This window comes from Scleropages formosus, chromosome 4 (assembly GCF_900964775.1).
Source record: "Scleropages formosus chromosome 4, fSclFor1.1, whole genome shotgun sequence".
NCBI lineage: Eukaryota > Metazoa > Chordata > Actinopteri > Osteoglossiformes > Osteoglossidae > Scleropages > Scleropages formosus.
The window spans coordinates 6,629,664-6,688,928 of record NC_041809.1 but is presented as its reverse complement, the minus strand read 5'-3'; the positions used below and the strand labels follow the sequence as shown (position 1 = coordinate 6,688,928).

General features: G+C 44.5%; 4 protein-coding genes across 10 annotated transcripts; all 4 read left to right on the top strand.

Moving 5' to 3' along the window:
* The first annotated feature begins 15,776 nt into the window (after positions 1 to 15,776).
* srgn (serglycin) lies at positions 15,777 to 19,412 on the top strand. Its single transcript, XM_018749258.2, has 3 exons — positions 15,777 to 15,925; positions 16,330 to 16,456; positions 18,838 to 19,412. Exons 1-3 carry the CDS (start codon positions 15,859 to 15,861, stop codon positions 19,103 to 19,105), a joined length of 462 nt encoding a protein of 153 aa, XP_018604774.1. The 5' UTR covers positions 15,777 to 15,858; the 3' UTR covers positions 19,106 to 19,412.
* A 3,690-nt stretch (positions 19,413 to 23,102) lies between these two features.
* On the top strand, positions 23,103 to 31,008 carry vps26a (VPS26, retromer complex component A). The gene is made up of 9 exons (XM_018749559.2): positions 23,103 to 23,198; positions 24,670 to 24,819; positions 26,919 to 26,994; positions 27,828 to 27,984; positions 28,476 to 28,640; positions 28,939 to 29,045; positions 30,136 to 30,204; positions 30,352 to 30,494; positions 30,643 to 31,008. Exons 1-9 carry the CDS (start codon positions 23,196 to 23,198, stop codon positions 30,754 to 30,756), a joined length of 984 nt encoding a protein of 327 aa, XP_018605075.2. The 5' UTR covers positions 23,103 to 23,195; the 3' UTR covers positions 30,757 to 31,008.
* Positions 31,009 to 33,240: 2,232 nt separating this feature from the next.
* On the top strand, positions 33,241 to 40,434 carry supv3l1 (SUV3-like helicase). Its single transcript, XM_018749558.2, has 15 exons — positions 33,241 to 33,661; positions 34,037 to 34,114; positions 34,253 to 34,360; positions 34,675 to 34,789; positions 35,019 to 35,187; positions 35,634 to 35,745; positions 36,016 to 36,093; positions 36,533 to 36,624; positions 36,724 to 36,904; positions 36,995 to 37,088; positions 37,231 to 37,450; positions 37,769 to 37,849; positions 37,941 to 38,117; positions 38,502 to 38,650; positions 38,849 to 40,434. Exons 1-15 carry the CDS (start codon positions 33,367 to 33,369, stop codon positions 39,246 to 39,248), a joined length of 2,349 nt encoding a protein of 782 aa, XP_018605074.1. The 5' UTR covers positions 33,241 to 33,366; the 3' UTR covers positions 39,249 to 40,434.
* Positions 40,435 to 41,688: 1,254 nt separating this feature from the next.
* On the top strand, positions 41,689 to 56,895 carry hkdc1 (hexokinase domain containing 1). 7 transcript variants are annotated; one of them, XM_018749436.2, is made up of 19 exons: positions 41,701 to 41,857; positions 43,027 to 43,428; positions 45,043 to 45,205; positions 47,741 to 47,889; positions 48,422 to 48,541; positions 48,979 to 49,074; positions 49,662 to 49,761; positions 49,868 to 50,051; positions 50,990 to 51,145; positions 51,257 to 51,490; positions 51,983 to 52,287; positions 52,467 to 52,615; positions 53,283 to 53,402; positions 53,560 to 53,655; positions 53,794 to 53,893; positions 54,002 to 54,185; positions 54,531 to 54,686; positions 55,670 to 55,903; positions 56,342 to 56,895. In XM_018749436.2, exons 2-19 carry the CDS (start codon positions 43,366 to 43,368, stop codon positions 56,487 to 56,489), a joined length of 2,757 nt encoding a protein of 918 aa, XP_018604952.1. In that variant the 5' UTR covers positions 41,701 to 41,857; positions 43,027 to 43,365; the 3' UTR covers positions 56,490 to 56,895. The 7 variants fall into 7 exon arrangements, with proteins under 7 accessions (XP_029106908.1, XP_029106907.1, XP_018604952.1 ...); XM_018749437.2 differs by lacking the exons at positions 41,701 to 41,857; positions 45,043 to 45,205 and having other exon boundaries at positions 43,368 to 43,428; XM_029251074.1 differs by lacking the exons at positions 54,002 to 54,185; positions 54,531 to 54,686; positions 55,670 to 55,903; positions 56,342 to 56,895 and having other exon boundaries at positions 41,693 to 41,857; positions 53,560 to 53,657; positions 53,794 to 53,888.
* Positions 56,896 to 59,265: the final 2,370 nt, after the last annotated feature.

Genomic DNA, 59,265 nt, shown 5'->3' with positions numbered 1-59,265 from the left:
TCTTTCAGATCTTTTCATCTCAGTGTGACCTTTGCATCTTTTGGATGCGTTTCTATATCTGAGGCAGCAGGTGGCATGGCGATCAAAGCCGTGTCCTGGCAATCGATGGATCCGCGTTTGAATCCCCCCTCCCACCAGAATATTTTTGATCAAGATACTTGATTGAGGTACAATGAACTGCTCCTGTAGAAATTACGCAGCTCGCTCACTGACCGCTTCATTAGGTCTACGACGTGAGCTGATGTTTGGAGGAGCAGACTGTTTGCATACATTAATAATAAGTGTTTGGTAGCTTCATGTACAAACCTAACAGTGCAAGTTACCTTGGACGAAGGCATGAGATGAATAGTAGTAACGTTCTTCTTTTGTCCAAAGTTGAAAAATGTGCAGCCATTTAACATCAGCCTTTACACATGTGCGTTCCGTCATAGATAATGGTCGTGGTTATGAGGCATTTCCAGCGTTGTTGCACTGAGGATGCTTTTGGACTTCCTCAAGAAATTCTTCAAACAAACTGATGACAGCTTCATCCATATGTGCAGAAGAGTGCTTTCACATGGAATTCTCAAATGACACTTATGTGTAAACTGCCAACACCAAAACACGTCATTTTTAGTAACTGGTAATGAAAGAAGCCACAGATCGCTTGTTGGTGTAACAAATGTCGTGTTCCCAGGCGTTGGCTATTGATTTCTGCTCATAAACCTTATTTGGGTTTTGGTTGGCATTTTCCTCTACTGGCTTCTTTCTTTTGGTAACTGGTGGTGGAATCATTTATCATCTTATAAGAAACATCTGCCTTTGGTCCAAAAAGGTTTTAGTGTGGTAACACTTCTGTACTTATGTCAAAGGGATTCCACAGTTTTTTTTTTTTTTTTTTTTGTGCTTTATTTAGAGTCATTTCAGTCTTTGAATGTGGAGTCCTTTGCATCCTCAACTCATGGTGGAAACGGGTGCGTGTGGTGAAAGGGGTGAGCTTTAGTTAGCGATCGCTCTGTGAATATGCCGTTTCCTCAGACCGATGTTTGGTAAGGCAGACGAAAGTGAAGTACTCCTCGAGACTGCAAGGTGGCATCATACTCCTGTCAAAGTCAGAGAAGTCGAAAGCTGCTGGTTTTCGGTGCATAGTGCTGCGATTTTGCAGGTTTTCCAACGTTAAATTTGATCAGGTCTCTTTGTCAGTTCCAGCAGCATATGAATGGATCCTCAAAGAGAAAAAGTGGGAATATTACTGTTTTTGTGTCATTTCCTTGGTGTGGAAGATAATGGAAGGCAGAATTATTGGGGTGAAAAAGTAATACGACAACAGGTTGTGCCACCTTTAGCTGCAATGACTGCAACTAAACGCTTCCTGTAGCCAATGACCAGGGACTTGCGTCGCCATGGAGGAACTTTGGCCCGCTGCTCCACCCCAAACTACGTCAGCTCAGCATCATTTGCAGGTTTTCAAGCATGAAAAGCTCTCTTCAGGTCTTTCTGCAACATCTCGATCGGATCCAAATCGGGATTTTGACCAGCTCCATTCCATAACTTAATTTTTTTTTCCACCTTTTCTAATGGATTAACTTGCTCGTTTGTCTGAGATCGTTGTTTTATTGCACGACCCATCTGCGCTTCTGCTCACGGACCGATGTCCTGACATTTACCTTTCCAAAATTCTTCTCCTTCAGTCATAGCAATGCACCTGAGTAAACGCAGCACTTTGAGCAAAACTGAGCAGATCTGCAGGCATTTGCTTGTTAAAGACATTTCATGTGAGAACGACCAACGCAGGTTGTACTTGTCCTGGTGTATTTTTGGCGTATGAGTTAAAGCCCCTAGATGTTAAGAGGGGATTTAGATTGACCACCAGATTGTGGTCCCTGATAGCCATCGACAGAAGTACCTCAAACCTCAAGACCAATAGCAGATACAAGAGAGTGTGATACAGTCCAGATACGGTGATGGTTTTTGTTTTTCCTACATTTGCATGTTCAGTAGGGTGTTGAAATGAATAAGACATGAAACAGAAATAAGTTGATCTTCTATTAGAGGAGGGAAGAACCAGCTTGGCCTTACACTGCTTCAACTGTTCTTAAGTGGTAGAAGGGGGTTTTGCTGGGCAGTACAGCATCTTCCCGTGTCTGTGGATTTCCTCCGGGTGCTCTGGTTTCCTCCCACACTCCAAAGACATGCTGCTCAATTCCCCATAGTGTGTGTGTTCCACTGATGTATGGATGAGTGACCCATTGTAAGTAGTGTATCTAGCAGTGTAACTGCGGTGAATAAGGTGTGTGGGCTGATGGCACTACACAGAGTTCATTGGAAGTTCCTTTGGAGAAAAGTGTCTGATAAATAAACGTACTGTTCTGGGCTCATTGGTTTTGTGTCATTTCATAATGAGCATGATAATCAACGAAAAGCCTGTATTGTACAAGGATTGTGTATATAAACAGAAAATGTCATTTTCTATGACCTGTTGCTGGAAGTAGGCCGTGTGCAGTTTTTAAATTGTTCAGTTTTTATCATTGTATGATAAGTTTTTCATTCTAAATATTTGGTACATTTGTTTGTGATGCTAAAGAGAGAAGCTGTAATAACAATGTTCCACTAACAATTTAAGCCATACTTTGCCTTTTTCCCCCAGTTACAACACAAACCCTTATCAACAAATGTTTGCACAACACTGTGTCAGAGAAAAAAATAAAAATGTTAAGTGTTTGACATGCAGAGCTAACATCTCAGACTTCATCTGATTTCCTCTTTTTTGGAATTCAGATGGTGGGTGAATTTAACTCATTTTTAATGATAAATAGTTCAATACAAACTGATGAGTGGAGCTGGCAGTGGAATTGTATACTTAAATGGGCAGTAGGGGGTGCAATGGTTAGGAATACTCTATTGCCTTGGAAGCTGAATGTCTCTGTTTCTAATCTCCACTTATGCTGTACTACCATTGAACGTGGTACTAACCCTGAAAAACCAGTAAAAATACACAGCAGAATAAACATATAAGTAATAGTGTGTAGCTTGTTCTTGTACAAACCTTATATTGTGGATGACAGAGGTGTCAGCTCAATGATGGATTACAATAAAATGAATATAGTAAAAGTAGGGTAAGTAACAGGGTAAACAAAAACAATCTGCGGAATTAACTATTTAAAAACCTTGCAGAAGTGTATTCTCTGTTTAAACTACAGCAGCGCTGCTGTCTCACAGTGCTTGGGTGGTGCGAGTGGATGTGGGTTCAATCCCTGCTCAGTCTGTGTGCATTTTGCATGTTCCCCCCGTGTCTGTGTGGGTTTTCTCCGGGTGCTCTGGTTTCCTCCCACAGTCCAAAGACATGCTGTTCAGGTTCACCCATAGTGTGTGAGTGACAGAGAGAGAGTGTGTGTGTGTTCCACTGATGTATGGATGAGTGACCCAGTGCAAGTAGTGTATCTAGCAGTGTAAGTCACTGCGGTGAATAAGGTGTGTGGGCTGATAACACTACGTAGAGTTCGTTGGAAGTCGCTTAAGAGATAAAAGCATCTGCTAAATAAATGGAGAAATAAAAGGTCAATTTTACTTAACATCTATGTGTCGACAATGCAAAATATAACTACAGTATTTGACATGTCTGGAAAAAAAGAATTCCAAAAAAATGCGCTTATATTTAAAACTCTGTTTTGTTAAAAATGGCACAAGTCGCAAGATTCAAATCAAAAGTACCGTTGGCAGCTGTTCTGAAGAATGTGTGCTTCAAGGTAGAGGCGAAATGATGAGTCTGTTGACCCTCTTAAGAGCTTTGCCCTACATTACTTTTTTCTGCATCAGTAGCAGGTTTTAGATGTACGCTGGGCCGGCAGCAAACAATATCTGGTCCACCCGAAAAGAAATGTGCTTCGTTGCTAGAGCAGTCCGATTTGAAGATGGGGCGCACACGCACACACACACACACACTGAATCCACTTGTACCAAGCGGGGTTGCGGTGAGCTGGAGCCTAACCCGGCAACACAGGGCGCAGGGCTGGCGGGGGAGGGGACACACCCAGGACGTGACGCCAGTCCATCACAAGGCATCCCAAGCAGGACTCAAACCCCAGACCCACCGGAGAGCAAGACCCAGCCAAGCCTGCTGTGCCATTGCACATCATTATTATCTATTCTTTCGTTGACACTTCTCTCCAAAGAAATATACAGTGTTAAGCTACTTGAATGATTTATCCATTTGTAAAACTTGTCAATTATTTCCTGTATCAGTTCAGGCTAAGGTACGTAGGCCAATGGTACTACAGCAGGAGTGACGTTTCAAACCCAAGGCCAAGGCACTAACCACCACACCACCTGCTGCTCTTATATGGACTGTGGTGTTTTACATGTAACCAGAGTTTTTATACTACGATTCATGGCCTACATACGATGCAACACATTAGAACAGGCATCATTTTCCCATCCTTGGTTGGGTGGTAACCTTGGCGTCCTTAATTCAGCTATTAAGCTGCAGCTCAAGGGAGAGTTGGTTGCATAACATGAACTTAGAGGGAAATCTGCAGCCAGCAGCGAAATTATAGCCTTCCGTTGTCTCACATTTTTGTAGCCGAAGCAGCGTCGGACACGAAAGTACTCTTCCATTATGTCAAACCACCCCTATAATACTGAGGGTCCAGTGCGGACTTGGAGCAACTCTTCGTAAGGCCTTTGGAATAAGACAGCTGTGTTATGTCATGGTGCATAGTTTATTTATTTATTTTCCCTCCATTTTTATCCACAAGTCCATTGAACTTGCTCAGGATTTTACCGCTTTTTTTCCTGTAAAAGAAGTGAGGTCGGTGACATGGAGGGACAATACGGTAAACAGACAGCATTTGGCTTCATATCCACATCGTTGACATTGGGTTTTAATGTACTTTTGAAAAGTATAATAGACTAGAAAGACAGACAGCTGTATGGTATTTGGTCTGGCGGAAATACACGATCGGTCATTTTTCTGCGCTGAACAATTGAGACAAATACGTTCAAGCTTTGTCATCCATTTCCTGGGAGCCTCAAGACTGCATGTCCATACATATGGGGAGCTCCTGTGATTCATCCAGCATGAAACTCACTTCGCGAAATCCGTCGCTCCTCGTTTTTTTTCCTGGTACAGTTCATATTCACTCCATTTATATGAAGAAGAAATGTGCCGTGTACGTTGGCCCCTTGCGCTACAGATGCTCGAGTTACAAATTTTCAAATATGCAAATGTTTTCCAGATTATTATTTTTAATTATTTCCATTTTTTATAGTCACTATCTGTTGTGGAGCAAATGTGACCGGCGTTTCTGGAACAAAGCTGTTACTTGGCAGTAAAATACGCCCAAGAGGAGTGTGGAACCCTCCTTCGTTCAAGTCACTTCCACACTTTTTACAATTGTGCCTCGTGTCTGATTTTCCGTGATCAACTTCGCGCACGTTCATGGGATCGATCAGTTAGCAATGGAGGTTTAGCAGGAGTTTGTGGCAATGACATGTTCTTGTTTTCCGTCATTTAAAACAACTTTTTGTTTGAATTCGCCCTCACTTGTTTTTCTGAACCCATCCTGGAATCGCTGGGCGTAAAGCAAGGAGGGGTAGCCCCGGGCGGGACACCAGTCTATTGCTGGGAAGTCAAACATGCACAGAATACAGGCAAATTAGTGTCGTGAATTAAGTGGGAGGAAACCCACAAAAACAGGGAGAACCATGTAAACCCTCTTTGAATGTACTGTAGTTTGAAAGTAACTAAAGTTTTGAGCAAAATTTGTGCATATACCAACAACGTCATCGGGTCACAAATTTATATCCAAATTACATCCGAATTATTTTCGTTACATCCAAAACTTTCATGGAATCGAACCTATAAATAAAGGGACTTCTGCATTATTAACCTTTGATTGCGCAATATTTTAAGAAAGATGAAAATGACCACAAGCTGACAAATATTAAACTCAATTATGGGGTGAACTGTCAGGATTGATTTGGAGGTTGAAGAAATAACAGATTTTTTTTTTCTGTATTTTAAAATTAATTTAATTTATTTAACGAAAGAAGTCCTACGGAGGCCTTTCGTCTGTTAAAGCTTTAAGTGAGGTTTTTACAGAACCTAACAGGTGAGTAAACTGAGGGGTGTCTCTCACCAGTTTTTTGTTGATTGTGAATTCGTGGTAACAAGTGTCTTTGGGTTAACAAACAAATTGAGTTACGAATGGTCTTGGTCCCAGCTGCGTTTGTAAATTATGGAATCAGTGTGTCTTTACAGGTGGCGCAGCAGGCTTGGCCGGGTCCTACTCTCCCGTGGGTCTGGGGTTCAAATCCTGCTTGGGATGCCTTCTGATGGACTGGTGTCGTGTCCCATCCTGGGTGTGTCTCCCCCCCAGCCCTGTGCCATGTGTTGCCGGGTTAGGCTTCGGCTCGCCGCAACCCCTCTTGGGAAAAGTGGCTTCGGTCAATGTGTGTATCTTTACACTGTAAAAGTGTTGTTTTAAGTGTATTATTGCATGTACCGAACTGAGGCCCGGCTCATTAACGCAAAGATGACTACCAGAGATATCTGTCTTCAAACCCGAGTGCTACTCAGTCCCACGAGTACATTTCTCACAGCTTTGAATGAAAACCTGGCCAGGACGCAAGCCTTCCATCCCTCCAGCGGCCTCTTTCCGCCCTTCTCGCTTACTGGCAGCTTATGGTGAAGGTGTCCTGTAGACTGCGGTTAGTCATGTGATGGAGGGAACACTTAGAAGCACGTTGTTGTGAATCATCAGATTTACTGTGCAAAGCCTTTTTTTCCACAAGTATGGTATATATTGTCAGATGACTGGTTTTTCATCTTCTAGACAACAAAACCAGGTCTCTTTCACTGTTTGCATATTTTTTTATATTGTTTTTGCATCCGCTGTTTATGTAATCTAAACCCCTTCCCCGTCCCTTCGGCTGAAGCTGCCTCTACTTTATATATTTGTGCTGGATGCTCTGCTGTTTCCACGGAATGAATCTAAACTAAAATCACATGTGGTTAGGGACTGTTTTGATGATGTAAAAGCATTTAGTTTCTGTGTTTTATTATTTTTTTTCCCAAAAACTTTTCTTTTGCTCTCTGTTTCTAGGATTCAATAAGCGCTAGAGAGAAATTGGAGCAGAACCTCAGTGTTTTTTTTCATGGTGTCGAAGAAGTATGGGAGCTGACAAATATGTGAATTCAAGTAAAATCCCCTTTAAAATCTGCTTCTTATACGTGGGCTGAAAAACATTTGCTGCACCGCGTGGGAAATGCAGAGGAGCTGGTTCTGTGCGCCGAACCCCAACTTTTTAATCGGTTTTGATCTCATTGTCTGAGTTGCAAATTTTTTTTTTCCCCCCATATTCACTTTTCACGCTTGCGTGACGAAACATGAGACTGACATGCATCCATGCTTCTGTCACCCCTAGATAATTGCTCACATTTCCTAATGAAGCTGCTTATGCATTCATTGTTTTTGTGCCTCTGCCCCAATACAACGTTGTGACTTAAAGATTACATCTCGACTCAACTCCCAAGAGACGTTTTGGTCTTTAGAAAAGCACACGAATGACCTCATGCCGGAAATGTGCATGCACCAGCAACTCCGGAGCCTTGCTGTCTGAGCTTGCCACCAGTGCTTCTACCTGTGCTCCTAGACGTCACGCGCTTGGTTTACAACTCTTCAGTTATGTACCATGTTCAAAGGGCTGCTGCCACAGAGGAAGTAGCAGGGAGTCAAATGTTCCCCCGACACGAGCCCCTTTTTGTGGTATGTTTCTCTGACGTGTCCAACTTTAATGCTGGTAACCACAGTATCCACATCAGCTATTTTAATAACCTGAATGACACCTGAGTGAATTGCTGGTGTTTCGTTCACTGGGGCACCGAAATCATTCTTCAACAGTCACTGATGTTCGTGTTGGAAATATACAACGATTCCCTCGAACGTTTTTTGAGATTTGAGCATGAGTGGCAAAAAAAAAAAAAAAAAGAAAAAATTCCCTTTTAGCGCTGGAGGCGACTTGTAACAGCAAACGGCGAGAGCCGAGGCCTGTAAAACACCGCACTTAGATTAGGGCACGTAGTGCGGCTTCTCTTTTCTGTTCTGCTGTGTTACGTCTTCACCGGAACCTGCCGCTTCCATTAACAGTTAGTAACTGGGGCCTCGAAGGTGTGAGGAAGTGTAGATTCATGCCGGCGTGGTGAGACGGTGTGAGTTGCACCATAAGCTTGGTTGCAAAATTAGATAGGATTTCAAATCCGGCGTGCTCGGCCTCGATGTGCAGCCCCGGCCGCGGCCCGTTTGTGCCGGAGCTCAGCCGAGCTCATCGCCGAGGCTGTTGGCCATTTGTTTTTCTTTGTGTGGAGGCTTGCAGTGTCACTTCCTGCGCGAAGATGAGAACCCCCGATACAACCACTTCCTGTGCCGAAGAGCCACCTATCAGCTGGGAACAAATGCGAAGAAGCACACGAAGCGCACACAGCGCGGCTCGCCGCGCGACTGGAGTGAGGCTGTTTCTCGGACCACTCGGATCTCCTGCTGACGTGGAAACTGCACGCAGGTCGGCGCCGAGGCCCGCAGACACCCGTACTTCCTGTCCAGGCATTGGAAAGTGAAAGGTCGTGACCTTTACACAAAGCCCGCTGCTCCCTTTACAGGTCGGTCGGTGGGCTGCCCGAGTGACCCGAGATGCGGAAGTCCTGATGATAGCCGCTGTACTTTCCCTTTCTACTTCATTGCTTCCACCGGCTTCTCTTTCCCCCAGCGTAGCCGTTCGACAACATCTTAGAGTCACAAGACTGCAGATACCGCAAAAAGAGGAAGCTTCTCAGATGGAGGGAGCCTGAGGAGTCAGTAAAGCTGAAACCTGTCATTGCGAGAGAAGCAGTTACTGCGTCCCAAATTACTGTTTGCTTTGGACTCGCAGGCCCCGCGCTCCCTGAAATACACCATAGGACTTGGCCGGTCGTGCAACACGAGCTGGGAATGTTCACCACACCGTTAGCTAAAGCACCCCTATCAGCTATTTTATGCGGAAGGTCCTTTTACATTTTTTACCTTGTTTAATCTAGGTCTTAATGTTCATTTACGACATGCTGTTAACGCTGCTGTTCGCTGCAATGACAGTTCTGATCTGGACCCATTTATTCTATGTAGAATTCTGTAGCTTTGAATTAGTTTTCTGGGGCGTTTTTCTGTATGCTTCTGTGTGCGCAAGAGACAGAACTCTTTGAAAATTCAAGTATAACTTTAAATTTATACTGTATAACACACACACAGGCTGAAACCGCTTGTACCAAGTGGGATCGCGGCGAGCCGAAGCCTAACCCGGTAACACATGGCGCGAGACTGGAGGGGGAGGGGACACACCCAGGACGGGACGCCAGTCCGTCACAAGGCACCCCAAGCAGGACTCGAACCTGCTGCGCCACCGCGCCCCCATACTGTATAACTTAACCCATAATTCCAAACAGCCGGGATATTTTAGAATATTGCCCTTGCTTTTGCAGTATGGAAATGCTGTCCATCCATGCATCCATCCATCCATCCATCCATCCATCCATCCATCCATCCGTCCGTCATCAATAACCGCTTGTCCTGATCAGGGTGGGCGGTGGTCCAGAGCTTATTCCAGAATCACTGAGCGCAAGGCTGAGCGTGGAAATGCCAGTGGCTAAAAAATCATTTTCATTCATCTTTGTTTCATAATTTGGACCACAGTTAATGGGTTGAGTTTGGAACACCTGATATGGTTTCGGTGGACAAAAAAAGCAGCAAATTGAAATTAGTTTTGGCTGAAACTGAAATGTGGAACATGTGCAGCCGCATGGCATATGAAACATTTCGTTCTGCCCTTTTTCTTTTTAAAAAATCCAGCTTCATCATTGTTAATATTAAGGACCTATACTGAGTATACGCTTATATTTGTGCTTCTAAAATCCACAGAATAAAATAAGCACCATAATGAAGGCTATGAAATTCTAAGTAAACTTTTGGTTCTGTGTGGCTTGACAAAGGGTTTCCTCCGAATATTAGCACATGTGATCTGATTATCCCCTTTTTTAGAGTGCTAACTCGTCTGTCAAACTTACATTCGCAGTCTTTTAGCAAGGGCATGGTCTTGCAGGGATTCCTTTGTTCGAACCCTGACTTTAATTAGAGCCAAGCACTTATCGGTACGAGCAAACAATGGAAAGATCGCATCTCTAGCAGGAACAAAGCTTATGATGACAGAAGGCTTGTTCTTTTTGGCAAGGACCTGAATTTTACCAAACAATGTTAAGAACTGCTTGTCCTGAGCAGGGTCACAGCAAGCCAGAGCCAATCCCAGAAACACGGGGCGCAAGGTTGAAGGGGGAAGGGATACACCCTGGACGGGACGCCAGTCCATCGCAAGGCACCCCAAGCAGGGCTCGAACTCCGGGCCCGCCACACAGTAGGCACTGGCCAAACCTGCCACACCGCAACACCTCCTTGACCTGGACTTTATCCCCGGCAAAACAAAACTGCTGAAAATCAAACAACTGGAATCACTGTAGCGCTCCTGGACAAGGTTATAGGTCAAGCAATAAATACGATTTATTGTATTGACCAGCTTGTCTTACTGTAGTCATTCAGGCTGCAATAGAGACTTTCCTGTGGGAACGGCTGATATGGATTTCCTGGCCTCCCTGTAGCTCATTTTTTAGCTTGTTTTGATTCTAGCAAAGGCTGGTTAAATCATCAGCACAGCCAAAGGGAGGAACCCCTCCAAATATTTTTACATGCTCGTAAGGTGCCGCTAAATATTAGTTCCTTGCATTCTTTATTGGGCAGTTTAAGCGCTGCAGTGGCACCACTTAAGTAATTCCTGTCCTTTAACTATGAACTTAGAAAAACTATTTACCCTTCTGAAGCATTCACTGACCCAAGATGAGGAAAATGATGTACTGAGAAATGAATGGAATGAGTAAAATTCATTATTGCAGTTGTTATATGTATTTTGATTAAAATCAGGTGGAACTCTATATTCAGAGATTATCACTGGTATTAAATGGTCTTCTCGCTTTTCTCTCCTTCATTCTGTTGACCCACTGATTTAAAATTCCTGAGACTGAACACGTGACTGTGAGGCAAAGTGCCACACAGAGTTTTACACTGGAAAATGCCATCCCAGTGTTTATTCCACCGCATCGTACAGAGCACACTGCGGTTGAACTCACTCAACAGCATTCTGAGGAGAGAACAGATTTTTTTCCCCTTTAATAACATGTATATTTTCTGCATAAAATACACTTGGTTGAGTAAAATGCCAGAGTTTTCATGTTTTACGGCAGACAAAGAACAGAGAGACTGGGAAACCCTTTTGTTGATTAAAAAAGCGAGCAAATGTCTTCTGAGACAAATGTTTTGTTTCTGAGCAAATTTCCTGTAATTTGGGCTGAGCCATGTGCACACAGCTCTAGATACATATGCGTGTTTGTGTTAAATTAGAGGCGTCAAGACCTTGCGGTACAGTATTTGGAAACACCAAAAGTGAAAAGATTGTTCTTTGATCAGATCCTTTTTCGACTGTTTTCAAAAGAGAGCACTTGTGAACAAGAAAACGTCGAGTACAAAGGAGTTTAAACAAAAATACTCATACACACAACATCTGAAACAGCTTGTCCCATACGGGGTCGCAGGGAGCTAAAGCCTAACCCAGCAACACAGGGCGAAAGGCTGGAGAGGGAGGGAACACACCCTGGACGGGACGCGAGGCCGTCGCAAGGCACCCCAAGCGGGACTCAAATCCCAGACCCACCAGAGAATAGGACCCGGTCCAACCCACTGCGCCACTGCACCACCGCACCCCCCTCCAAACAAAGATACCTTTCAGTTATTCTTGGGCTCTGTCATGAGGTAGCCTCAATGACTTTACCACCTGTGGATGTTAAATACTTTGCTGAGTAATATTTCACCTCTTCCCGTGCATCCTTTTACCGAGTAAAGCCCACTCCTTTTCCCTCTTGTCCGCATTCTACACAGTGGGGGTGCAGCAGGTAACCCAAGGGACATCTGTCGGCACTGTGGAAAATGAGGGCTTTTCCAAAGAGGATCTCCCTCCATGGAAATCACCGCTAAAGAAAGAACCGTTGGACCTCCTTACGCCTGGCAGGTATAAGTAAGCATCATAAGGGAGATTTTATTCTCAGAACCGTTGAGTCATGTAATCCAAACCAATGTGGACAAAGATGGCGAGATGAGCATTGTCACCATTCAACCAGGACTGTTCACTATTAGCTCTATTGAGTCTAGTAACTTCTTCTAACCTTTTGATGGGGGTCCAACACCACTGTGTTGATCAGACTCATTCTGTTCCATCATGTGAGGCCTGCACCAGAAAGGTATACGATCACATTCTGCTGTATCAGTCAGGAACAAAGGACTGAGATGTTGGTGGGTGAGTTGACAGCTTAGTGACAGATTTCATGGTTAGAACCGAAAGGTGTATCGCTTTCTAGTCAAGGCTCAGAACCTGAGCGTCACTCCACTGGTTCGAGGGCAGTGCAGTAAGATCAAAACAGCAAGAAACCTTGTCAGCTGGTAAAAGTTAGTGGTCAGTTGGGTAAGGGAAAGTGATGCCTTCACCTTTTCGATCCTTGGTAAACGATAACTTTTGTTTCGGAAAACTTTCACATGTGACAAAGCCACAGTTGGCAACATGTAAGAACAGCGTCAGATAAGTCAACATCTCCTTGAGGCAACTTTGCGTAAGATGTCAACACAGCTATTCGTTGTCTCAAAGAAGTATCGCTCATACTGATATCTTCTCACTAAAAGTTGGGTGTACGTGTCACAGAGTGGTGGGAGAGAGGAAGGGAAACCACAGACATAAGCAGATGTTGAGGCATCAGTAAGCCAAGGGAGGTGGACTTGAGTAAGCAGAAGCAGGTGGTGCCTGTTTTATCCAGTGTGAACCCATGATTATGGTTTTAACTTGCTGTTAGAGGTTATTGCTCGGTTTTTGTCCTGGAACTGGAGAGAAGTGGTCTTTTCTGGGCTGAATGCAGAGAGGGTGGAGGACGTTCTGTGAGCAGTCATTGCATAGTGGTATAGGACTCATACTTGAAAGCTGTTGGCTTAAGTCTTAGGAGGGCGGCCTGCTCTAGTTCATCTGAGTAAACTGTAGTACTTACAGTTACATGCAAGTACAGTACTTAGCTATAACAACAAACAATTTAGGAGGAGGTGAAGGAGCCTATGGCAGAAAGATGCACTAAACTGTGGACTGTAGAAGCGAGAAGACATGAGCGGGAAATGGGTCAGATAGGTTAAAGTTAGAATAAAGGCTTTCATTTTACCCTCAACTTTTTCAGATATTTTACTGACACACTGAGGCATTCATTTTCACAACACCGTTCACTTTTTTTTTGCAGCTTTTTGGTTAGTTCCAGCCAGACTGTTTCTACAGAGCCAAGACTGTCTGTTGTCTACCGTGATAGGGATCATGTTGATCTCGAAGTGGTCACCTTACAAGTTACGGGTGTGGTAGTTAAGGAGAGCAACAAACGTATCAGGTTATTGTTCTGTGGTATTCCACATAGAGATATGCAATTTAAGCGGAAATGAAAGCTAAAAAACGTTATTTCTACATTCTTTACTTCTTCCTCAATTTCAAAAATATGTCGGTGCAAGACACACACACTTTCTGAAGTGCTTGTCCCATTTGGGGTAGCAAGGAGCCAGAGCCTAACCTGGCAACACAGGGCACAGGGCTGGAGGGGGAGGAGACACACCCAGGACAGGACGCCAGTCTGTCACAAGGCACCCCAAGGGGGACTTGAACCCCAGACCCACCGGAGAGCAGGGTCTGGTCCAACCCACTGTGCCACCGCACCCCCCCTTAATGCAAGACATTAATGCAAGACATTAATGCATAATAAATTATAGCATAGTGTTTCTGTAGTATCTTAGTACAAAAACTGAACAAATAACATTCCGATGTCATTCTTCCTAATCATTATATACTGTGTACATTTATTTATATACACACACACATTTTCAGAACCGCTTGTCCCATATGGGGTCGCGGGGAACCGGAGCCTACCCGGTAACACAGGCCGGAAGGCCGGAGGGGGAGGGGACACACCCAGGACGGGACGCCAGTCCATCCCAAGGCACCCCAAGCGGGACTCGAACCCCAGACCCACCGGAGAGCAGGACTGTGGTCCAACCCACTGCGCCACTGTACCCCCCCATTTATTTTTATATATATATATATATATATGTAATGGTAGATTGTTCATTTGGCCAAAATCAATATTGATGTATACAAAGTCTCTAAAATTAAATGTCAGTGCAGACTGCATAAAATGCTATGTTAGATTTAGGATATATGATAACTGATATTACCTTCAGGGGATTTTTATGCTACTTATGTGGTCTTTTATTTATCCAATTTATCTGAAGTACCACCTAGCTTGCAAAATTGTGTTCTTCCTTTTACAAGTTCATTCTAATATTATTCTTTCTGGGATTTTAAGTGTTTCTGTAAAGTGGTGAAAACTGATGAGAATGTGTGTCATGAGAAGGTATAAGATTGAAATGTTTATGCTCAATAACTTTGTGATTGTAACTGTTGAATAACGGATACACCTTTATGCAACTGCTTGTCCGATGTACATTGGTTCATATAGAGGAAAGTAACGAATTAACTGTACTTAGAATCATACTTCTGCATCTAAGTGTCTCTTTCTGCTAATGTAATGTGCGCATTGTATTTTCTATGAGATGTACATCGCTTTGGAGAAAAGCGTCTGCTAAATAAATACATGTAAATAAAAATGTATTGTACTTATTGTTGAAGTGAGTTGCTTTTGTAGTTATTACTCCATTTCTTTATTTTGTTATCACTACTGTACTTACTGTTGGAGGGGTTCGTGTACTTATTCCTGTAGTTATTACTCTTAAGTTAGTGTAGTTTCTGCTGTAGTTATTACTCTTAGGTTAGTGTACGTGCGGTACGCATTACTCTTAGTGTACTTTGTGCTGTAGGTATTACTGTTAGTGTACTTTCTGCTGTAGTTTTACTCTTACTGTACCTCATGCTGTAGGTATTACTCTTAGGTTAGTGTACGTGCGGTACGCATTACTCTTAGTGTACTTTGTGCTGTAGGTATTACTGTTAGTGTACTTTCTGCTGTAGTTTTACTCTTACTGTACCTCATGCTGTAGGTATTACTCTTAGGTTAGTGTACATGCGGTACGCATTACTCTTAGTGTACTTTGTGCTGTAGGTATTACTGTTAGTGTACTTTCTGCTGTAGTTTTACTCTTACTGTACCTCGTGCTGTAGGTATTACTCTTAGGTTAGTGTACTTACTCCTGTAATTTTACTCTTAAGTTAGTGTACTTTGTGCTGTAGGTATTTAGTGTACTTTCTGCTGTAGTTTTACTCTTAAGTTACTGTACCTTGTCTTGTGCTGTAGGTATTACTCTTAGTGTACTTATTCCTAGTTTTACTTAGTGTAACTTTGTGCTGTAGGTATTACTGTTAGTGTACTTTCTGCTGTAGTTTTACTCTTACTGTACCTTGTGCTGTAGGTATTACTTAGGTTAGTGTACTTATTCCTGTCATTTTACTCTGAAGTTAGTGTACTTTGTGTTGTAGGTATTACTGTTAGCGTACTTCGTGCTGTACTCAGCTATCACGTAGCTGCTTTTCCGTCACGCCGCGCGGATGCGCGAAGCTCGCGCCCAGGCTCGCCTGGCTCTCGCCCCAGGAAACTGTGACGCCGCGAGGGGCGGGTTCACATCTTCTTATTGAATCTCCGAACCCGTTTCCAGTCAGAGTCGCTTCTTCCCGGACGCTCCTCGCTGTGGCATTTCGAAATAAGGGAGACAGAAGGACGAGGAAAGGATGAGACTCCTTGTGAGAGCAGCTTTGTCTCTAGTGGTGCTGTGCTGTCTGACGGAGCGCGCGCAAGGTACGTGCGGCAGCTTCGCTCCCCGTCGCACCTCCGGAGTGCAGCGCGAGCCTCTGCTTTTTACTTCATTTTCCCTCAGGCTCGTTACTGTTACAACCGCACACCTTTTTCTCTCTACACTACAGTCCTCGGCGGTGGATAATTGTTGTTCCGCTTTATTCGATTCCACATTAACTCCTTCGTTAGTTCTAACTAAATAATTGGCCGTTTGTAGTTTTAAAGAAATGTTTTTAGCACTCAATATGTAAGGTGTTGACGTTACTGTTAGGACTAACCACATTAATAGTTTGATTTTATGAGCCATAAAGTCTCCTCCCTAAGTGAACAGATGCTTTGTAAGTGATGGTATGATGACGTGATGTGTACTGGCTTTTCAAACATTTTCCACCTTTTTCCCACCACAGGTGCCCCCAAGGGCAGGTACGCGTGGGTCAGATGCAACCCGTTCGGCAACAAGAGCAACTGTGTGACACACATGGGCCCATGGATCGACCTGCCACAGCCCAGCAAGGCTGGAAATCCCGGCAACGTGTGAGTACATCTCCCCGCTCGCACGCCGCCGGGGTCCGAGGAGTCATTCAGAGAGAAAGAGAGTCTCAGAACATATCGCTTCCATGTCCAGTGGATGAGATGTGGAGGAGTTACGTCTCAGCGCATTTCTCGAGAAGATGGGTCAGGCCAAGATTGGTTCAGTCTTCTCATACTTCAGATGGCATTGCTGTGGGGAAGAGGCCGGACCCCCCTGTCCCTGGAATGTCATATTTCTAAAATCAAACGCTGACGGTTAATAAATGATCAAACATTTAAATGAAAATCAGATGACGTCACGGATGTGAACTCTTGCAAAACCGTACGCCCACGGCCAAGTTTCCACAGCATGTTTGGCCTTTTTCCATTTTCTGAGAAAATGCGATGCGATGAGTTATTAATGGTTATATTCCCACATACAAATGGACATCTGTGATGTACTGAGGATTATTGAATCATTCGTAGGATGTCTTTCTTATCTCGAGCAAAAAGGCTCTTCGTGACCAGCGTAATTTCCTCCCTGAAAATACTACCAAAGATACAAATAAGCAGATCTTGTAGATAAACTGAACAGCATCTTTGCCTTATCGGTTTTCTTTCTTGTAAATGAGCATTGTAATGAATTGTGAAGAGGGAAGTGGGGCACTGATGATTAATTTTTGTTCTTGGTAGTTATGACTGCATTTTTCTACAGGGATTTTAAAGTGCAGTCCTGTCAGAAGCTATTTTCAGTTCCAGGAACTGGACAAAACTAGCCTGGCATAGGACTTCATCCAAGTTCATACTTCTTTTTTAAAGTAACATTTAGGGCAGCGGGTAGCAAAATGACCTTCTTGTGTATGAAGATTATGCTCTAACATCATGCATCCATTTCTGTAATTGTATTTTTTTATTCAGAGTCTTAGCAGCAACATGCTTTGGTTAAGTGTTACCTCTGAAAGGAAGTCAGACTACTAAAGAGAGAACATTGCTCAAAAGACAGCTTCCCCCTGCGTGGTTTGGAAACCGTAAATAATTATTTTAGTTTAGTTTAACATAAGCACTGACCATGAAGCGAACGATGAGCCCCAACAAAACCAAACATCTACTTTTTTCACAGTTGGACAATTAAAATCTTGATATGAGTCATATCTGGTCTAAATTTGTCCATTCAGCTGAATCAGTCTGACTTATTTAGAACAATATCTACCTACCTTTGCTTTTGCAAATAAAGATACATGGATTTTTTTTAAAAGGTATGCAGGGTCACATTACATGATGATTTATTTGTGCAAATTAAAACATCCATGAAAAAAATTAACACTGTTTGAAAGAGTGAATGGGTGCAATTACCCATTTATTATGTCTGTTAATGTACTTGTTTACCTGGAAATGGAGAGGTCACTTCACATTTTGGATGCAGGGAAAGCAGTAACTCACATGTCCATGTCGTGTTCACTCTAAATAGGCGCTTGTGTATTGTGTATCGGTTTGACACAGTACACACATATGAAGGAACATTACTGGGGAGGCTTTTTTTCTAACACAGGCAGCTTCCAGCATTACTGCAGAGTCTGCATATTGCGCCATTAAATTAACTGTCTGCTTTATGGTTTTCACCATATGTTTGGCAAGACTCTGACAGTCAATGAAAGGCAGTAGAAAATATTCACTCAAGTTTTTGTTTGTTTTTTCAACACTTTTTGCCTTGGATATTCTGATACAATGACAGATGTATGTGCTTGACATAAAGGATCTCTTCATTCAATATAAATCTTTTTTTTCTCACCTAAGTAGTAATTGTGTATTTAGGCCAAGGGTCTCTTTATTTTGTTGTTCAGACCAGAGTGTGTTTGAGGTTTTGCTGTTCACGAGAACTTAAGCACTTAATCCACTTAATTATATCCTCTATCAAAATAATTTAGTTGTTTCTTTCTGCACAAAGGTTGTTAGCCAGTTAAGGAGATCTATAAAACATGCGCACATTACGTACACGTTGCATCCTATAGGATCTTGCTTACAGTGGCTTGTCTGAAATCCTGATGGCTCAACCCTTCAGGAGCATAGCTTGTGAGTAAAATTAACTAGTTCAGTGGTTACCAGGACCTTCGTCTGTTGTTTAGCTTTTAAGCAGTATTAGTAAAACATTTATAAATGGAAATAACTGCATTTGTTTACTATTGGACAAGTTGTTTTTGATGTTCTGAACATACATTACCTGTCACCAAATTAATTTGTGATTACTACTTCCCTGTGAGTATTTCATAATATGACCCACTGTAATATGCAATAGAAGGGAGTTGAGGGTAGGGGGTTAAGAAATGAGCCCGTACTGTGCTGAAAAATCGCAGGAAATAGGAAGAGGATGTGACCTCACCCTTACCGGACCCTCTCCCTTCTTTCAGAGAGAAGACACAAGGTACCTTGGACCCAGAGGACCTATCGGGTGATGGATCCGGTGCCAGAGAACTCTCCAACGCCGTGGACGAGTCAGACCAGTGGCCAAAAGACGAGCAGAAACTGGAGCGTTCCATATCGGAGGAGGGCAGCGCAGAGCCAGATCTTGGCAGTGGAGAGTACGACTACTCCAACTTCAACTTCCCCACAAGAGTGCAGCTGGAGAAGAGCAATCCGCCTGAAAAGGAGCTTCAAGAGGAAAACCTGATCCTGTAGATGACTGGAAAAGGAAATGTACCAAGTTATATCTGATGCTGGTTTATCAGTATACCATAGTACCACGTGGGCCAAAGCTCAGGATTCAATTCTTACCCTTACTATCACTTTTTTTTTAAATTTTGTACATGGTTTTTTAAATTTATAGTTTTCTTATATGAGACCAGTGCTTTATATTTTTGATAAATCTGGGAAATGTATTACTCCAAACAGTGTTTTGTTGTGTAATTTTGAAAATTTTCTTCTGAAGTTAACTCTATAAAGATTATATAAAGAAGCATATACATTAATTCTCTACCAACCTATATATTTTGTTTATATGTTCCCCGACACATATATTGTATGTCTATTTAAAACAAAAAACAAGCCCAAGCTATTTTAAGCAATCAAAAAATTATGACGATGGTGTTAGCAGAGATTAACCCTCACCTGAATGAATCAACAAGGAGATACATAAAATTCCCTGTGTAAAAGATCTGAATGTACTTTCGACAATATGCTTTTAGTTTTGTTTAAATGTTAATGTAAAAGATATAAAAAGGATATCACCTGAAACAGATCCTTTGTAAAATCCTTGATAAGAAATAACACAAAGTATATCAAGTGATGAATGCTGAAAACATGACTATACCACGTGCTTTAAAAGCAAAGATGTTTTAAATCAGAGTCATTTTAATAAAGACTGTAATTTATGTCTTTTGGTTGATTTTGCTTGGATTGGTTTGGTCACAGCGGCAGAATACTTCCTCTGTTGTGAGGCATGGTTACGGTTTCTCCTGAATTTGACTGTAGGCAGCAGTCACTAAAGCTACTGAGTTGGCTGATTACTCAGGATCACAAGAATGTCACTCTTGTGAAAGAACCAAGCTTGCCAAGAAAACTCCTGATGGAACTCTGTGAGCATTGTGGAAGGAGATCTTTTCTAGTTACATGACAGCTCTGTGGCAGAAAAAAAAACAAAAAAAAAACAACTGTGGTTTAGTGAAAAAACGGTTTGCTTCTTCCTCCTTGTGTCAAAACACTCTCCTTGTCGTGCTGGGTTTTTTTGCTCAACTCTTTTGTGTCCCTGGGAAAGGAGAAGAGCATGCGCCCTGTTGATAAGCTTCCAGCCATTGGTCGAGAGGATGGTCTGACAGGCCCGGGCTCCCTCGGATGCTGAACTGTGTGTCACCCCAGCGTTCCCAAAACTGCTGCATTCACATGTCTCCAATGTGTCGCCTCTATTCAGCATTTCTCTTCCCCAGCAGGGGATGTGGGCCAGAAAAAAGAACACAATGATTTCACTCGTCTCCAGAGAAACTCAGGACATTGTTTCTCAGTTCCATTTCTGGGAGCCCAAGAATGCACATTTTCTGTTACAGTCCAGAACAAACACGCCTGAGTAAACCAGTCATGAAACCCTGGATCTGCTGAAATCAGGTACAGTGATACTGATATGGAGGAGAAATACTCAACCTCTCAGGCCTCCGCTACTAGTACTGTACAAATAAATAAATAAATACACTAATGAAGATAAATCATTTATTGGAATAGAAACATTTATTTATTTATACATATATTCAAGTGAATAAACAGATAAATATCTAAATAGAAGACAAATAAACATTTTTGCATTTATTTTACACAGGTAACAGAGATGGTATATTTCAGTGTAAAACAACCTTTCCTTTGCTTGTAACCTAATCCAGTGATGTAAAACTCATGCCATAACCCTTTGTGAAGTGTTTACTCATTTTTTTCTAATTTTTTTGTGAAATATTAGGTGAAATATGTGAATCATAAGTAGCCATATGTGGTTATGAAAGGCAGAATTTTTTCACTCACACTTGCACTTGCTTGTGAAATCATCTGACTTATCTTTTTTGGCATAAATGTTGCTGTGGTCTCGGGTGTCCTCCGTTGCCACAGTTGTGATAAATTCTGAAGATGACAGCAGAAGAGGCCTTTGGAAATCAGTTACTCCTATCTACAGTCAAAATACAACAGCAAAGAAAGCATTTTTCATAAACAGTCCATTAACCCATGAAAGAAACCATTTGTTCAACAATTTAATCTCTTAATCGTGTAAACTGAGTCGAGAATCAATAAGAAAATTTACTCCTTAACTTCTATGTCCTAACTGAGACCATTCGATTAAGAAAGCATTTTTCCTTGAACAGATTTCAGAAAATGTGATTATTTATAATGCTATGATAATGTGTGAAATAAAAGCAGAGCGAGCGAACAAATACTGGTATGGCATAGACTGGTTCCCTTTGAAGGTTAAAATTCGACATTATTTTCTTTAGGAATAAATATTCTTTGACTGGGGGGGCGCGGTGGTGCCGTGGGTTGGACCGGGTCCTGCTCTCTGGTGCGTCTGGGGTTCGAGTTCTGCTTGGGGTGCCTTGCGATGGACTGGCGTCCTGTCCTGGGTGTGTCCCCTCCTCCTCCAGCCTTTCGCCCTATGTTGGCAGGTTAGGTTCCGGCTCTCCGCAACCCTGTATGGGACAAGCGGTTTCAGATGATGTGTGTGTGTGTGTGTGTATGTGTGTGTGTATTCTTTGACTTTCATTAACCGCTTGTCCTGGCCAAGGTCATGGCAGTGCGAAGACCATTCCCTCTGAAACCACTGTGTGCAACACTAGGGGCTATTTAGAGGGTCCAGTTTATTCTTTTGAGTGTGGGAAGAAACCAGAGCACCTTGAGGGCTCTCTCCTGGTCATGTAACCTGAGTGGGATTTGAACCCAAATATACCAGGCCCTGTGAAATAAAAGCATTACCTGTTGCACCATCATGCTGCACTTTAAATTTAGAAATGTATGTGAAATTAACTTTGTATTTATTTTAAATCATTTTTACTTTTGAAAATTGTTAATTTTTCAATTTTCAAAAAAAGTAAAAAAAAAAAAAAAAAATCAGAAATTAGAAAATTTAAAACTCATTGAGGAATGAAATCATCATCAGTGACCTTTTGGATAATCGACTAATGTAAGTGTTGATTGTTGGTTTTAATGAAACGTAGGTTTGGTTCAGTTTTAATGAAATTACAACAGTTACGGTTTCCACGTCAAGAGAACTGACTTGGAACGAGAAAAGAAGAAAAGGCCTCGATCAGCACGGTTACTGTGCGCTTCAGTGGAAGAGTGACGCAGACGCCCAAAAATTTCCTGCACGTCTGCGGTCGCGATTTTGTAATAAACGCAAAAACGAAGCAGTCGCACGGAACCCCGGAGCAGCGTGGGGCGGCGCTAAGAGGGCGGAGAGCGCCATCTAACGGCTCCTTTACACATGACTGATAATAAATATTAACATAGCTCGTCTGTGGCCGCGGAGCTGTCCAATTATTATTATTATTATTATTATTATTGGGAGTGGGGATAATTACAGAGATAAAACATTGCGGATTATTATGGTGGCATAGCGAGGAGCGCTACTGTCTCAGCGCCTGGGTGGTGCGAGAGGACGTGGGATGGATCCCCGCTCAGTCTGTGTGGAGTTTGCATGTTCTTCCCATGTCCTGTGGGTGCTCCGGTTTCCTCCCACAGTCCAAGTAGTGTGTCCAGCAGTGTAAGTTACCTTGGTGAATAAGGTGTGTGGGCTGATAATACTACGTAGAGTTTATTGGGAGTCGCTTTGGAGAAAGAGTGTGTGTTAAATGAAGTAAAGTAGCTAGTAACTGCCAGGAAAACAGTAGAAAATGATGTGGAGAATCAAACTAGCAAATACGTACTTTACGATCCTAAACATTACTGTAGCCACTAGTGTTATAACGTGTACCTGTAAAAAGACATTAGCAGCTGCAACAATGACCGTTCCATGTTCATAGTAAATAAAGTAGCGTTCTTGCACGTTGCACAGCTACTGTCAGGAACCTGTTGCAACTTCCAGCCATCAACTGAACATTCAGCGCTGCGCAACAGTCGGCCGGAATCACGTGACCCGAATGGGCGTGTCGAGGTCACATGACCAAACTCTGCATCTCGCGGCCACATGACCAAAGCGGGAGTACCGAGATCACATGACCGGGGAGGGCTCGAGACGGGATTTTCGCACGGTACGGAGTTTACGGATTTCGACGAGAAGCTCGCGCTGCGGAGACGCTCCGAAATGGTGAGTTCGCGGCTCGGCTCGAGGCGAAGCGGACAGCGAGGCCGCCCGGCGCCTTGGAGCGGCGCGCAGACGCGGGGATGCGGCTCCGGGTCCGGCTTTGCATGCGCTTCAGGCCAGGGGTGTTTTCGTTCGCTCGGCGGGAGGCCCGGAGGTCGTGTCGTGTCGTGGCCGGGCCGGGCCCGGGGAGAGAGGCGCTGCTGAGTGAGGAGGGTGGAGCGACTCCCGAGTGCAGGCCCGAGTCCCACTCAGCTGAGGTGTTTTCTCAGCACGGGCTCGTACCTGTCCTCTCGTGCCGCCTTACCGTTACCGTGACTCACGGCGTGAGGCGGCTGCGCAGCCGAGCAAGTCGAGGAGGCTACGCGCTCTCCTGCAAAAGCTAGCGAGTAGCTGTGCTAGTAGTTAGGTAACAGTAAACTGTGACTAATAACGGCGGGTAACTGACTCTGCATGCATTGCATGTATAGTACAATTTAACAATACTTATTGTTATCCGGAGTTTTATTTCACTTTGACCGTGTCACACGTGTGTGCGGGCCGACTTCCTCCTGTTCGAAACGTTAGCACACCTACCTGGTTTGTTTGTCGAACTATTTTTAAACTAGCTCAGCTTGTGAAATTCAGTGTTCTCGCAGCAGCAGGTGTGATCAGATCAGTGTCTAAACAACAAGCTGTCCGACTCAACCTGTCAGATTTTTCTCTTAAAAGTGCGGGACTGCTGTTAAATTTACCCTAGAATTCCCAAAAAATTTCCTCACTTTTTTTCTTCTCACACTGACTCGGACAGTTTGAAGCGGGTGTCAACCCTTGTGGACAGAATTGTTGTCCACCGAAGACTGTGTGTGTGTAAGTCCGTTATATCGGATGTTTGCTTCGTCCAGGCAGGTGTAGCCTGTCCACTTTTGCATGTGGGTTTTCGCTTCTGTCTCACCTTATGACATCTCAGTTGTCAGATCCACTCTCAGTGGATTAGTGACAAACAGCTGCAAAAGTACCAGCAGTACCAGCAAAGAAATGGACACCACCTCTGTCTCTGCTGTTGCCTCAAGACATGTAACACTAACAGTATAATTTCTTTTAAAATCCCCCTCATGATTATTGTGTTGAAATCTAAATCCTAGGTCTTTGATTTCTCTCATATCTAAATTTCAGTTTTACTTGGATGTGAAAGATGAGAATCCTCTTTATATTGGAACCTGTTATGTAGATTGCCAGGACATCAAAATCAAATTATTTTTTCTAACCTGAATTTGGATGTGGGATTATGTGCTCAGAGAAAACTGACGGTTTCCGGAAAGCTGCTGTGCTCTTCGCTCTTCTGTACACAAAAAAAGACCGAACCCGAATCAGGGTCGGTGTTGCGCTGCGTTGCTCTTTTTCCCAGACTGATTTCTTGATCAATTGACTGAGCTGTCTGCATCTGAAGCTAAGATGTTGCATGTTGACTTTTGACCTCTGAATCTCACTTTTTCAGAGTTTCCTCGGGAGTTTGTTTGGTCCTGTGTGTGAAATTGACATAGTGCTGAATGATGCCGAAACCAGAAAGACGGCCGAGCTCAAGACCGAAGATGGCAAAGTTGAGAAGCACTTCTTATTCTATGATGGAGAGTCTGTTTCCGGGAAGGTCGGTCTTCATCATTTTTTTTCAGTTTGGTGGCACTTGTCATTCCTTCTTCGCATTCACTGCAGAGATGTAGAAAATAATGCAGCATGTCCAAAATGCAATGTAGTATTATGTATGAAATGTAGTTTAGTTGCTTTTGTATACACTGGCCCCTTGAGCCACTGATTTTGAAGACTTAAACGTTGTCCAGATTTATTTTAAATGGCATTTTCTTTACTTACCTATTCCTAAAATGACTGAGACAAATGTGACTTGTGTTTACCTGTCAAGCTGATAGATGGCAGTAAAGTGCACCAAAATAGTTTTTTTTGTCAAAACATCTTATTGACATTGCATTTACTCATTTAGCAGTCACTTTTTTCCAATGCGATGTACATCTCAGAGAAGGATACAGATAGTTCATTCCATCAACAGAAGAGACTTGCATACAGACATGCAATTCTAAAGTACAGTAAATTTGTCACATTCCACCATATGATACAGTATGCATCACAGTAGCTGCATGAAGGTTTATTAGTTCTACAGTTTTAAATGCAGAATTATCAAACATACATCACACAAGTTGCTGCCTGAAGGTTTATCCACAGTTCAGTTTCTAATCACATAAAGGTTGTACCATAGTTCAACAATTTCTGGTCTTATAATATTGTGTATTTCTTAGTTTAGCTGTGTCCAAGATTTTTATACAACCGAACCTGCAAATATAATCAGTGGACTCCTGTGTTGTTAAGCATTTGATTGTAACAAGGTGGATGGATTGCTGAGCTGGAGAAGCAAGACAAATTTCTGTGTAAACAGACAGTGTTATCTTAACTTACGGGGTGAAAGTGACTTTGGAGTTGGGAACAGACATGTAGCTTGAATTGTTTCAGTTGAGAATCCAGTGTATGTAATTTTGCTATTTTTCTTATATTTACATGTTCATCTGTGGTTTAAAGTGGAGTCACTATTAGGTGTTTTAAAGATATTTAATAACATCTGTGGCATGGGTAGGTTAGCTTTTCAATCCCCCCCCTTTTTTTTCCTTTTTTTTTTTTTTTTTGCCTAGACTGGAGGAAAGCATATAAATAGGATGTGCCTGGCTCCTTATTGTACTGTCTTGGCAAAGCTTTCAGACCTAGAATAAGGACATGTTTGTCTTTGCTTTACTGATGGCCAGGCCAAATGTGCACCTGTTAAACAGGATTATCAGTGTTGCAATGAGCAGGAGCATCACCCACTTGAGAATAACTTCATGTATTATCTTTGCTCCCTTTTCATGTATGCAAAACAGAAAAGCATGTGAGCAGCTATTTCTAATGAGGTGCTTTGATTTTTGTAGTGGCCATCTGAGACATTCTTCTGGTGAGGCTTTTTCCTGACCTCCTTAACATTATTGGATTAGTGCACATGCCAGTGCCAACAGAATTAATTTTCCTAGGTATGACACAGATGCACCATATCTGTGAATAAGTCTGTCAGAAGTTTACTTGCAAAACAGTTGTTTGAGAGGGCTATTTGTTAGTGTTTGTCTCCTGGATGAGCAGTCTGATGCATGGTATTTGAAATACTGCGAGACATTGAAGGCATCAGTTGATAATCTCATCTGTGAAAGTCAGAATCCAGAGCCATATGTTCTTTGATTTCATCAATTAACATATATTGTCTGTCTAAAAGAATTAGTAGGGGTGTAGTTCAGCGTTTGATGTATTTGCTCATACTACTAAGAATTAATGGTGTATGCAGTGGAGTGGGGGGTGTTTACCTTGAAAGTGTACATCTCATTGTGTTTTTGTTTTCCAGAGAATTCTTGTGAGCATTTTTTTTTTAAAGTTGTTTTCCTATACAGAAAAAATACACGACAGCAGCCCCACCCTCTGAATTATCAGGATTTCCTTCCTTCACACACAATGAGTCCAGATGTTTTTCAAAAGTTGCTTTGAGGGGGGGTGTTTGCGGTAATGTCTTTATCATGAAGAACTGCAGTTCCGGTTTGGGATTGAAGCTGTTTTTTTGCTACATTATTGTCAAACGATGTGAGCCTTCTGTTTCCCTGTTTATGGAAATGAGAGTTTTCGTTAAATGGTGGTAATAGCTGTGGCACACTGTTTTGTCTCCAGGTGAACCTCACCGTGAAGCAGACTGGTAAGAGACTGGAACACCAGGGCATCCGAATCGAGTTCGTTGGACAAATCGGTGAGGCTTCAGCACAGGGTGTTGTCATTTCTGAATTCAGTGGTTGTGCACATTATAAAACTGAGTTCAACTGGGAGCTTTGGTTCTGTTTTGTGGGCGCTCTCTCTCTCTCTGTGCGTCTATGGCGGTGGTCTTGGGACAGAAATGGGTGGAGCGGGGTTTACAGCCAGTGGGCTCTGTTTGGTCACTGACCTCGTGTTACGAGCTTAGTGGAGCATGTGGCTGTCATGTGAAGACTGCACAAGCCGTACAGTGCACATCATGGCCATGAAACTGGAAGCATTTTTATGTCTGATTTGCAACATCATGCTGAATGTACAGAAGATGCCAGTTATGCGTGGAGTGTTTGTTTCAGATTTTAAAGATTTGTTTTGAGATGAAATTAAAGCTCTTAGTTTGAAGAGTGTGCAGACACCCTCTAACTTTTGTCATAAAAATGGTGGGTCATAACTACGGAATAAAAACAGCATCCTTCCAACCAAATAAATGTATTCGTCCCAGTACAGTAATACGACTTAAGTGTATGTCAGATATCTTTTTGAACATGAAGCTGAGAGGACAGTGCCATTGTTTTGCCGCTTTGAATGGTGACCAGGTACCTAGGAGTTCTGACTGAAAAGGTTGTCAGTTTAAAATCACGAGAACAAATTAAAACCACTATAGTGTCCTTTAGCAAGGGATAGGTCTTCATTTTCTTTGCTTTGTTTTGTTTACATGGAAACGGTGGAAGTGTTAGCAGTTTATCTCTGTGTGTTTGTTAAATTCCTGTGTAATAGTGAAGTAAATAAAACCAGTAACCCTTCCCTGTCGGTCTTCCTCCATGACCTACCCAGAACTCTTCAGTGACAAGAGCAACACGCATGAGTTCGTGAACCTCGTCAAGGAGCTGGCACTGCCCGGAGAACTGACACAGAGCCGCAGCTACGACTTTGAGTTCATGCAGGTGGAAAAGCCCTACGAGTCCTACGTTGGGGCCAACGTCCGCCTGAGGTGGGGCTTCCAGGCAGTCTGATCTGCTGTGCATTGCGTCGCTATCTGGCTGGATACTTCGTCGTGGTGGTTAGCACTCAGATGTGTCATTCCTTCCTCACACTTCCTAATCCTTTTCCTGCGGAGGGCAAGTGCAGATACCAGCTGTGTTATCCAAGTCACACAATTAGGTAGTTATTGCTGTTTTTGGGGGTTGGGGGGAGATTCTTTATAGGATCCCAAAGCAGGTCTTATTTCTTGGCTGTTCTGTTAATTTTTTAAATATTTGAAATCTCAGATTTGAGCCAACTGTTCTATTTGCTTATGATTTGAGATCTCTGATTTCAAATTAATATTCTCATTTAAAGATATAAGGTAAGCTTAAATAGAAACTGTACCCCATTCCTATCTATGTCTGTTAACCTTTTATGGCTTTATTTTAAGAAATTAGATGTTTGGAATTTCTGGAAGTGATTTAAGTACTCAAATCTGACCATGTTATGTCCTGATAGATATTTCCTGAAAGTGACAATAGTAAGAAGACTGTCGGACTTGGTGAAAGAGTATGACCTCATTGTTCATCAGCTGGCCACGTACCCTGAAGTGAACAACTCCATCAAAATGGAAGTGGGCATTGAGGATTGTCTGCACATAGAGTTTGAGTACAACAAGTCCAAGTAAGCAGACCAGCCTCTTGGCAAAATGCATACCATTTGTTGTGCTATGAAAATGTGTATTTGCTGTAAAATGTGTGTGATAGTTGCTAAAAATTCTAGCAATAACAAGTAGTAACATGTTTTTCATAATCTGCATTCTTGTACTAATGCAGCAGTGAAATATTTGATGGTGTGGGTGGACAGGTAGCTAGTGCAACATTGTCATATTGGTCTTTGCGCAGAGCATTCCAGGCATTTCACGTAATATGGGGAACAGCCTTTCTTACTGTTACATTAAACTTATCATTGGCCTTATCAGATACCATCTGAAAGATGTCATTGTGGGAAAAATCTACTTCTTGTTGGTGAGAATCAAAATCCAGCACATGGAACTGCAGTTGATCAGGAAGGAGATCACTGGAATCGGTGAGTTTGGATACCAGGGAAAGATGTTAAGAAAAACCAGGATGGACAGTGTATTTGTTGACAGAGTTAACGCATGATGGGATGATAATGAAGGAGTTGCAACATCAGCAGCTGGACAGACCACGATGACTCACTTAACTTACACTACAGGTAATTTAGTTACTATATGAATAAAGTAAAAATGGGTAGATCAGCAAAATGATTTAATTTGACTAAATAGTAACGTGTTGAAATGGTAAGTTGGAGGGCAGCCAGGTCAGCCCACATGCTGTTTTGAGGACAGTATAATTAAAGTTGAAGAAAATAAACTATACATTTCACTTTATTTGGGTTTACTATAGATTTTCAATGGACTAGGATAACTTGTACACTTTTCTAAATTGTAAGGATTTTTTTTTTTTTTTTATTAGGGAACAGTTTAGCTCCAACAGTCCTTCCTTTAGTGAAGAAGCTCAGGATTGCAATATGTGCCACAAATTTAAGTGTTTAGGGATTGTGCTAACTGCTTGCTTGATAGGAGTGAAATAAATTAAAGTTTAGCTTTATATATTACTTGGAAAAGCAGTGTTGTTACTTTCTAACCTTGTTAGAGATTAGTCCACATCGTCTTAACTGATCAGAAACGGACATTTTCTGCAATGTGGTGTTAAAAAAAAAAAAAAAAAAATACTGTGAAATTCAGTAAGTTTGTGAGGATAGTGCTGGTTTTGCTTGATATATGCTTTTTAAATAACATTAGTATTTGAAAACTCATATGTAAAACTTTTTTTGGGGGGGAGGACAACATAGTTTTTCACACAACTGGAATTATTTTAATATTACCTAGTGAGTTTTCAGTACATTTAAGTATTTAGACATTGTGCTTTTGGTTTGTTACAATTCAATTCACGTGCTATTTTAGACCTTCTGAATGGGGTTCGCTGTATTTGGAGGAAAAAGAGGATCAAATTTAATTTGTGCAATGAATCAATGAAAACTGTGTTCTATTCCAAACATTCTTAGGATGTCTTGACAAAATCTTTAAAATTCTGTTCTTGAGGAAGAATATTGTATATACTGTTTACTTTTTTTTTTTCCCCTCTCTCTTTAGGACCTAGCACAACTACTGAGACAGAGACTGTTGCAAAATATGAGATTATGGATGGAGCTCCAGTAAAAGGTATGCAGCCGAAAAGATTTCTGCCTGCGTTGTACTAATTATATCGGTTTTACTGTGTCTTTGTAGTATCAATAGCAGCACTGGAGAGGTTCTGTACATGGAACCCAAGTTTTCCCCATTCAGCTCGCTGTGTTCTGTCTGTACCAGGGGAGTCCATTCCCATCCGGCTCTTCTTGGCGGGATATGACCTCACAGCTACCATGAGAGACGTTAACAAGAAGTTCTCTGTGCGGTACTTCCTCAACCTTGTGCTGGTGGATGAGGAGGATAGAAGATATTTCAAACAGCAGGTAATAACCAGCAACAGCCACATAGGTTTGGTAATGAAATCTCTTTAAGAAGTGTATTTACCCAAACACCCTGCTTTTGAGTTCATCCTCTATATGGATGTTTGACAACTAATTTCTTGTATTGTTTACTACTTTTTTAATTATTTAGGAAATTGTTTTGTGGAGAAAGGCCCCAGAGAAACTAAGAAAACGCAACTTCCACCAGCGCTACGAGTCCCCAGAGGCTCGACCGACACTGTCCGCTGAGCAACCAGAAATGTGAATGACCTGGGAGCGGGAGGGGCCAGCAATAGGGGAGCCTGAAGGGGAGGGGCAAGCTGAGGATCGGTGATTCAGCAGATCAGTGTGTCGGAAAGGGGAGGGTGGTGGGGTTGGTAAGGAGAGAAAGAGGCCAAAAAGCGAGCACATCCCACAATTTCCACGGTTGTCTTTTCCGTCCCATTCTGCTGCGTTTGGTTTGCCAGCAACACGGAGCACCATGTCTCAATCTCTGAAAAGCCGTGTATAAATGGGGGGGGGGGGGAGAGAGGTCAACAAACACTGGAACATTTGGAAGCTACCTTTCTTTTGTGCAGTGTGTTTTGCCCCACCCCTTTTTAGGCAAAAACTAAATGCTTTTGGCCATGCAATAAGCTCCAAACAGGGAAGAGTAGATCCGAGAATGAGTTACACACACGTGAAGAGTGCATGTCAAATGGTTAGTTTATATAGCAAGAGTCCGATTGGTTTGACGCAGGCCACGGACCCAACTTTTAAAGACACAATATTGAGGCACGCTGTGTTCACTGGGTGCCATATTTGATTCCTTTGAAATTTGTCCATTCTTCTAAATTATTTGGAGGTTTTTGTTTCTACTTGCCACTGATTTTCTTTTTGTCATCCCTTTATGAGGACTGTTTTAATTAAAAGTAATACATATCAGAAGAAAATGTATATTCCTGCTATTAGAGTTGTGGGGGGAAGAAACACTAGAAAATGAATAACTGGGAGAGCTCTGTTAAATGAAAGACCAGTTTGTATCGGTTGCTGACCCATGGTTTAACTCCCCACCTTGGAGAGCTTAGTTTGAAGAACAGTCTTTAAGTACACTCTGTCCTCTGTGTTGGTCACCTGCTGTTTGGTGACACTGTAAAGGGGAGCTTCAGATTTTTTCCCTCCTTTTTTTCTGATCTACTGTATTTGTCTCCCAGGGGAGAAATGGGTTGTATTAGTCACATGGCACGCTTAAGAAAGCTCTAAAGCTTAGATTAAAAAGCACTGCATTTCACTCTTCAGTTTACTTGACTTTTCAATTGCAGATGACCATATTGGGGAAATCTCCATTCCTTTTTTATTTTGTATGTAAGTGCCTGTAAAAAAAATTGATTTAAGTTATGCCAAATACTGTACTGGCCACTTGCATGTTCACCCCCATTTTACAATATCTAATTTGAGAGGAAATAAAAGCAACATTTCTGTACATTGAAAAATTGTACATATCCAGCTCAATCTATTTATCCATCTGACTACAATAAAGTATCAAATTTCTACTGCTATGTAAAGTGGTGTGTTCTGTTGTCTGTTCACGTTTCTTAAGTTAGCTGATGCTGTTCTTCCAAAGCAATTTATGATAATTTATACAGCTGGGTAATTTTAGGGTAAGTATTTTACTCCAGGGTATTATAGCTGGAGGTTAGATTTGAACCTGCAACCTTTGGGTCCAAAGGCAGCAGCTCTAAGGAGAGCAACTAATAAGTAGTAAGCTATGACATTTAAATTCCCCTAGTGGACCCCACAGCGCGTTCAGCTCTGGTCCTCGCTGTGTGGCGGGTCTGGGGTTCGAGTCCGGGTGCCTTTGGGACTAGCGTCCTATCCAGCCTGTGTGTTCCACTCCCCCTCCAGCCTTTGCCTTGTGCCCTGCGTTGCTGGGTTAGGCTCCGGCTCGCCGCAGGCCCGGCGGTTGTTGACAATCGGTGGATGGAGGAGGATGGATGGATCTGATGATAAGCTTATGATAAAATTATCATTTTAAAAATTTTAAATGTTAGAATATAGTGTAACGACCCCGCGTTACTGTTTTAGGAGGGAAACTCCTAAATGTAAATACTTGCATTATGGGGAATAATGTTAAATGAGTGTACAGCCGCTGGGGGCACTTGAGGGGAAAATAATGGGGGGACCGTGGTACGAGTGGCTTGGGAGAGAGTCCGGGGGCGCTAAGCAGGCTGGGAAGGCTTGCTGTAGGCGCAGGTCCTGGAGAAAACGGGGTTCTCGGACCGAGAGCATTTACCCTGCTGGTGTTCTAATAAGACATAATAAGTCGTTCGTGATGAACGCTGCCTCTGCGTCCTTTTTCGCCCCATCCAAACCCACAGCGCTGCACGCCACAATAGTTACTTACATATTGTATAAATGATTTTCTTCACACAGTGCTTGAAACAAACTGTTAATTAGTACATACAAGCTGATGCATCATGACTAATCTGCTCTGTAAACCGGTCATGTTTTTTTCAAACAACTACTGAACTTTGACCTTAGCTTGGGTCCTCTTTCCTCTTCCACGCCTTTGATATGGAGGACGAAAGACTTGCCTATAAGATTATTGCAAAAACTTTAGGACTTCATAAAATTCCTTCTGACACTTTATGAAACACAATTCCTTGCTGTACTTAAATGTTTTGTGTACAAGCACATATCTATATTCAGAATGTACCCGCAAATATTCTCTCCAAATTCCGACAGGCGCTAGCGTGGACACCCTGTTTTAAGAGGGGTCCTTCAGCACGTTGACCGTCCTCTGTAACTGGAGTTGGTGACAGCAGCATGGGGAAATAGAAAGTGTATCTCGCTACACGCAGTGCTGTCTTTTTTTATTTTTATTTTTTTTTAAGCCATGGCGGCGAATCGCTACATATTTCTCTTTAAACGCCTGAAACGCCCCGTTTGCTCCGTCTCTCTACGCAGAAACGCCACCTTTTCTGTGTTACTTGAGAGTCCCTCCAGGCGCCCGGTGTCCCTGCTGCGCTCAGGCGGCGGTGGGAGCGCGCCTCTATCCTGGACTCGAAGTATATCCTCCGGCAACTCGCCCAGACCTCCAGACACGTCTCTTTTCGTGCCCGTTGACATCAAAACGGACTTCTCTGAGGATGGGAGTGTGGGGGCCGAGCTCACACAGCCACTGGACAAAAGTACACTACTTAGTAACCCTGTTTACTCCCAAAGTTGTCAACATTCTACTGTTAGACACTTGATCTTAGAATTAGTTACTGACAGAACTGATTATTTTCTTGAAAAATAATATGCGATAATGTCTGCTGTAACAGCATTGCCTGCTTGCTCCTCCTTTCATTCTGTCCATAAAAGAGCTAGTAAAGTGATGATCAGTGTTAGCCACGCGGATGATGCTGTAGATGATGGCCGATGTCTTAAGTGGATCGTCTGCGTATCTCTGTTTTGACGCTGTGTGTATGGGTTTTGTGTGTGCTGCGGCCAAGTGGAATTCTTCTCTAGGATTTATAGTTTCGTTCATTCATTCATTTGCTCTCATTTGCCCATTTTAACAGGTGAACTCCTCAAAGTGCTGAACAGATTCTACAAGCGAAAGGAGATACAGAAGCTGGCGTCTGAAAATGGTCTGGATGGTGAGCGAACGTTTTTACGAAGGCCCGCCGTTGCTCGGTATTCACCTGCCCGGTAAGGTGATGACACAGTGGTTTCAAGGTGTCATTTGCAAGCTTTGTCTCCCCTCAACTCCCTCCGCGTTGATTCTTCCCTCTCAGCTCGTCTCTTCCACCAGGCCTTCATCAGTTTCAGAAAGTACGTTTTGGAAACGGAGACGCTGGCCGCAGACCTTCACATCGTTCTCAACGACATTTGCTGCGGAGCAGGTTAGCGGGACAGTTTGTTCGCGCGGTAACCTCGAGGTTGTCGACCCCGGTGCTGACGGAAGGTGGCTGCCATTGAACCATTAACAGCCTGAATACTGACTAAACTAACTGACGTCATTCTGGTAGAACAAAAACTTGCTCACACTGCAGGCGTGAACACCAGGGTTATGAGCTGCTACGTTACACCCCCGGTTCTATCGGTACTGTGATACCAGTACCTTACCAATACTCATTGTCAATGAATGAGAACACACTAGTGCCTATTGAATCAGGCATTGCAGTAAAGCATAAATTAAATTGTTAATTTATTCCAGGGCACATAGATGACATCTACCCGTATTTCATGAGACACGCTAAACAGATCTTCCCCATGCTGGACTGCATGGATGACCTGCGCAAGATCAGTGACTTGCGTGTACCAGCTAACTGGTAGGTGGCACAGGGCCATGCTTCATCATGTTCTCTGGGAATACAGCAAGACTTAATTAAGGCCTAGCTTGGTGCACTTTGGAAACTAAGCATGGCGAGGAATATAACTGGGAAGACTGAGCAAGATCAGCGCATCACTGGGGAAAATGCGCTTGGGAAATTGTTGCTTTTATTTTCTGAAACATTGTTTATAAATAGAGTTGTTGAAACCGCTTCTCCTGGGTCTTAGGTATCCTGAGGCCAGGTCTATCCAGAGGAAGGTGGTATTCCATGCTGGGCCAACCAACAGCGGGAAGACCTACCACGCCATCCAGAGATACCTGGAAGCAAAGTCTGGTGTCTACTGTGGCCCGCTGAAGCTGCTGGCGCACGAGATCTTTGAGAAGAGCAACAGCGCTGTTTGTATTCTCCCTTTAGATGTTTTCTTTTTCCATCCTGCTAAGGGGGGCGCGGTGGGTTGAACCGGGTCCTGCTCTCCGGTGGGTCTGGGGTTCGAGTCCCGCTTGGGGTGCCTTGCGGCGGACTGGCATCCCGTCCTGGCTGTGTTCCCTCTCCCTCGAGCCTTACGCCCTGTGTTGCCAGGTTGGGCTCTGGCTCCCCGCAACCCCGTATGGGACAAGCGGTTCAGACTGTGTGTGTGTCTTTCTCATCCTGCTTTTTATGAGTGTGAGAACAGAAATATGTAAACGTGCTCTTTCAATGTAGCGCGTAAATTCTGTTCGGAAATGGCATTTAGCTAAATGGGTGTGACAGCGAGCTTCAATCTACCCTTGTCCTGACCTGGATTACTGGGAGAAGAAGCAGGCGAGTGTTCCTGGCACGAGTGCTGCTTTTTGTACTGCAGGGCGTGCCATGTGATCTGGTGACCGGAGAGGAGAGGATATTCGTGGACCCAGACGGACAGCAGTCTGGTCACGTCGCCTGCACCATTGAGATGTGCAGCGTCACGACTCCATGTCAGTCAGGTTTCATGCTGTTAATCGGTGTAATTCTGTGAAAAGTTGTAATATGAGCAGTATCATCTTAATGCTGATGTGTAAATACAGACATGATGTTACGCAAGTCACTAATTAAGATGCCGAATTTAATTTTCACTTACTGGTAAATGATGTAAAGTTATCTGCGTCGTTTCTTTTGCAGAAAATATCCGAAATTACGGATTGCCGCGCATAACCCTGTTTGACAGCTGGTGCATTTTAACACATCAACTCTTGTGTCCTTCTCAGATGAAGTTGCAGTTATAGATGAGATCCAGATGATCAGAGATCCCTCGAGAGGATGGGCCTGGACGAGAGCCCTCTTGGGTTAGTGCACTCACACTCATCTTCTGCAGGACTCATTCTTCAGCAATTTACCCATGTAGAGGGTCACCAGGTGTGGTGCACAGAGCTGTCACCTTCCAACTGGAGGACCTGGGTTTGAATCGCACTCTTGTTGTAGTACCCTTGAACAAGGTACTTACCCTGAAATGCCGATGTATAAATAACCCGACTCCACAAGTGGGTAAATAATCGTAAGTGGCTTAACGCACAAACCAAACATTGTGAGTCACATTTTAGTAAAGTGCCAGATGATGAATTAATAATAACATAGCAAGTGGGTTTATAATTTAACAGGTTTCGGTAAAGAAATGAAGCGCGTTGCATATGTGACGTAAACGGTAGAAATGATCCGTTTGTGTCGGGTGACATTGTTTTCCGTTCCCTGTTCGTACATCGCCTGCGTCCCGTCCCCTGCGAGCAGGCCTGTGTGCAGAAGAGATCCATGTGTGCGGAGAGGCAGCAGCCATTAACTTTGTCACAGAGCTCATGTACACCACAGGGGAGGAGGTGGAGGTGGGTCTGGGAAGTTTCGATCCTGGGTACAAAGCTCGTAATGCGTGTTAGGGACAGCCAGCAGCTCACGCATCCACCTTCTGCTGCTCTTCCCTTGAGGTTCGCAACTACGAGAGGCTGACCCCCTTCTCCCTAATGGACCATGCTTTGGAATCCCTTGACAACCTGCAGCCGGGCGACTGTGTCGTGTGTTTCAGCAAGAACGACATCTACTCCATCAGCAGGCAGATTGAGGTCCGGGGCCTGGAGTGTGCGGTCATCTACGGCAGCCTTCCACCCGGTGAGCCACCAGATGGGGCCTCTCCTCAGACCAGAGCGCTGTAGCTGGACCTGGGACATGTTTCACCTCTGCTGGCTTCTCTGTCAACAGGAACCAAGCTGTCACAGGCAAAGAAATTCAATGACCCATCAGACCCGTGCAAAATCCTCGTTGCCACTGACGCCATTGGAATGGGGTTGAATCTGTGAGTATCTCAGGCAACTGGATGGATGGTTGTGTGTCGTGTTGATGCTTAGGGGGGTGTGTGTGTGTGCGCGCGCATGTGTATGTGCATGTGCGTTGCTCTGGGATGGACTGCTGTTCCCTTTCGTCCACCTTCACCCCAGGAGCATCAGGCGCATCATCTTCAACTCCCTGGTGAAGCCCAGCATCAATGAGAAGGGTGAGAAGGAGATGGATACAATCACTACTTCCCAGGCTCTGCAGATCGCGGGCCGAGCGGGTCGCTTCAGCTCCACCTTCAAGGAGGGCGAGGTGACCACGATGCATCGCGATGACCTGCCTGTGCTGAAGGAGATCATGGGTCGGGCTGTGGATCCCATAGAGGTGAGGAGCATGGTGTAAACCTCAGTCTTCTGGTGGTGTGTGGAAGATGTTGAGTTATGAAGTTGAAGTCTGTTGAAGTGCACAGCACTGGGGACCTGGTCTGCTTTGAGTTCATGATCTCCAACAAGTTTTGGATATGCAGGGTTCTAGATTTCTGTGTTGGAGGAGAGAATTTCTGTGTTATAACAGGGTAGAGTGTTGCAGATCACTTCACTTCAGGGAATCATCACTGTGCATGGAGCTGATTTCTGATGACTCAACTCACTTCATCCTACATTTGAGATCTGAGGTTCTCATCCGTCCTTTTTCTGAATGCAGACAGCCGGGCTGCACCCAACAGCTGAGCAGATCGAAATGTTTGCCTATCACTTGCCCGAAGCCACTCTCTCCAACCTGATTGTAAGTACTGAAGCAGGTGAAGTGATGATGGCACAGTGTTTGGCTTAATCACCGTGAACTTTGATCCCCTTATTGTCCTCCCACCCTGCAGGACATATTTGTGAGTCTGTCTCAGGTCGATGGACTTTACTTCGTCTGCAACGTCGACGACTTCAAGTTCCTCGCGGACATGATCCAACACATTCCGCTGAACCTGCGCTCGCGATACGTCTTTTGCACTGCGCCTATTAACAAGAAGCAGCCCTTTGTTTGCACCACGTTCTTGAAGGTAGGCGGTGGCAGGAAAGAAAGCGTTCATGAGTGAATGGTCCTTATCCTCCCGAGACCCAGAAGAAAAGGTCTTTCGATAACTTTGTGATTTCTCGGAACTTGTCAAACATCTGATATTCAAAACCACAGAATGTTCTCTATAAGGTGCATCAGGTTTACCATTGTAACGTACAGTTTGGGAGATAAAATTTAACTATGTCCTAGATTGGGCAGAAATTAATGGCGGGGGCTCTGAGAGGCTGTTTTGTAGTCTGTGTGTTTTGACTGAGGTCTTTAATGAACTTCTAGTCGGGCACAGTCGTGCACATTGTCTCCTGTTGTTGTTTAGGGGTGGAGGGTGGGGATGCACAGAGGTAACCATGACAGCCGTCTTCTGTCTCAGTTTGCCAGGCAGTTCAGTCGAGATGAACCCCTGACATTCGACTGGGTGTGCCGTCACATCAGCTGGCCCCCGATGCCACCGAAGAACATCAAGGACTTGGCGCACCTCGAAGCTGTTCATGACGTGTTGGATCTGTACCTGTGGCTAAGGTGAGCGTTCCTTCTGCTTCGGGACCTCTCGCTTCCATGCTGCCGTAGGAGAATCTCGAGAAACCAGGACGACTTTCAGTTCCCTGTCGTTATGAAGACGTGAGCAACTCCGACGCACCTCTACCAGTGAAAGATTTACTGTGTGTGACAAGCCAGGTTTAATGAAGTCCTGATGTGAGCTCTGATTTTCTTTCCCAGCTACCGCTTCATGGACATGTTCCCGGACGCCAACCGGGTGCGGGACATTCAGAGAGAGATGGACGAAATCATCCAAGTTGGCGTGCACAACATCACGCGGCTCATCCGGGCTTCCGAGGCCCAGAGCTCGGAGTCCCTCCCCAGTACGCAGCTGCAGACCCCTCCGCAGGTCCAGCGAAGGCTGCGAGGCTCCCAGGGCCGGGGTCAGCCCCCAAAGGACGTTTCGGGGTCCAGCACACTGGGGTCCCGCCTGGTGCAGGAGGGCCGCCTGACCAAAGACCTCCTGCAGCAGCTGCGAAGGGAGTGGTCCGAGGAGCAGATGCACCCCGCGAGGAACGAACAGACTCACTCCCGGACAGGTGGGGGCAAAAGCAGAGCAGACAAGAAGAAAAGGAAATGACTCCCCTGTCGTCCCCCATGATCGCCTTAGGTTCTATTTTTGTATCCTTTTAACGAGTGGGTCATATTTATTGTCACCGAAGTTATTTTTGTATGGTTTGTAGGGTATCACTTATGAATAAAGTGAGGGATGCTGTACAAATGACTGAATACACGAGGAAGCGTGTTTGCGAGCGTGGAGAGGTGGACACTACTGCTGTTTGACACTGGCGAAGGGGGAATGGAAGTTTTTTTTTTTTTTTTTTTTTTTTTTAAAGTATGTGTATGATAAATTTTTTTTTTTTAATTTCACGCCACTTGTGCGAAGGACGAGTAGGAATCCAAGGATTCTTAAATGTTGCTTCCTGACTTTGGTACTTCTTGTGGGTGAAGATTAAAAAAAACAATGTAGGACAGTTTTCATTTACACTGGTCACCCCTCACCTAATTCTCTTGTAGAGGAACATTTATTAACTTTTTTTTTATGTTAACATTAAAATATCATGGGACAACTGGCCGACGTATTTGTAAAGCCCTTGTTTTATAACTCACGCTTGAGTCTCATAGCCCCCCTCAAGGGTCAGAGCATTTCATAAATGTACTAAATATGTATAGTATTTAGTAATATGATTGCTAGAAAATTCAAACCCTTGTACAGTTTACATTTATTCATTTAACTGATGCTTTTTCTCCAAAGCCACTTGCAGTATTAAGATACTCATTTACCCATTTATACACCTGCAGCCGGAGGTGGGGATCGAACCTACGGCCACAGTTGTGTATTGAAGATGAATTCGGACAGCGCAGAATTGTTTCTGAAAGAACAGAACAAGAGCTTGATAACAGTGATGTGGAAAAACAGCTTGCGCTCAAAAAATGGATTTCTCCCTTTACACTTTAATTTTTGGCTGCTTATGTACAGCTGTAGTATGTGTGAATCCCACCCCCTGCTGTAGTAGGAGGTTATGTATAGTCGATGCATAACCTGCAGTGTACATCATAATCCTGTGCTGCACATCCACTAATCCTCCAACATTTCCGAGCATTGCAGAGTCAGATCTTCTCATGATGTGCTCAAAGTGTGATGACCTCAGCATCATCCTGGGTGCTTCTAGTAGGAGTTCTGGACATTTGGGAGACCTATCTGTCGTATCTCTTCTACTGCCTTGAAATGGGGCTGGAAAGCAGATAAACACGTGTTGTGATGATGATGACGGTGGATTGCTCAAACTGCCTTTTACAGTTTTTAATAATTTTTAATGTGCCATCCACTGAATTAACTGAAATTTTAGGTGGTTTTAGGTAAACGTGTGACATTCGGTCCAGTTCTCTGCGGACTGATAGTATATAGCCTACTGTTAAAATAAAGAAATCAGAGTTTATTTGTGCTGGTTTGTCTCAATCTAACAACTTGTCACCTTTGGACCCCATTTATTCGTCTAGCTGACGCTTTTCCCCGGAGTGACATACGATGTTCATGTACTAACGATTACTTGCCAAATTTTTGCAGCTGGGTAATTTTCCTGGAGCAATTTAGGATAAGTTCCTTGTTCAAGTGCACTGCAGCTTTGAGGTGGGATTCAAACCTGTACCCTTTGGCGCCAAAGGCAGCAGCATTAGAATCTAGACTCTAGAAGAGGCATTAAAAACAGACAAGCGGCCTGTTGGTGTGCGTGTTTGCTGGACTGGGGCGGCTCGCGCGCCGCACAACTTAGCACATGGGCGAAACTCGGACGAAGCCTTGCAGCGAAGACGTTCTCGAAAGTGGTTGGTGCCTGTAGTGGGTGTTTGTGTGCTTGATCAGCGTTTCTGTCCGAGGGTCTTTCAGGAGCAGCTTTATTATATTATAATAAAGAAAATTTTAAAAATAAAGTTTTATTTTATCACAGGACCTGGGTTCGAATCCTGGCTCCCCTTCTCACACCCCTCAATGCAGTATTAACCCTGAACTATCTGGGCAGCCAGGATCTGTAAAAGCCTAAGATGTCTCACCAATAAACAGAAATATCATCCATCCATCCATCCATCCAATTTTCGGAACAGCTTGTCCTGAGCAGGGTCGCGGTGGACCGGAGCCTATCCCGGAAGCAATGCAGGGGTGCTCGGGGGGGGGGGTTTACACCCTGAAAAGGGCGCCAGTCCGGAACATGAAGAACTTTTTAACTGTATTAACCTCGGGCTGTATTAAAACTCACTCACAGTTGACACACCCCTGTGTCTTTTACAGTTTTACACTGGCCAGTATGTGTAAAACTGCTGAAAAGACAAACATTGTCCCTACAAAGCTCCGTTCAGTGTCGCTTTGACCCGATAAACTGAAGTCACGCAACATTCCTCCTTCCCCATCCGCGTCGCTTCGTCTCCATAGCAACAGGACGCCTCTTCAAGTGCGATGCGCAACGTTTCGTTCCCCGCTAGAAACTTTCTCCTTTGTTACGTATCTCTATTGTACCTTCGTCTCCATGGTAACAGGGCGCCGCTTCTCTTTCACGCGCTGCTGGAATCGCCGAACTCGAGAGCACCTCACACACCAGGTGTAAACACTGCGGGAACGAGTTGGATTGATTCTGTTTGCGCTCCTCTTCTCTTGTGTTGAGCTCAGTTTTTGCTGTAGTGTTATCGAGTTGGCAGGTAAACACAGGTCACTTTTATTATTATTATTATTATTATTATTATTAACCAATTACTATTCATCATGCAGCTGGGTTAGGTAAACACAGGTCGCTTTTATTATTATTATTATTATTCTTATTATTATTAATAACCAGTTACTATTCATCATGCTGCTGGGTTAGGTAAACACAGGTCACTTTTATTATTATTATTATTATTATTAACCAGTTATTATTCATGCTGCTGGGTATTAGTTCAGAGTAACCATCTCATGAAGGGTAGTACAGCAAGGGAGGGGATTAACAGTACAGTAGTAATACAGTAATTATTAATATCGCCGTAAGGTGTCTTGAGAATTACTGAAGTGGTTTTTACAGAGTTTCATTGCAAACAAGTGCCGCTTTTTATTTAGTGTTAGATGGAACACTGCACCTTGAGACACTGGAGTCAAGTGTTTTTCTTTTCAAACTTAATTCGCATTCGTCCGCTTCTCAGTTTGGTTATAATGAAATATTTATTAGATTTCTGTTCATGATTTTTCTACGACATTTTTATTTTTCTTGATGTTTTCACCCTGGGCGAACGTTGGGGCCACCCGCTCGCATTTTTGAAGGCGTGCTGGGTGTTTGCGAGAATGGATGCTGGGGTCTGGGGAACGTGGGATCCTCGGGGGCAGTTTCGCATCGGAGGTGGTCCGGCGGGTCGCTGCGAGGGGAGCTGTTCGCCACGGGATGCTTCGCGCATCGTAAAGATGAGAAGCTAGTACTTGGGATAGAAATAACCCGCCTTGTACCACATGGTCAACATTCATTCGTTTCATAAGAGATGCTCCTCCGTGCAGATGGCTGCACCTGTTGCATCCCTCCTCCTACCTCGCTTCCAAAGGCGCGGGTCCGGTAGAGCGGTTGAACGCCTAGAGCGGCCGACGGCCGTGACCGTTGACATTTCCACCAAAGATGGTGCGCGCTTTCCAGCTGATGAAGGTCGATCTTTGTTGACAAACTATTATTGTTTGCTGGCCTGGCTTTTCTGGTGCAGAACGCCGGGGTCATTGGTATTATTTCAGAGGAAGGTGCCTTTCTTTTTTCCTCATCTTTAGACAAAAGCGTAAATGGAACTATTCCATGTGGACCCGTGGCAATGTTGTGTTGACTTTGTCTTTGTTTGGTCCGTTTTGCCTTTGAAAGGACCCTTTGCAGGCGAGGCCCCGGACCCCGTGGAAGATGGCCAGCGCATTGCTAGGAGAGCACTGAGAGTAGGCCGGCTGCTTGGAGTCCACGCCGTTAATTATTGAGCCAAGTGGGGGCGGGTGAGGAGGGGCAACACAGTAAAAGCCCTCTGTTGCTCTCACACGGAGAGCAGACGGGGGAGAGAGAAGGGTTACACACACATACACGAGTCGAGCACTCTGGAGAAACAGGAAATTGGAGGGCTGCGTCTTCATCTGGAGGGGCTCCTTTTTCTCTGGAAAACCACCTTGAGCGAGCCTCAAGAAGCTCAGCCGGCTTCGCTGACCTGCGCTCGAGATGTTTGCGGTGCACTTGGTCTCGTTTTTCTTCTCCAAGCTGAAGGAGGACCAGATTAAAAAGGTGAGAGATGTGCAACGATGTGCTTTTTTTTTCGCTCGCTTCTCTAGCTGCTCGTGGCTCGGCGAGTCGTTTAAATGTACCCAGCATTTAATGTCGTCGTCTGTCAGTATAGTTATGTTGTGTGGTGAAACTACAGTGGAACGTACGTCACATTTTTTGTCCAAAAAAAGGCATCTGCCAAGCTTCTTCAATCCAGCGTGAGCAAAATTTCGTGTCTCGGCGCAGAAGTTAGTTGCCGTTACGCCGTATTCACACACATCATACGGTACAGTTCGGTATTAGCCGAACCTCGACTTGTTAAAAATCGAAAATCACGGTGAAAACCGCTGCTCCGCACCTGGATGGACGGACGGCAGGTTGCGCACCACCGCAGGGATGCGTTTGTGCGAGTTGTAAATGATTGGAAAACTTGACTCTCACACATGAATGTGTAACCAGGGCCTCTTAAAACACAAGAAAACCCTTGCAATGCGACGTATCAATCCATAAGATAAATAGATGAGTTAATTGCCCCGGTAAACCTTGACCAGGTGTATTTTTTAATCTGGGTTTATCTAGTTCGGAGCAACTCCAGAAATGATTAACCCCTTTGGCCCGTTGAAAAGTACCATGTGCGATGGTGACGCCCCTGCACGTGTGGTAATCTATCGCATTTTTTTTTACTTTATCTTGTGTGTGGGATGCAAGGGTGCAGAACATCGATATTTCTGTGAAAACAGAATGAGTGATGGATGTCGGCGGTCAGGCGGTGCCGTTTTCATTACAGTGTAATGCGTTGTTTCTGTGCTGTTTATTGCAGTGGAGACGCCGTACCTCTTTATCGTTGGGGCTGCAGCGGGTTGCTCGTTCAGCTCCAAATGTCCTACTCTATATGATAACGCGTACGTCATCGGGCGTGTTTAATAAACCTTTCGTGTGTTCCTTGTTTTGCTCCTTTTCCCCCAGAGCCAAGTAGTGTTTTGCACAGGATTGAATCAAAGGCACCGAAACAATGTCCCCTTTTTTTTTTGGGCTGCACCCTTTGCTCTCTTTGGGTTCTTGGTTTTGTTGAATATTTGGAAGCAGGAAACTCGAAGACACGGAAAAATGCTTTTGTTGTTAAATCCCCCTGGAAATCCGTAAGCCGCTTTGTAGACAGCGCTTTGCTGGCTCAGCTGCTCGAAAAGCAGGTACCGAACGCTAACGGCCCGCGGAACAGTGGGCCCTTTCGTCTTGATATTTTTCCAGCAAATGAGTCAGCGGCACCTTAAGATGGCATGATATTTATTAGGTATATCAGGAAAAATCGCTGGGGTAAAACCATGTAGATTTAAATTTAGCATTGAGTTTACATATGTTAAAGTAAAATTTCCGAACACCCAACAGCTGTGCCAAATATTGGTACTAAGAATCATACGAATAGCGCAGGAATGAAATGTAGAGGAAGAGACAAAATAGAAGTACAGAGTCCAGCTCTTAATGTCGAAGTAATTTCCTCTGTGTTGAAATGCCGGGGACAGAAATGGTACTGGGTCGCAGACGCAGATGTGTGTAGTAGAGTAGGTTGTTGGCACGATCAACGCTGATGGCTTATGAGCTCCTGATAAATTATACTGTGTGACTGTTGGCCCCAAGGTCGACCGGTTCCTGTATGCCATGCGTCTCTCTGACGACCAGCTGCTGGACATTTCCGCCCGTTTCCGTGCAGAGATGGTGAAGGGGCTCTCGGCGGAGAGCAACGCCACGGCCACCGTGAGGATGCTGCCCACCCACGTACGCTCCATACCCGACGGATCAGGTGCGGGGATACCGCTTTGCACCGCTTGGCCTCTTGCTCGGGAGTCCGTGGCCCATCAAACAAAGTGTGGTTGGCGGTTAATGGCTTGAACCACCGGTCTTTCTAAGCGAGTAGCTGGAATGCTGTATGTTCTCAGTGTCTCCCCAGAGAGAAGGTTCAATTATATCCATTTGAGAAGTTATAGTCAACTTAGTCAATTGCAATGAACTGGCATCCCATCCAGGGTGTACCCTGCCTAGAGCTATATGTTTCTGGGATAGGGTCTGGACCACCACAGAAATGAATTGGACAAGAGGATGTTGATAATGGCTGGATGATTATACTTAACACCCTAAATGTTCTGGGTTGAAAGAAAAACTATATATATTAACAGGCCTCCAAGGCCAAGATGACCTGCTGTTTGAGACCTGGGTCTCCTGTTCTGCAGGTATTCCAAATTCTTGTGATCCGTCAGAACAAGGAAGGTATGACCCCCTCTAGCCGGTGTCGCCACTCTTCTAGGGCTAACTCCACGACTAGCAGCTCACGGTTGCCAATGTCATAGTTCTGCTTGGCCCAGGACACTTTGTGAGAGAAATAGGCACATGGGTACAGTTTTGGGGGATTTCCTTGACCCTGTGATAGGACCGCACCTACTCCTCTCACTGACGCATCTACCTCCACTACAAAAGGTAGGGCAGGGTCTGGGTGCCGGAGAATGGGGGCTGACGTGAACAGCTGCTTCAGGCTATCAAAAGCCATCTGAGCTGCATCTGTCCAAGAGAGACAGGGACCCTTACCAGCAAAGAGAGCTATGAGTGGTGCCATGAAGGTACTGTAGTGTCTGATGAAGCACGGGTAGAAGTTGGCGAATCCGAAAAATCTTTGTAGAGCTTTCAGGGTCTTGGGATGGGACCAGTGTATCACAGTCTGGACCTTATTGGGGTCCATGGCCACTCTCTCAGCTTAGAATGAACCCCAGGAACGAAACCTGCTCATGGTGGAACAAGCACTTTTCAGCCTTGACGAACGGCGGATGAGCCAGGAGACGTCTCAACACCTCCCTTACCTCTTAGATGTGTTGTTCTTTGGTTTTGGAGTAGATCAGGATATCATCCAAATAAACGAGGACCCCATGGTTCACAAGGTCCCCCAACACGTGGCTGACAAATGCCTGAAATACATTAGGAGCATTAGCCACTCAAACAGCATCACCTGGTACTCATAGTGACCGAGGGTTGTGCTGAAAGCCATCTTCCACTCATCCCCCTCCCTGATCCGAATCAGATTGTAGGCACTATGGAGATTGAGTTTGGTGAAGCTCTGGGCCCCATGTACCTGTTTGAGAGCGGCTGAAATCAGAGGCAGAGGATGTGGGTATTTACCTGTTATACTATTCAACGCTTTTTAATCAATACACGGGCAAAGGCCTCCATCCTTTTACTGATAAAGAAGAACCCTGCAGAAGCCGGGGACGTAAAGGGCCTAATAAGCCCCGCCTCCAAGGCCTTGGACACATACCTCCACATAATGAGCAGAAAATTAGAATTGCCTTAAACTGCATCAGAAAATTAAATATAATCAGTTTTACTTTTTAAGCTATATGGCTGCTAAATAAAGACTTGCCATCAAACACTCCATTACTTATTCCACTGGCTTTCTCCATTATTCTCTTAACATTGTCTATTGCTCTGTAGATGCACTCCAGAAGGAGCTTCAGATGGAGATCCATGTAATCAGTCTCTGCCACAGAAATTCTGGATGACTTGTCAACTTAAGTGAACCTAAAACAGAAGATGAATGTTTTATCTGGTGTAAATGTTTTAGGTATGAAAGCACTGTGTTTGTGAACTGAAGATGTCAAAAGTAGGATAGTAGCTAGAGCTGTTGCATGAAAAGCTGAAGGTCCCTGGTCCAAATCTTCCCCCCTGCTGTAGTACCCTATTTAAGATACTTATTCTGAATTGTGAGGGGGTGCGGTGGTGCAGTGGGTTGGACCACAGTCCTGCTTTCCGGTGGGTCTGGGGTTCGAGTCCCGCTTGGGGTGCCTTGTGACGGACTGGCGTCCCGTCCTGGGTGTGTCCCCTCCTCCTCCGGCCTTACGCCCTGTGTTGCCGGGTAGGCTCCGGTTCCCCGTGACCCCGTATGGGACAAGCGGTTTTGAAAATGTGTGTGTGTGTGTGTGAGAATATCTTGACCTCGGGCACAAATATGGATGAAAACCATAATAGCTAAATGTTCATTCAGTGATTTGGAGCAGATCAGAATACAGTGCCGGTGAGAAGTTTGAGTACACCTGGGCTGTACTTGTATGGGATTGACTGGGCAGAAGAGTGAAAGCAAAGTAACTTGTAGGGGTCCTGCAAGCTGCAGCGGAAGATCTGGAAAGACATAGCGGCTCATTTCATGACCAGACTTGGCTAACCGAATACCTCTGGTACTATACTTTTACGTATTTTTTCAAAGTACGGCTGGAGTCAGTGACGTTTGTTGAGCCGTAAAGCACGATGTCGTGATTCACGTAGTCCTCCCTCCCGGTATTGCTCCATTCCCCAGAGAGGGGCGAGTTCCTGGCCTTGGACTTGGGGGGCTCCAAGTTCAAGGTGCTGCGGGTGAAGGTGTCCGAGAACGGCAAGCGGAAGGTGGATATGGAGAGTGAAACGTACCCCATACCCGAGGAGGTCGCCCACGGCAGAGGCACAGATGTGAGTGGTCATCTCCCGGCAGCTACAGGGCAACATGCGTATCCATTCATTCCATACAGGTGCTCATCTCTGAGTAACGACTACATAATCAATGAGTTATCCAACACCCGGGGACGTTTTCTTTATTCTGTTGGTGCAATTGAAATGGTAAGCAATTGTGTGGGTTTTTTTATATAGAAAATGATAAGGATAAACTTTACAGGCTGTTACGGCAATAAAGTGTTGGGAAGAGCAGTAAATGGGATGTTCTGTGCTGTTTAACTTGGCTGCACGCACTTTACATGTAACGGCTGTGTGTAGTTGGCCAACTTTCAAACAAGACGAGACTTGAGAGCAAAATTTGTCAGAATGGGGCATAATCTTGACTTCCGGACTTTATTCGCACAGCGCAGCAAAGCGCACCCCTCAACCACAGTCTTCTACCCTGCTTTTAGACCTTAGTCGAAGTGTGAGGGGTGAGTCTGTCACTTTTACTCATTGCAATGCAGTGCAGTTTGGTTTGCTAACAGCCCCTCTTGCTTCTCCCTGGCAGCTTTTCAACCACGTGGCCGAGTCCCTGAGGGATTTCATGCAGAAGATTGATGTTAATCAGAAGAAAATGCCCCTGGGATTTACATTCTCCTTCCCCTGCAGGCAGTCCAGACTGGACGAGGTGCAGAACAAAGCTTCCACCGTTCATTATCGCCTCGCTTGAGGAATGCAGACTGAACCCAGTGCTCTCTTCAGTCAGAAATTTCAGCTATTTTAAATCACAGTAGACCACTTGATAGATCCATCAGTGCAGCGCCTCCTACCAGTAACTGTAATGGTATCATATTTGTGAAATTACCTTTCTGTTTGAACTGTGGGCAGTAGGAGGCATAGTGCTTAGAGTTGTTGCCTTGCAGTCGAGGGACCTGGGTTCAAATCTCATATCCTGCTCTAGTGCCCCTTGAGCAAAGTATTTACCCTGAATTGTTCCAGTGAAAACCACCCAGCTATGGTTGGCATATAATATGGTATAATTTTTTGTCCAATGTTGTAAGCTGCTTTGGAGAAAAGCATCACCTTTGATGACGTCTTTCTACATCACCCTCGATGCCCCTCCAGGGTGTGTTGCTGTCATGGTCTAAGAACTTCAAAGCGCGGGGGGTCCAAGGAACTGACGTGGTGGAGTCTTTAAGGGAGGCCATTGACAGAGTGGGGGTGAGCTAGAGTTCATACTGAACACGACACGACATGCACAGCGCTCACACTCATTATTACGTGTTGTAACTGCTTATTGTTATTTGTGCACCTTGAATATTTCCTGGATGTGCGTGAAAGCAGCAGGGAATGAAATGGAGTTTGGATACTGAGATAACTGGGTAATTTGTCAGATGTAGACCTTTCATGCAGGAGCATGAATAGACTGAACTTTGACCTTCCTAGGGAGGGGTTGGTTGAGTCTGTCACTTTTACTCATTGTAAGACTCAGGGTGTCTGTTCTTGTCCTGCCTTTACATTTCCTTAAAATAATTGGTAAATGTTTTAATGATCCATTTTGGTCTTTTTAGTTGGGGTGGGTCAGACTGACTGTTGTTGTTTTGTTCCCTTACTTGACAGTATGTCTGACTATACAGCACGTCTCTGTCCTGCTCTGGATCTTGGGCAGGATTTTCACCCACAGTGACCTTAAATGACCCTACATTCCAGTATTCCTCCCACACAGCGTTACAACATTAGTGTTTTCGTCCAAATACGCTCTACCGTGAGCCACGCGGTGACTCCGGGGGTCTGTTTGTCTGTTTTAGGATATAGATGTGAACGTCCTGGCACTTGTTAATGACACCGTGGGAACCATGATGACCTGCGGGTTCGATGATCAGCGCTGTGAAGTTGGGCTCATCGTTGGTATGGCAGTGAATCGGTGGTACTCAGTGTAATTTCCTTAAACCTGTAGTTCTCTACAGGTTTTTTCCAGGTCGTGACATGCTTTACTCCTAGAGCGTGTCTGCAGGTACGGGTACCAACGCCTGTTACATGGAAGAGATGAGGCACATCGACCTGGTGGAAGGAGACGAGGGCCGCATGTGCATCAACACCGAGTGGGGGGCCTTCGGAGAAGATGGAGCTCTGGACGACTTCATCACCAGCTTCGACCAGGAGATCGACGCCGCATCCCTCAATCCTGGGAAGCAGCTGTAAGAGACTTTTTTGAGCATTTGAACTTTTTACAAATTTATTCTCTAAGTACACAAGTTACAATTAGGACTGGAAGTCTGTTTGTAACTAATTTTGTTTCCAACTCCATGTTCACTTCTAGTAAGTAACAGTAAAAGCTCAGTAATATAGACTTTAATTTGTTTCTTTTTTTAAAAAAAAAATAATAAATGAAAAATACACACACACTGTCTGAACCGCTTGTCCCATATGGGGTCGCGGGGAACTGGAGCCTAGCCTGGCAACATGGGGCGTAAGGCTGGAGGGGGAGGGGACACACACACCCAGGACGGGACGCCAGTCCATCGCAAGGCACCCCAAGCAGGATTCGAACCCCAGACCTACCGGAGAGCAGGACCCAGTCCAACCCACTGTGCCACCGTGCCTCCCTATGAAAAAATACACCATAATATATATTTTTTTTAACTTTGTGACATTAAACTTGAAACTACAGTGACAGTAAAATTTAAAAGAATTTCTAGTGACATAAAATATTTGTACATTGTCTCCAAAAACTCGTGTTCAGTTTCATCCCGTAAACGTACGACCATTTCTGATCACATATCAGCTGTAAACACATCAGCTGTAAATATTGTGGATGGAGGCTGAAATAAGGGGCTTCCAAGCGCTTATTCTCTTCAGATGCACATTACTGACCCCTGTTGGCTGGCTGTGTAAGAACATGTTGCTTTTGTATTACTGCAAATGGAGACATTAGAAAATTTATAAAGTTAAGAAAATGCTGTTAAAAATAAAGTGAAAAATATTTCTCTTCAACAATTTGTCATTCCTCCATTTGTAAAACGGTGAACCAGTGTAACATTACATGTTATTTGTACCCAAGGTCAGTTTTGAGAATATTGCGATATGCAAAGAGGGTGGTGTTTTGTTGACTGCAGACTTTCTCGTGTGGCTGCAGGTTTGAAAAGATGATCAGTGGTATGTATATGGGAGAGCTGGTCAGGATCATTCTGCTGAAGATGGCCAGGAGTGGCCTCCTGTTTGGGGGTCGCGTATCTGATGCTTTGTGCACCAAGGGGAAGCTGGAGACCAGACACGTAGTGCTGATGGAAAAGTAAGTGTGACGCTATTGCGATGGGAGTGTTTCTCGCAGGTCTGCTGATGAGGGTCCAGGGTGTACAATGTTTTCCCATCTTACTGGGTTCTTCTACCCCACTACATCTAGGTACAAAGAGGGCCTGCAGAATACGAAGAACATCTTGACTGACCTGGATTTAACACCCACCGAGGATGACTGCGTGGCCGTCCAGCACGTCTGCACCATCGTTTCCTTCCGATCAGCTAACCTGTGCGCCGCGGCGCTGGCTGCCATCCTCACCCGCATGCGGGAGAGCAGGAAGCTGCAGACCCTGCGGACAACGGTGGGCGTGGACGGAACTGTCTACAGGACTCACCCCCAGTAAGTCCACCTTGTATAAGCTGGATTCCATGGATACGGTGTCCAGTGCACTGCCTCCTCCGGTTTGGAACACGCATGGGACCAGAAGTCTGTTTGTTCTCAACTCAATTTTGTTGTATGAACTCAAATCTGCACGTAGCTCCAAAGCCCGAAGAGTAAATCATAATCAGAAAAAGCTCTGAAATAACATCCCACCATTTATTTCTGGGATAATTTCTGTAAAAACCTCAGGCAAAGCCTTTGAATTAAGTTCTTTCCACACGTCTTCTTTGGCTTGGCTGCGTTTTGCTGCCAGCTGAGGGTTGGAAGGAGAAATGCAAGTGGTTTTCCCTCCGCTCAGACAGATTTTTGAAAATAGAACAGTGAAAATGCAATTAAAAATAAATGAAATGGGGAAAAAAACTCTCTTTAACAAATCATAAATGAGCACAGTTTCTCTGCGTTTTGTCCTGAGGGTAGGCTGTTCGGAACGTCCCTTTTGATCCTCCCTAGGTACGCCAAGCGGCTGCACAAGGTGGTCCGGCGTTTAGTGCCCGAGTGCCATGTGCGCTTCGTGCTGTCGGAGAGCGGCAGCGGGAAGGGTGCCGCCATGGTGACAGCGGTAGCACAGCGGCTGCTGGCCCAGCGACGGGAGGTGGATCAAACGTTGGCTCCCTTTGTCCTGATGGCCAAGCAGTTGTATCAGGTGCGGGACCGCATGAGGCGGGAGCTGGAGAACGGCCTGAGGCTGGAGACACACGCCACCGCCTCGGTCAAGATGCTGCCCTCCTACGTATACAACACACCCAGTGGGAGAGGTGAGCGCCACCTAGTGGCCATTCCTCCAAGGGCATGTGACTAATGGCCAGAGAGCCCTGAAGGCTGCCCTATTGAAGATTTACAAACTTCTAAGGCATTAGGCAGTGAAAATAATAATGACGACAACCCTGTGGAAATTTGTTCAGCTGCCTAGTGACTTGCTACCTGTTTTTTCCAGAGCACGGAAACTATCTGGCGCTCGATCTCGGTGGAACCAACTTCCGTGTGCTTGTGGTCAAGGTCCGGAGCAGCCGGCGCAGGTCTGTCCGCATGTACAACAAGATCTACGCCATCCCCCTGGAGATCATGCAGGGAACTGGAGAGGAGGTGCACCACTTCTTCCAGACTTAAACAATAGTAATTGATATTATCGTATCTTTGTTTTTGATATTGCCAAAGTATGATCTTTAAAATTGTGTGCTACAGTAGCAAATCAGTTAGTCCCTCATATAAATGGTACAAAACTTGCGTTTGGTCAGGTTTTTAGACCTGGAAGTTTTGACAGTTGGCTGAATTTTTTTTTTTTTTTTTAACCCCTAATGTCAAGCTCTTATTTATAAACAGTACACTGGCTCCTTAAATTACGGATGTTAGTCAGGAATTTTTGACGATATGAACGTTGTCCGTTTTCAATTGCGCTTTCTTCACGTCAATTTCTGAAGTTTGATCGTTGCAGTTCTGTGGTCACCCAGTGGTAAAGTCAATTTGTTTGCAGTTGTTGCGGGTAGTTGTTTCTAGTTTTTTGACGTTAATGAAAAATAATGAAGAAAAGTCTGAGAGCATTTTTAGTTACAGCTTTATTGGAGGTTTTTATACAGAGCCTAACCCTATATATTGAGAGGACATCTGTGTTGTTAACCTTTTATTGATTGTGACGTAGCGGTAAAAGTGCCTCTGGACTTTAAGTGAGTTTCAAACACATATGGAGCCTGTGTAAACTTTTTGATAATATTATGACCCTAATGTTTTTCCTGCCTTTTGCCCTTTTTTTCAGCTGTTTGACCACATTGTTCAGTGTATCTCGGACTTCCTGGACTACATGGGCATGAAGAATACTTGTCTTCCACTGGGGTTTACCTTCTCGTTCCCTTGCAGACAGACCGGGATCGACAAGGTGAAAGACGCATGTGTTCATTGTGCTGGATGTGATTGTGTGTGTGTGAGTGTGTGAGAGATGGAGAAGAACAGGCATTCTTAATGAGCTGTTCTGTTTCGAGTTCTTTGGGATCACTTCTGGGTCCCGTTTTCAGTTTTGCCATTTCCTTCCACAGGGAACCTTGGTCAGCTGGACCAAAGGGTTCAAAGCTACGGACTGTGAAGGAAATGACATGGTGGAAATGCTGAGGGAAGCCATCAAAAGAAGAAATGTGTGTGTGTCTCCTAAAACGATTATCCTCAATTCCGTACGACAGTGGAAACTTCGCCTCTTTCAACATACTGCCTGCGATATGTTGCTATAGATGGACGTGCTTGTGTCAGTAAGGATGGTATGTCTTCTCGTCCAGGAATTTGACCTCGACATTGTGGCTCTAGTGAATGACACAGTGGGAACCATGATGACATGTGCGTATGAAGACCCCAAATGTGAAATTGGCCTCATTGTCGGTATGTACCAATGGTCCCATTTTCCCTCACAGACCCCAGGTGCCCCCTGGGTGCTCTGAGAACTTTGGTCTAGAAGTTTCTTCCTGAGCCACATGTTGTGCATTGCAGGAACGGGCTGCAATGTGTGCTACATGGAGGAGATGACGAACATCGAGACAGCGGAGGGAGACGAGGGCCACATGTGCATTAATACGGAATGGGGCGGTTTTGGGGAGAACGGAGAGCTGGATGATATCCGCACTCGGTTCGACAGAGAAGTGGATGAGGGCTCCCTCAATGTCGGGAAGCAAACGTAAGAGCAGCCTCCCATCCTGGTGCTGGACATGGAAGCCACGTGGTTGCGGGGCAACAGCGGTGCAATAATCATCAGTCACACCTAATTTAGCCACTAGAGGTCGCCAGAATTCAACGTGCTGTAGATATTAATTTGCATATTTATACCCTCTGGTTTGTGAAAAAGTGCCAAAGTTCTGCGTGAAATTAATCTTTTCTCCCATTTGTTAATTTGTAAGACAAAAGTTACATTAGGTTTACTGGCTTTTTATCTTATCGTTTTAGGTGTAAAAATCAAACGGTACTTATGTTGGCCTGAGCTTCACAGTTTGTATGTTGGCTGAGTGCCCTTCCGGTGCTGCAGGTTCGAGAAGATGACAAGCGGCATGTACCTGGGTGAGATCGTCAGGCAGATCCTCATTGACCTGACTAGACGAGGTCTGTTGTTTCGAGGACGCATCACTGAGCGCCTAAAAACGCCGGGCATCTTCGAGACCAAGTTCCTGTCCCAGATTGAGAGGTACTGGGGTGGGGAAAACATGCTCTCCTCTCCCTCATCCTCTACAGACTTCCCCCATTGCTTTAGCTAATTCATTGGCAGCATGATCAAACACGTGGCCCTTGTTCAAACGTAACCCGTTCTAGTTGTTGGAGCGGGTAGGGGGTACGAGTTGAGAACTGAGATGTACTCATCACCTAGCTAAAGGCAGGGGTGTCGAGGGCCCTTCTTTTACCTTAAAGGAAAATGGTGCGCCAAAATTGGGGAGAAAACGAAGGTAGTGCAAGGGGTAGAGCAGGTGCCTCACAGCTCCTGGACTGCAGGTTTGAATCTGGTTCAGTCTCTGTAGTTTGCATGTTCTACCCATGTTCTCTGTGCCCAGGTTTCCTCTCACAGCTTAAGGACATGTGTTCCAGGTGAACTGGCATTTCTAAATTGGCCTTAGTGTGTGTAAGAGTGTGTGTGTGTGATGGCCCTGTGATGGACTAGTATTTCATCTAGGGTGTACCCCGCCTGTGATTCTTGAATAGGCTCTGAATCACTATGGCCGTGTATTGGGGGTTATTGGTATCACAATGTAACAAATTTTTTTTTTTGCATTTTCCATTCAGTTTTGTTAGATTAAACATGCTTTCGGCGTTTGTTCATACTATATATGAGTTTTTCGAAAAATATTCGACATTCTTGAAATCAGCATGTTTTGGCAAATTTTGGCACCAAGTTCCAAGCACCGAATACTCCGGTACCTTTTAGGATCTGACACATTCAAGAATGTCTTGGTACTTTCTAGAATGTTCTGGTGCCTTCTAGAATCTTCTAGTGGCTGTAAAGTACTGAACTAAAACTGCCACTCAGAAAGAGCTAGTGGTATTTTTGTAACCAGTAAACTTTAACTAATCGTAATCAACGCAAAAATTGACATAACTAAGTACTTCGGAAAATGTTGTTACATTGTGCAATCACTCTGATTTTTGGATCTGTGTCACATCCACCCCTTTTTGCAGTGACCGGCTGGCACTGCTACAGGTCAGGTCCATCCTGCAGCACCTGGGCCTGGACAGCACATGTGACGACAGTATCATCGTGAAGGAGGTGTGTGGCACCGTGTCCCGCCGGGCCGCCCAGCTCTGTGGCGCTGGCATGGCTGCTGTCGTCGAGAAAATCCGCGAGAACCGTGGGCTGGACCGGCTGGAAATTACCGTCGGGGTGGATGGCACACTCTACAAGCTCCACCCACAGTGAGTGGCAGAGGACAGGACTGCGGGTGTGGTGACAAGAGTCCAATGCAAACTAGGCTGTACACATGTGCCAAGAGGGGATCAGCTGTTTAATACAATACAATATAATATAATATAATATAATTTAAATGTTTTCTAGGGGTACAAAATATACCCAGGCTTTAGAGAAGTACAGCATTTGTTTTTAAAGATGAGCATTGGAAAAGAGCTAAACATGTTCTGGATATAATGGCGTATAGATATTGTGGGCTTTTATGAGATTAGGGACATTTATTCTCATTTTTGGCATAAAGCAGTCAGGCAAAAATTAAACACTCTCAGCAGATGTGTGTTCAGCAGTTCTCTCGGAGCCGATGGTGCATCCAACAAGGCTTCCAGGACTAAGGCCAAGGCTGCTCCCACTACTGACCCCCTCTGTCCTGTTTCTGCCCCACGCAGCTTCTCCAGCATCTTGAAGGAGACGGTCGGGGAGCTGGCGCCCAAGTGCAACGTCTCCTTCGTCCTGTCGGAGGATGGCAGCGGGAAGGGTGCCGCGCTCATCACGGCCGTGGCGCGTAGCCTCGGCGACAGACCCGTGACCCTTTGAGCCGCCCAGTCGCGTCCGCAGATGGACGGGGGGCCCGCGGGCCCCGGAGCTTCGCGAGACAGCAGACTCCGTGGATTCAGCTGTTGGAGTGACGCCGCCGTAGTCATTTTTGAACACCGATGTCTTTTTTTGTATAAAACACAATAACGTTGAGCTGAATATGCAATCTGTATTTTGGTCTGCGCTCAAGTAGTAACATTTCAGTGTAGTATATTGAATTCATAAATATATCTCAGTAGGATTGACCGTCAGCTTCATTTACCTTAAGTGTTTTTTTTTTTTTTTCTTGAGAGGACTGGAAAAATGATTCCTTATAGTGTGCACGTGGCATTCCATTTGTCTTGTATTCAAGGCTAATAAAATTCTACATCGGCATTTGTACGACAGTCGACGCCGAATATATAGTGGCCAGTACCTTTTTGGAGCTCATTTGTGTCATTTCCAAACCGAATTGACAGAAATGGACAAAAAAAAAATGAGGCTTGGACCGGCCCGAGTGACCGATCTGTGGACGTAAAGCAGGCGGCGTGGGTGCTGGGCGAGCGCAGTGGTGACCCGTTTATGCGCTAACGCTAATGCTAACGCTAGCTGCGAAATTAGCGATGCCTTGCGCCTGAGGAAGTGCGGTGTGTGTGTGCGCGCAGTGAAGAAGCCTGGAATCCTCCCTAGTGTTTATTCCGCAATGTGGAATTAAGAAGCTACGCGTGAAATTCTGCAAGTTCCGGAAAACCTGAACTTCTGTTCATGCCGAGAGGAGCAGTTTAGAAAAAAAACGAACCATCGTGTCACCCTCGGATGCGAACGATACCCTTGCACGCAATTCTCTTCTCAGAAACGGTCCGATCCTGAGATATAAAATGATGATTTACACAGCTCTTATTTGCTTTAACAGGCATGTAACCTTTATTCGCAGCTATTCATTAAAAGCAGACGGAGGTAAATCAAAGGTAAGGCCGGCCGTCTGTTCGGTTCCTGAGTTAAAATATTGGCAGCAGCCCACCCCACCTCACCCTACACCAACCCCCCTGGGTTTACTAAATAAAGGCTCCCGGTGGGATTAAATGGAGGAGTTAAACCAGGCCAGCTGTGTGATAAGCCCACACACAGAGGCAGGAGGAAAAACTTACTCACTGTAATCCCGTCCGGCCCCCAAGGACATCCTGGTTGCCGTGGGCAACACCCCAGCAGTACGAGAACCCTGCACCAAACGCGTGCACCTGACCCCGGAGGATCTTGATCGGTCGCATGTACATTATTGTTTTTCTGCCTTAAATTTATCGTCAGTTCTAATTGTATATTAGTGATTCGCCAAAATACGGAACCCGTTTCTTTGACTTTATAAGCACTACTGCAGGTGGGGAGGGGGGCGCGGCATGCCCTCTGCTTGTCTCGGTCCTTTCCTAACCAGAGCCGCTATTACAAAATACCATGGTTGGATATGGTTCACCGGCCCCTTCTGAATAGGCAGAGCGGCACCACGATGGTGTGGTCACGGTTCCGTTATGTAAGGCCTCCCGCCCAAAGCTGACCATGTCCTACCCGCAGGAGCAAATTGGTTAGAGTGGCTTTGAGGATCTTAATCTGCTTGCCGTGCGTTTGTCCCCGAGCCATGGAGAGCGATGGAGAGACTGTGCCGCATGTACGTACAGCGGAACCCGGCGACTCCATGGGGATCTTTGGGGGGCGTTGGCTGTGGACCCTTGGGTAGTTTGCAGTAGCGCCGTGTTGGCTTGGCTCCAGGTGCATCATGGATCTCAGCTGCCCGTTAAGGCTGAGTGGGTGACGCGGGTATTTTAAATTTGGCGCCGATTTTAGTTTAACCTCATGCTCGAGGACTGGGGATAACGGTGAAGTGAAGGGCTGAATATTTTTTTTCAGAAGTTTACCATGTGATGTCACAGCTTTAACTTCATGTTACTACTCATTGGCACAATAAGTACATTTCATGTAGTAGGCAAGTATGTAGATTTATTTTTATAGCTAAAGGTTTACAGCTAGTACAAATACATAGTCTATTTAATGCTGTATTTAACTCTTACAGGTAAGAATGTTAGTCCAAAAATGCCAGAATAGTGTGTTTCTCATTGAGGTTCGCTCCATTATACTCACTTGTAGCAAAATTATATTCTGATATTTAAATTTCAGATGGTTAAGGCTTAAAAATGAATGCATATTAAATTGCATTCTGTTCATTTTTCTGCAGGATGCAAGATAGAACATGTAAACAATGACATCCTTCTGCATTTCGGTGGTCCTATGACTTGTCATTGGCTTCTCGTTTCCATGAAAAATCTTAAAGATGACTAATATCTTGGTAATAACCGATAGAGAGTTTCTGCCTAGTATGTTCTCGAGATGAACAAAATATGTTGGACATTGAAGCAGTGACGGTGATGTGCTAAAGCCGAAGCTCCGGCTGCGCTGACGACATTGAGTCAAGGTACCATTTCAGAAGATGGTTGTCATAGAAACGACAGTGACTTGAATGACTGGGGCTTAATAGCGTCTGCAGATGCATTCCAATATTCTTAAAGGTGTTGGTTCCTATTCTGTCTCACCTTTGTGTGAATCTTCGCAATGTGTTACCGCAGGTGAAGAGCTCCAGGAAGGGAATACATAGACACACACACACACACACACACACTCCCGGCAGGTGATCTGCTCTGTAAACAACATACCTCGATGAGGCTGACAGGAAGTGATGTAGACGGGACCCCGCCTGCACCCAGCGGAGACCTACATCACATGCTGGTGGGGAAGACCGAAGGGGTTCAGT

Coding starts and splice junctions, on each gene's coding strand:
- srgn (XM_018749258.2), top strand. CDS start 15,859: ATGAGACTCCTTGTGAGAGCAGCTTTGTCTCTAGTGGTGCTGTGCTGT. Junction 15,926..16,329: donor TCTGACGGAGCGCGCGCAAG/GTACGTGCGGCA, acceptor TTCCCACCACAG/GTGCCCCCAAGGGCAGGTAC. Junction 16,457..18,837: donor GCTGGAAATCCCGGCAACGT/GTGAGTACATCT, acceptor CCCTTCTTTCAG/AGAGAAGACACAAGGTACCT.
- vps26a (XM_018749559.2), top strand. Junction 29,046..30,135: donor GAAGGAGATCACTGGAATCG/GTGAGTTTGGAT, acceptor CTCTCTCTTTAG/GACCTAGCACAACTACTGAG. Junction 30,495..30,642: donor GAAGATATTTCAAACAGCAG/GTAATAACCAGC, acceptor TTAATTATTTAG/GAAATTGTTTTGTGGAGAAA.
- hkdc1 (XM_018749436.2), top strand. CDS start 43,366: ATGTTTGCGGTGCACTTGGTCTCGTTTTTCTTCTCCAAGCTGAAGGAG. Junction 52,288..52,466: donor CAACACACCCAGTGGGAGAG/GTGAGCGCCACC, acceptor TGTTTTTTCCAG/AGCACGGAAACTATCTGGCG. Junction 55,904..56,341: donor CTCTACAAGCTCCACCCACA/GTGAGTGGCAGA, acceptor TGCCCCACGCAG/CTTCTCCAGCATCTTGAAGG.
- supv3l1 (XM_018749558.2), top strand. CDS start 33,367: ATGGCGGCGAATCGCTACATATTTCTCTTTAAACGCCTGAAACGCCCC. Junction 35,746..36,015: donor GTGCAGCGTCACGACTCCAT/GTCAGTCAGGTT, acceptor TGTCCTTCTCAG/ATGAAGTTGCAGTTATAGAT. Junction 36,905..36,994: donor CTACGGCAGCCTTCCACCCG/GTGAGCCACCAG, acceptor CTCTGTCAACAG/GAACCAAGCTGTCACAGGCA.